The sequence below is a fragment of the Corella eumyota genome, chromosome 6 (assembly GCF_963082875.1).
Source record: "Corella eumyota chromosome 6, kaCorEumy4.1, whole genome shotgun sequence".
Taxonomy (NCBI): Eukaryota; Metazoa; Chordata; class Ascidiacea; order Phlebobranchia; family Corellidae; genus Corella; species Corella eumyota.
The window spans coordinates 11,922,426-11,994,514 of NC_137495.1; the positions used below are offsets into that span (position 1 = coordinate 11,922,426).

Genomic DNA, 72,089 nt, shown 5'->3' on the forward strand with positions numbered 1-72,089 from the left:
GGAGAAAGCTCAAAATAGTGCAATTTGATTCGCTACATTCTTACAAAAACGATCAAACACACCACATGAATGAACTAGTTGCTTTCGTCATGCATCTAATTCCGGATTCAGCAAAAGAAAAGTTATGGGATATTACTGCTCCTGTAGATTTTGAACCACAAATTGGAGGGTATGATTGTGGGCTTCACATTTGCATAAAGGCGTATATAATATGTACAGGAAAGGAAGTACTAATAAAAAAAGAAAATTCAAATGAGATTCGGGCCTGGATAGCAAACCTATTAATAAATAATAAAGTTAACCAAGTTTTGAAGCCCTTTATTGGTGACAGCAATAAAAAATACTTCAGGACAAGTAAAGATTTTACCCCTGATTTTAAGGTTGGCAGAAAGTGTCCTGGTGGGTATAGGTCATCTATGGAATTTTTACTAGATGCTGTTAGCTGCTTTTTTTAGTGCCAGCAATGAAACATGTGCGTATCAGGAAAAATGCTTACGCCCCCCTGGAAAACAACTAATGGTACTTTGCAGTGGAAAGTGTTACGATTGGTACCACACATACTGTGTCAATGAACCGGACGATCAAAGTTTTTCCTCCAGTTACTTGTGCCCCAATTGTCTTGAAATTTCAACAGAGCCTTTAGATGAAAATGAGGAGGAGATTGCGAAATTTATTGTAGACGGAAAGACTGACAACCACTTGCTTTCTATATTCAATTCGAAAATTTCATCTGACAGGTACATTAATTTTTTAATTAGCTTGAATTGAGAACATTATTTTAAGTTAATTAATTTGTATCAAAGATTTTTGTTTTAAAAAGCCGGCATTTAAAAATTTTAATTATATAGAATGAATACTTTTTTGCAAAAGTGGCCGACAAAAAGCGAAAAACCCACAACAATCAATCTAAACTTAGAAGGAGTGAATACATTTTTTAACGACCAAAATTTATTTGAAACTGTCAACTTTTATTTGCATGGTTTAGTTAAAAAAATTTATACCAAGTTAGATTTGTTTTTAAACATTCAAATAAAATGTTTTACACTTAAAAGCAACGTTAATTATACAAAGAATGTATAAAACATAATTTTTATATTTCTTATCTTTTTAGACCGATTAAAGATAAGATTAAATCAACCGATTTAATGCTGTTTGTATTTTTTCCTGAAGCGGTAAAATATGCGCTACAAGAAATCCAAAATAGTAGGCCTACAACTATGGAAACTAAATCGGTATTTACGACATTATTTTTTTTTTGTGTTTATATATAAAGGGCTTCTTCGTATATTAATAACAATGCAGTCAATATATTCTTAACACTAATTTTATGGCAATTTACTTTTAGAAAAATGCTGCTAAAAACTTATCAAAAAATCACCAATTCATTTTACCTACATTAACTGACGAAGAACGAGAACACAGGGGTTACGACGTCATTTCCGTCTAAAAACTGATAATCGAAATACGTATTTTCGTCAAATATTGCTCCCGTTGACCCCTTTATCTCTATTGTGCCAACTTTTAGTTAGCATCATTCGATTGCAAATTGAATTTACTTTAAGATTGGGACAATAAAAATGTGGCACAAAGGGGTTATGACGTCATTTCCGCTCAAAAACTGATAATCGAAATACGTATTTTTGTCAAATTTTGCTCCCGTTGACCCCTTTGTGCCAACTTTTAGTTAGGAATTTACTTTAAGATTGGGGCAACAAAAATGTGGCACAGAGGGGTTATAACGTCATTTCCGCTCAAAAACTGATAATTAAAATACGTATTTTTGTTAAATATTGCTCCCGTTGACCCCTTTATCCCCTTTGTGGGCAATAAAAATGTGGCACAGAGGGGTTATGACGTCATTTCCGCTCAAATACTGATAATCGAAATACGTATTTTTGTCAAATATTTCTCCCGTTGACCCCTTTGTGCCAACTTTTAGTTAGTATAAGATTGGGGTAATAAAAATGTGGCAGAAAGGGGTTATGACGTCATTTTATTAAAAAAAAAAATACTCCGCATTCTGTACTCCACCTTTTACATAGTGCCAAAAATACCTACAGAGAAAGACTTTTAATGGATTTTATTGGAGTGTAATAATTTGCAATTACAAAAAAATTAATTACTCTCAAGTATTTAGACTGTACCCGAAAACATGTACACACACCGTTGTCCCGGGTGCTCATTGGTTTGATACAAGCACCTCCTATCCGCCTCCGAACCAACATTAAAGAACGACATTTCGACATACAGGTAAGTATACGTCTGATACCATATCATGCTCTGCAGAAACTAACAAGGGGAAAACATGTATAAAAAGTTATTTCATATATACTTACTTCAGATACTATTTAACTTATATTAAGCAATATACTATTAAGACATTATTATCATCTTATTGTCAGTAATATAATCTTTAGTAATTATTATGTTTCTTAAAAGACAACGTTAAATAAATGTACAACTCTTTATTACAGATAACACTAGCGTTCGTTTTGATGTCAAGGCGACAAACGTCTGATTACGTAAAAGTACTTGTTGCACTCTCATTGATAAGTTGCAATTCCCTCGGTTGTGTAAGTCTGCAACTATGGATTTTGAGCTGGCACAATGGAAGGCCTTCGCTGAAATTATGCCAACAGTTCAACGCCGTGGATGTTCTTTCCATTTCTGCCGAGCTGTTTATAGAAATATATCAGATAGTAAGTTTTACAAAAATAAGTTAATATTGTTTATTTTTAACTATTTTTTTTTAAAAAAACGTTTTAAAGTGCTCATATTTGGTTTACCTTGAATCTAGATAGTCATAATATTATTGTAAAGACAGCAGACCACGTTAGTTTTTAACCAACGGAAGTACAATTATTACCTAATATAAGGCACAAGACAATCGTTATTTGTTTTGCAATAATTCCAGTTTTACACAATCACAACGTGGGCGCAGAAAATGCCATTTAAACCAACCTTTTTTAGTAGAAAACAATAATAAACTTGTAGGATCATTTATTTTGAACAACGTTGAATTAAAACTATGAACAAAAAATAAAGCTATTTCTATTTTTGTGAAATTGCAATCCCAACGCCAAACTTGGCCCTGGGCATTGAATTTTTATTTATAAATGCCGCCATTAATGGCTCGACTGGAATGGATTTTGCGTATTCTTGGTGGGTAGCCATTACAGCAAGGTTGTTAAGACGTTGCTGAGTTTTAGTGTTTGGCAGGTAGGTTTTGCTCTGTAAAGCAAACTAAACGACATTTCAGCCTCACATGTCGATGTAGGAAGTACCAAATAAGTCACGAGGGATTTGCTCACGCAAAGAAAATTACTTCAACCTTTCGCGTTTAATGTCGGTGGACCAATCACCATCGTAAAACGCATTTACCTCGTCGATTTCAGAGGCTTTTATATTTGGGTCCTCCAGCAATTTTTGAAATTGCAAGGCAAAGGTGAGGGAGTCCCTCTGGTAATCGACCCTACACTTTGAATAGTGCTTAAAAATATCTTGCAATAGACTTGGCTGAAAAGTAAGATATTGCTTTCCATATTGGAAGAAGTCGGTTCGCCTAGAACCCTTGACCGCCTTGGCACGCAGGGTAGATTCAATTTCAATGCTGTCACCTGCTTTTTGCACTCGCGGAAAAAGGAAATTAAAATTTTTGGGTAATTTTTCGTCGGCTTCCATTATGGTACACAAAGTTTTCAGTGAATCCATAACGTAACCGGTGGTTACGTTTTTTCCCTGTACTGTTTTGTGTATTGGATTACTGGTTCAAAGAATACGCTGCAAGAGACAAATATAAAAAAGATATGCAGTTGATCGATTTTACCTAGTTGAGTATTGTCATTGTAAATTTGGTCAAAAAATCTAATAAGCTTTCATAATTTTTCAGGCCAATGTAAATGCATTGGCAGTCGCAATAGCCAGCGAGTTGGGCATAAGGGACGGAGAAAACTCTCAAAGCCGTCGTCGTTTTGGGCAACAATCGCCTCAAAAAATAGACGTTTTGGTGATTCCCGAATAAAACTGACTACTGGGTTAAGTAACTCAAGTGTTTGGAAAACATGAATATTTTTTTACAGGCATCTTGACAAACTAAGTCCAGTATATGTCCGTTACAGTACTAAAAAAGAACTTTTGGATTTTCGCACCGTATTCTATGCCGAAGGCCATAGAATTTTTAATATATATTATATTACAAAATAATTTTTTGGGTGACATTGGTTTGTGTATGATTAAGTTCACTATACTTGACAGGAAAGACCACGAAAAGGTTGTCACCATCTTTCCCAAAAATTATAGGGCCATTTTAGACCACATCTTAATAAGATCTTAATTTCTTATGCCTCCATTTTAGTCGGTCTTAACTTTGTTGTTGTTGGGGCCATCTCGGACCACATCTAAATAAGATCTTAACTTTTTATGCCTCCTTTTCAGTCAGTCTTAACTCCTTTTAAACTGAGTTATTGCCGTTGTAAACATCTCAGCAGTATTTGCAACAGATCGCAAAAAACCTAATGCACATTTTTGCTTGCTTTTATCACCAATGCCATTATCATGTTTTCTCCCCCATGCTTGTCCTCGGTTTTTTTAGGCTAATATGTTTAATACTGTAGTTAAAGTTGTTTTGAGTAATAGTTATTGGGATATATTCCGGTTGGAATTATATCTTTGGTAAAATCCGACTATTTTGTATTATTTAACCTTCCAAGTTAATAAAAGGTTTGACTCCGTTTGCTGTTAAGCAACTTAGTAAAAATGTCTGACTAAGTTCAATAATATGCAACACATCAGAATAACCTTGAACGTCGTATATTTCACAGGCAAGAAATACTTCTCATTAGTTCTGGTAACACGTTGGCGAGTCAATACGCAAAAATACAATAGAATAAAGGCTAATTATAAATTGTTACAGAATAAAATATTTTTTCTTCAAACTATAAGTCATCATAACACACACACTTTCGCTCTACACGTACGATCGTTAGAGGTCTCTCGACATACATATAATACAATAATAAGAAACGCTTTGAAAAAGGGGAATAAATTTAGAGAAAGGGCTACGTCATATAATTAAAACAAACTAAAGTTAATTTGGGCCGCCAGGTCAAGAATGTGTTTGCGTGCAACAGAAAACCGATTCAGGTAGATTACGTCCTCTTGATATGTCCGGTTAACACGACTTAAAATTCTGAGCAGCAAAATAAGCCTTTCGGGCTATCAATCAAAGTTTATGACGTAGTGTGTCTCTTTCGATATAACACGTGATTTCATGCTAGGATAATATCCGAATTATCCTACAATACCTTTAAAAATGGCCTCCATTGCAAGAATTTCAGTATCGCACTGATCTGTCATAAAATATTTAAGGGATTCCAATTGGGACACCATTTTCGCAAAACTTTAAGTGCCCTTTTAATATAATCAGCAGTCTCATTTTGTATAATAAGGTCTTTACACAAAGAAAAAAAGGGGAAAGGCATATTTTGATGTTTTGTAGGTAGCATCTAGAAGACACATCTCTTGCCCATACCTTTCAAGCAAACGTTTTTGCCAAGCAAATTGATGAACAAATATAAGTGATTGCCTCACTTAATAAAATGAATTTCTTCACTTTCACATTGTTTGCTTCTCCTGCCACATATGGTCGATACAAAACACTGTCTTCAGTACCATACGACTTTTTTCATTCATCAATTGAAAGTTTTACGTTAGTTGGGTCGAATTTTGATAGTGTTCTATTTACAAATGCATAATAAAAGCTGTTTCTTAAATCCTTAATGCATGGATAAAATCTTCGATTTGTAGGACACAGCGGGTCTTGATCTTTAAATAAATCATGTCTAACATGGAAGGCAATTGCTTTTTTAAGTTCACAGACACTGCTAACACCTTCGTCAACAAGTTTTCCTATTTCAGCAATTATCCGCTTATCCACTGCCTGCTGATTGATATCCAGCATCATGTTACATTAATTTAATATTATTTTTTGTTTTATAGAGATTAACATTTCCAGTTAAATGAACAACATGTGAGTGGTTTGGTGGAAAAATTATTTCATAAACAATTCTAGATTTTATAAATGATGGTGCTCCGTTCATACTTTAAACTTTTGGATACTAGGTTTTTAACTTGTTTTAATTCCTTTTTGCAGTCTTAAAAATTAGTTTTTAAAATGTTACAATTGTGTTTCAGGCAGTAGTTAAAAACGTTAGGTCAAACTGAAAATCTTTAGCAAGGTATTTATTGATATAATTCAAATTAAGTGTTATACCTCTGGTATAACTTTACTTTTAGCTTTTAATCTGATGCTACGATCCTTGCCATGTTTACATTCCATTTTAAAACTTTCAATAAATCTGTATGTTACGAAATTCTTGTTCCATAAAATTTGCTCACTTTTACTCTTGTGGACTTGACGCTGTATAAACTTGGTCAAAGTGGAGGTTTCAAATTTAGTAATTGTGGCCTTTTGTTGTAACAAACTAAAATATTTGTATTCAAGATGTAATTTTAACAAGCTGTTTTTTATAACAAAAAGGTAATATTGTTTTTTACAAATTAAAAAACAAATATTTTAGCTGTACCACAGTCAGCATACTCGAAGGCGATTTTACTTCCGAGGTGTACATTTCTTTCGTTTCCTTTGGTTGCCCCTGCATTTCTTGTGCCTGCAATATTTTGAAAAAAATCTATATATACGGTTAGTAAAAGCCTACTTGACTTCTTTAACTACTTTAAAAGCACTTACAAGTAAACCTATAACAGTAAAGGCTACACAATTCTCAAATAAGTTCAAAGGAATCAATAGATTAAATATGGTAAAACGGTTTTAGTATAGAATTATTTAAAAATAAATAATAATAAATAGTTCTGAAAAGAACTGTTTTTGGTAGAAATAGTCTTAAAGAACTATAACTGGTTGATGTTTAAAAATTGAGCTTAAAAAACGCAATCAGCAATCTTCTACAGTAGTATTCTCTAAAAATTTAACATAAATGCTGTTAGTTAAACTGTCACACAATCTATTTATTAAAAAATTTATAACAAAATAATATTTTAAATTTAGGCGGTAAAACTGCCATTGTTACGTAAAAGCATATATTGTTATTTTTGTGTTACGCAACCGATATTACTGTTACTCAACAGAAAATACCAACACCCAATCACGTACGATATTTTCATCAGGTTGATTAAGTCAGACTCCTTAGTTGCGCACTGGATGAACTTGCTATCCCGCTGGACACGCTTGGTTGATCAACCTCCTACAGAAAAAATAGTTGTCTGCTTCAATAACCTTAACACCCATAAGCTTAACTTTATCAAACTTGCCCAAATCCTTAGAAAAATCGGCCACATATTCGTGTATCGTCAGCCAAAATAAGATCCATTGTCTCATAATCTTTAGCTATGAGGTAAATAGAAAGAAATCCTGGCGTCACTTGGTTTATAAAAACATCCTCACTTGCAGCTGCTACTACAATTTTGAGCATATGCGTACAGAACTTTTCCTTGATTTCACTTTTATATAAAGTGTATGCAAATGTTCCAATTCCTATTGTAAAGCTTTATTATCACATAGTAAACGATATACGAAACATTATTAGAAAAGCTATTTCTTATATTTAACTATTTCTTTGGTAACAATGCTAAACTTTATTTTGTTTATTTGGTAACTCTTTTTTTACTTGCTAGCTTTAAACAAACCAGTATTACAACCAATAAAGTTCTTTGTAATCGTACCGATGTTGATTGTTAAAAGTGTTTTTATTCATATTTGTTTTTGAATCAGTTGCCTTAATTATTTACTTGTTTTGTTAATTATTTACTTGTAAATTTATTTTTTACCTCTGATTTAATATTAACATTATTATGCTGTAGTTTTTAAAAAATAATATTAACATTTATAATTTTGATAAGATATGTAATTAGTTCTTAAAATATATTATTAAAAGTAACGATTTAATAATGGAATTTATAACCTATGTAATGATAAGTAGTGTCTGGGCATGCTTGTTTAATAACCTCTTTTAAATATATTACTAACATATTTGAATCAGTCATAAAACATAAACGTAGTAAACCACTTTATTATAAAAAGATAAAATCTCTCTAAACCAAAGGCATTTATTTTTATATTCCGCTTCTTTATCTATTACATTGAAATTTTATCACTTTTATTTTATCTAGCAATATACAATAGCAATCGTTTGTACTAGACCTAAGATGAAACCAATTTTAACTCGCCATCTTTAATTTGTTTAATTAATCAATTGCTTTACATTACAGCTAGGATCACACAAATTATAGAGTGCAACTAATCGAGCTACAATACAGGATACACTAAAGGCATTTACCAACAATTCATATTATTGTACAAAGAAATGAATTACATTTAACTTTTTACATATTTAATCAAGTTTTAATATGCATTTGTTATTAAGTAATCCATTATATACTGAAATAAAAAGTAATTTACAAATATCAGTAAAACAAAATATTTAAAAAATCAAACATTAAACTTGCTTGCCTTATTTAGAAATAAAAAGAATAAAATATTTCGTTGTGCATACAGAGGTTTTTATTACTTTACCTTAAGGTAAAACGTATAACAAAAAATTAAAGTTAAAACAATGAGTATTATTATATTTGCTTCTTACATGACGAAAAACAACAAACACATTTTTTTTGGATAATATTTTATAATCTACATTTTCCATACAATCTTTCGTGAAAAAAAATGGGTTTATACTGGAGAGTTAGGCTAGAATAAGAGACTTATATTCAATGTTAAAATTTTTTATCGATGGCCTAAATGTTCTATCATTAATAACGATTTTTTATCCAGAAGGGGGTGCGCCAAAGCGATTCGTTATCGCCAACTTTGTTTGTTTGCTGCATAGAAAGTCTTGCAGCGGCAATACGATTCAATAAATCTATTCAAGGTATTAAAATAAACTAAGACTCAAAGTATCACTATTCTAGCTGCCGACACCCTTGTGTTTCTTAACGGGAATTTGGGTTAATTTACTGTAGTATTTAAATACGTAAACCTCTTCGGGGATATCTCCAGATGTAAGATAAACATGAAAAATTGCCAAGCTTTCAATTTTGGCGCCAGTAAAAATACTCAAGATCATTCCTTCGCCACCGCTGGCATTTAATGGCCGTCGCATTATATTACGTATTTGGGAATTTGTATACCTACTTTCAACAAAGTTGGTGACAACAATTTTTCAACTTAAACTTTAAACATGCTTCAAATCTGGTCCTCTCGGGCATGACTTTTATTTTGGTAAAACGAAAATAGTCAAAGGCCTGGTCCCTACGTTAATATATATATAAACTTAGCGTGCCACCAAAGGCTTTTTTCACAAAGTTAAAGAGAAAATTATTTGTTTTTATTTGGGACCGTGTAAAGCGTAAAATGCTACATCTTTATTATAAAGGAGGTGGACTTAAAATGATTGAAAAAGAGAGTTTCATCGTAGCCTTAAATACACGATGGGCTACAAGACATTTTTGATGAGAACTTAAAAGAACAATGGAAAAACGTAGAATGCGCGCGGGGAAACCTGCAAACAATTGCAAATGTTGTGCGTTTAAACCTAAATTATAACCATAACGACAAAAGATTTCACTACGTAACTTACTAACAATAGCACAACTGTTAAAAATATCGTTTCCACCCCATAATAATGTTGCTAAACCAATATTTTTCAAAAAAAAGTTGGTATCTAAGATACTTGAGATGTAGTAGAATAATTACTGATCTAGGTTGCTTAGTATATAGACCCGAGCGTCCACCCGCGGTCTTGACATAATATTATGACACAATTATCGCGTAATGTTAGTTGTATCAATATTGTATTGAGGAACAAGTTTAACGCCCTTTTATAGTGTAATGTAACTTTTATTGTAAATGTATGAAGTAAGATATATCATGTAGTTTATTAAGCGTTTTTCACGTTTGTTCGTTGTTTTAATATAATCTGTCATTAGCAAGAGTTATCAGTGATCTTACATTAATTAAACAACTAAGTTAGTAGATTAATAAACCTTTGAATGAAACTAATACGGGTTAATAAATTTTAAAACGGCAGTTAACCTGTTTAATTTTTACAAGACTGCTAAATAATCAAAGCATTATTAAATTTGTTCAAACACAATTGAAAGTGGTGTGTTAAATGGTACAAGTAGTTAAGCAAAAATAGAAAACAACTTGGAACAAAAAGCTGTTTAAATAAAGCTAATATATAAAATTGGCAACTTGTTAATTTGATTTTCTATACACTATTTATTTAAAAACTATAAATTCCTACATGACAATATCCTTACTCATAATTTATGTTTTCATGCAAAAAAAACAATATAAAAACAGATTGTTTTGCATTAAAAAAGCCACATTGAGTTAGTTATGAATAATAATTGTACTAAAACTGGCAATAAGATGTTTTGTAATAACACCAATAACAATTTTAAGCCCGACAAACAAACAAGACAAACATTTTAATACAAAGCCCAATGTGCTAAATGGCCATGAAACAGAGTGGGCTTTGAACTAAAAGTTGTTGCCATTTTTGGACAAGGAAACAGGCTAATTAATACTTCCTTTAATTATTTTAACAGCGAACGTTTGTATGGAATGGTCTCACATGATCACTCTTTTTCGTTAATAAATTTATGCTCCATATATGTTGTATTTGTTTGTAAATATACCAAAAGTATACCAACAATTGGAGAACTTACAACATATGTGACCAACTTAAGAAAGTGGGACTTTCATCGTAACAAAAATTAGAAAATTCTTTTTAAAATGGTCATCCTTGCCTTAATCGTATTTTTGCATTTATTTTTTTACATTAATATTTTATATATGGCATGTACTGCTTGCTACGCTACTCTTTCCTGTGTTGTTTTGTGCGGCAAAAAAGTATCTTTTTGATTGTGTTCATCTTTTAAACGTGACTGTGTTGTTGGGTTATTTGATTTCGGTTGCGAACTAGTTAAAGCCTCTATCCTGTCAGATACGCTTGATGGATCACCATTATACGAAAAACTTCGGATAAAATCGTTTTTACAAATATTTTAGAAATTTGTTCTTTTTAATAAAACGATTCAGATTAATTTGATTATTTTGTTATATTCATAGTGTTATTAATTACTATATATAATACACTCTAGATGGCTAACTCACTAAAAAAAAGTTAAGCCAACCATGTAAATCGAGATTATGTCAAAAAAGCATTGCAAGGTATACGATAATGTCTGTTTTTTACCTGTTAAATTTGTTTTAGTAAACAAAAAACGAAATAATATTGCAAAAATAAAATATATGTAAGTGGAGTAAAGTGTTGAACTGCAGCAAAAGCTACCCCCGGTCGTCAAGAAAATAGCCAAATAATGATGTTTTAAACAATCGTTGTATGTATAACACATCTTCTACTTCCCGATCGCCAAGAAAATAGCCAAATAATAATGCTTTAAACAATTGTTGTTCGCCAAAAAATAGCCAAATAATGTTTTAAACATTAGTATTACGTATAAGACATTCTCTACCCATCAGTCGCCAAGAATATAGTCAAGTAATAATGTTTTAAACATTAGTTGTACCTCTACCCCGGTCACCATTGCCTGTTGCTGCCGACCGTTTTCGGTTGCTTGCAAGCTGTTTTTACTCTTGGTCGCTATTAACTTATCCAAATAAAATAGTCATTATTTAAGCGTAGCAGACATTTTTTTTGTAGGACCGGCAAATGAGAGATACAAATGTGTGTAATGCTTCAATGGAGCATAAAAGAACCTCTGGCGCGTCGTTTATATAACAAATTTTATAATACTATAAATACATTAAAGTTCATATTGGGAAATTTTACAATAGATTTATTTCAGCTTAAAAATTCTATTTTTACAGTATTTTTTGTTTATAAGTAAATTATAATCCAGTAGTGATAACTGCATAGGTATGTAACGCTTTGTCTGCTGTCTTTTGTATGAAAGCCGTACTAAAATTTTATAGTTGTTTTGGGTATATTTCTTTATTGCCGATTTGGTAAGGTAAAATGCGCTACCTATTATATTTGCCCGATAATTATGCTGCTGATTAAGTGCTGGGTATAGTCTAATAAGACCTGTAGTCTACTCTGATAATTTATCCAATTAGGATTAAATGTTTTATTAAAAATAAACATAACAACAAAAAACAACACGACAAATTTTAATAACACAGTACTATTCATTTTAATGTATTTAAAACGATTTTTTTACCTGTTTTATGTTAAATTAGGTTATCTGGCATTCTTTTAGGTTAATTTATTTATACAATCTAATGACAATTTTAATGGGAGAACGACAAATTTCCAGGTCTTTTTGCAGGTAACTACCGCAAAACATTGCATGCCCACATGGAACTACTACCACTTCTCCTGGTTTTTTAACCATGCAAATGGCGCAAACCTCACGTTGTAATTCCATAAACTATCTACCAGATCAGCCGAAACACATACCAAATCAACCAGAAATACCAAATCAACCGGGATGTTATAATTGGTGAGACGCTGTTGTCAGACGAAAAGTCATGAAGTACGATTCGTGAGAATCTTCGGCTTCTACTTTGCATCACAGGAAACGTATCAAAATCAAATATTACATGTTTTATATACAGTACACTAAACTTAGCCAATATCAGTTTAAGAATTAAGTCATACGTTTTGACAATTAGAATGAAATTAATAAAGAAACAAATGTACGAAATCGTAGTACATTTTTATATACATAACAATAACATATAATAATACAATTAATATCTCACATAATCGTTCAAATATCGGGGTGTTTTATGAGATCTAAGAGGTCTGGTATTAACAACATTACCATTACGAACATCATTAGGTGTTGTTTGTGTATTACCACTAACTTGTGTATTACTTGTGCTCTGTGTCGGGCTTGCTCTTTTTTGATATGAACTCTATAAGTTCGTCTTCGGAGTCGAAATCGTGTGGTGGGATTGGCCTCTTTCGCTAGGTATGTCCTCCTCGCTCTCGCTATCACTTTGATATTTGAGGCTTTTATTAAATTCGAGGATATAGTCGGCTACTTCGGTTAGTGAAGCAGCCAATGGCTCCTCTTTCTCTAGTTGTTGTTCGATCTCATTGGCTAGTTTGCAGACGATGTCGTCACTCGTTTTTGTGGATTATTTAGGTTTTTTGGCAGGCACATTGATTTTAGCCTCTCTGCCCCACTAAAACGCCTCTTGATTGGCCCGAGATCGCCCATCCCGGCAAGGCGTTTCACCGACTCTCTTACGTTCGTTGTGATAAAGGCTACCGTGGCACTGTTGTCCTGCCTGTTCCCATGGATTTTCGCTGACCACGCGTTGTGGTACATAAACTTGACAGCCCTGGTAAGTCGATCATTATTGAAAAATGATGCCCCTGCGTCATCGAGTTTGATCATTTTATGCTTTAGACGCAGGGACATCTGATCAACTCCAGCGCTGTCGTTTGTTAAGGCGGAAGCGTACTCCGTGGGGTACAGGATTGCTCCCAACATTGTTTGCCTTTGCCTGCGGCACCGTGTAACATGAAGTGTTGCGATAGACGGATGCCGTCCTCGTTGGGGTCCCGGATTTCAAGGGCTGCCCCAACGAGGCCCACCTTCAGATCGAAGTTGGTTAGTTTGTACCCGTCGTGTTTGATGTTTTTTGCTTGGCTGATTATTTCATTGACCATAGCGGCACCTCCTTCAGTGGTCCAGGGTTTGGATGTTGCCGTCATCTTTCCAAAGGCTCTGTTCATTTTGGACTTCCCCTTCCCCCAGTCCATCATTCCGTACGCTCGTTTGACAAACGTCTCGGGGAAGGTGAAGTCCTCCCTGAACAGAGCCTGTTTAAATGCGTTTACCGCTGGCTTGGAATCGAACGTAGCTGCCACCTTTCTTGCCGTGGTCTCGTCTCGTAGGAACGCATTCTCTTTTCCTTTGAGTCATACAAAAAGACTCACATACAACTGGGATCAATGATGCATCAACCGGTTACACCGACAATGTAACGGTACAACCTATGGATACAACGCCGTGGTATGACGTGTCAACCCTTACGAATCCAATATGCAAAGCTATGCTAACGCAAATGCATGTCTACACGGATACAATCAAGAAAGATCTCCAAGCTGCAAAATATACAGCAATATCAACCAAAAATGACAACGTTATGTCAATCCCATACAAAACAACAGTAGAACTCGAATTTGCAAGACATAGATAAATTTTGACTTGGCGCCCTTTTTTTTTGTTAATGGGAATGGCGGTATCGCATATAAAGGCGGTATCGCAAAGGGGAATGGCGGTATCGCATATAAAGGCAGCCACAATCTCACTTATTATCAACAATTTATGGAAAAGAGATCCGACAAAGACAAAAAGAGAAGATGAGTTCAACAAGCAAATCCAATTCTACGAGTGCCTTGAACTATGGGGATCACGGCGCCAACATGACAACCGACACTGCCTTCCGAGCCAGAAAGTGGTGATTTACGGTAGACAATGGCTCGGAAGGCGTGTTTCAGACGCCGACCGCCTATGTGGTGGTGGGACCGAAGGAGGGGGGAGCTGCCGGTGTGAGGCCCCACAACCATGGCATACTCTGGAGGAAGAAGCAAGAGGGCCTCACACCGGCAATCCGCAAGAAGACGGTAGTGGAACTCCTAAGGTCACTTGGGATGTTCATAACGTTCAGTGGACCCGTCAAGACGCTTGAGGATTGGATTAAATACATGTATAAATCCAATCCTCAAGCGATGCCAGACATCCTATCAAAAGAGCTATCAAATAACAACAAAGGAAAGGGCCTAAAATCCTACGAGACCACAGCCAAGCGAGTAGCCAGCAAATTAGAATCAAAGCCGGCCATCAACGCCTTCAAACAAGCCCTCTTTGCGGAGGATTTCACATTTCCGGAGACCTTCGTGAAGAGGGCTTATGGCATGGTCACGTGGGGATCATCTAAATCAAAAATGAGAAAAGCTTTTGCCGGGATGAAAAATAAAGCCACAAATTGGACAACCAAGGATGCAACCGCCATAATCAACAATGTAATCAACCAAGCAAAAAATATCAAAAACAACGGTGAAAAGTTAAGCAATTTTGAGCTGAAACTGTCTCTCGTTGGGGCCGCGTTAGAGATTCGCGACCCCAACGAGGATGGGATTAGGCTCAGCCAGCACTTCATGCTCCATGGAGCCGCTGGCAAAGGAAAAACCATGATTGGCGCCATCCTGTTTCCCACCGAGTACGCGAGCACACTAACAAACGATTCCGCCGGCGTTGGTCAGATGTCGCTTCGGCTGAAGCACAAAATGATCAAGATAGACAACGCCGGCGGATCGTTTTTCAATAACGATCAACTCACCTCGGCAGTGAAGTTCATGTACCATAATTCGTGGTCGGCCAAGGTCCACGGGGACCGCCAAGATAACGCGGCAACTTGCGCGTTTATCACTACAAACTGCAAGAACCCCGTGGAACGCTTGGCCGGCATGGGCGACATTGGACCAATCAAAAGGAGGTTCACCGAAGCCGAGTGGGGGCAGGAAGCAATCCTAGAGCCGCCTACAAAAAAATATAAGCTGTCAACGAAAATAAGTGATGACGTAGTCTGCGAACTGGCAAAAGAAGTCGAAAATCAACTTGAAAACCAAGAACGCATATCGGCAAATCTAACAGAAATCGCAGACTACGTCATGGCTTTCAATAAAAGCCTAGAAACAACTAGTGATGATGAAGAAACAGAGAACGAGCCTACAAAACCATCAAGCCCCAAAAGAAAGCGGCCAATATACGAGGAAAGCTCATCCGAGGAAGAGGTAGAGTTCATCGGGAAAAAAGTCAAAATCTCGACTGACACTGGCACCACTATTTCCGTCGCAGAAAAACTGAAGCCAGCCGGCCAAGTTTTGCAAGAACATTGTACCAAGTGCCCAGCGACGGATGCGAAGTGTCTCTGCTTCTTAGACGACGAAGATATAAAGGATTGGGTGATCCCATCCTCGATTGGCTTCGATGTACCCGACGGGACAACCGCCGCCTTATGAAGAAAACAGAGAAAAAAAAGACTTGCTATTATATAGCATGATCATAAACTCGATATTTGGAAAGGAAAACTGGAAAAAGTCTAGCCGATTATCCGAAAAAATCAGGGAATGGCTTATACGGTAAAAACAAAAAAAATTATGAGGGAAAACTTATTAAAACAACATAACAGAAAAAAATTGAAATTTGTTGAAGCCCCAATGACTGCAATAATGGAATATGAAACAAGTACTACAAAGAATTTCATTGTAAACCAGTTGGTTCCCTACCACAAAAACTACTTCGCGAAATTTTGGGGAATATTTGTGTTTAATTAGAATGCAGACAATCCGCTTTAACGGGAATGACAATTGAAGAGTTTAAAATTAGAGAAAAGACTGATACAGAAAGGATTTTGGTATTAGTTTTAGACCACAAAAAAAAACAGCTCCTGTTGTTTTTTTTGTAGCACTAGAAAATGACATGAAAGTTGTTTCCTCACATTGTAGGATAATTTGGATATTATTCTAGCATAGAACCATGTTTATATCAAAATGGTTCTTAACGCGTCATAGACAGAGAATAATTGCCCAAAAGGCTTATTTGTTGGTCAGGCTTAAGTCGTGCTCGACCGGACATACCGACGCGGTCATTATCTGCTTGCATCGATTTTCGTCGCACGCAAACACATTTCTGAACTAGTCAACCTAAATTAACTTAAACTTACTTTCATTCTATGACGTAGCCTTTCTCCTTTTTTAAGCATTTACCTTTTTTTACAGTATTTTTTTTAGCGGATATATTATATGTATGTTTGAGCTCCACAGTGTGGAGAGGGAGAGTGGTGACGGAGAGATAGCGGCGGTGGCCGCGCAAACGGTGTTATTTTAAATTTATTTAGTTGAAATTGGATTTTTTAAATTGTTTTACTTGAGGTTATAGAAAGGTATTATTGCTTATTAACAGTGATGACATGTTTTGGATTATATTTGGGTAGTTATTATGTATAAATTAAAAATTAATCTGTTTTAAGTGTTAAAATTTATTTTTGCAATTATTTTTAGGTCAGAGTAATTTATTAGGTAACTGCCGAGTTATGTTCAAATGATGTTATGCATTCCGTGATGATGTGGGAATATAAGCTTTGATTTTTGCTGTTTTCAAGGGTGAGTTGGGAGTATAAAGTTTTTTTAATAGAGGATAGAATAGTTGGTATAGAAAAGTTTAATTTTTCGTGGCAAATTTGGTTTCTTTGTTTCCAGATTTTTTGATGTAAAATTGAAATAAGAAGAATATAGTGATCAAGATATAAGGGTGAGATTGAAGATGGTGGAACTAAATTTAAATGGTCGGAATTATCAAAAATATTGTGATCTTGGCCAGATAGAAAGGTAAATATGTTATTAGTTAAAGTAAGTAAAGGTTGGATTTGTTTACAAGCATGAAAAGTGTGAAAAGAAGTTTCGTACGCGGCTTTGTTGCAAAACAGGCAATGTGAGTTGTTGTCTAAATTAAAATGCATGTATGTAGATTTGAGTGGTAATATGTTATGTATAAGCTTAAAGTTAAATGTTTTGGTGCTGTTTGTTAAAATTTTACTGTGTATATTTGACCATGGAATTGTAGATTTGGTTGTGGGTGTTATAATTGTTTTATATAGTTTGTTTATGTTTCCTGATAGCAGTTGTTTTGAAGTTATGTTGTATTTGTTTATAATTGTGATGTAATGTAAATAGTTTTTGTTTGTGTTGTCAATATGTGGTATTGTGTTAAGTGGTAAGATGTTGTGTAGTTTGGAAAGTGTGTGTCCTATGTGATATTCTATGAGAGTGTCCTGTATGGTTGGTGGGCTTGCATTTAATCTGTATTTGGTGTGTGAAAAAAGTGGTCTTATGTAAAAAAGGTCTGCGTATGTTTGTATGTCTGGAAATGAATTGCCTCCGAATGCCTGTGGTAGTGTCAGTGTTTTATATGTGATATTTGTGTGTGTTTTTCCTAGTGCATATGTAAGAAATGTGTTGTTTATTTTTGATATGATATGTTGTGGTATAGGGTATGTGCTGGCCATTGCTCGAATGTGGGGCAGTAGTTTTGTTTTTGTTAATATTGTTTTATGTTCAAGTGTAGTATAATGTTGTTTTAAATTCTCGTGTTCTGTTGTAATTTTGTTATATGTTGTGTTCCATGATTTGTGAATTTGTGTAGGTATGCCTATTGGTATGTTAAGTGGTGAAATGTGTGTGTAATTAGGATTTATGTTTTGTGGTATATTCTGTGTTTTAATATTGCGGTTAGTAATTAATGTATTTGTTTTGTTGTGATTGAGTGTAAGTCCAGATGCATGTTCGAATAATTGTAGTGTTTTAAAAGCTGAGTGTATTGATTGAGGTGTGGACAGTGTGAGGGTTATGTCATCTGCATATGAAATTGTTTTGATAATATTTTGTCCTGTTATGTGTATTCCTTTAATTGTGTTATCTGCGTCTATTTGTTGTATAAGTGGTTCAATTGAAAGTGTGAATAGGTGTAAGCTTAGTGAGTCTCCTTGTCGAATTCCTTTTTTGATGTGTACTGGTGGAGTGATATGTTTGTTAATGAGAATGTGTGATGTGGCGTCTGTATTGAGTGATTTAATAATGTTAATGAATGTGATTGGAAAGTTAAATTTGGCAAGTATGTCTAGTAGGTATGTGTGGCTTATTGAATCAAATGCTTTTTTAAAATCTAGTGATATGATATGGTATTGTTTATGTCGTGTTGTGGATAAATTGTATATGTCCCTCAGCAACAAGCTTGCGCCTGCTGCTGATTTGTTTTGTTGTGCAAATTGTGTGTGTGATAGTAAGGTGTTAGTGATATTTTTCAGTCTGTTGGCCAAAATGCGAGTGAAAATTTTGATGTCAGTGTTTAGTAATGATATTGGTCTATAGTTTTCTAAAAGTGATTTTGATTTGTGTTTGTGTATTAATGTTATAGTGCCTGTTTTAAATTGTTGCGGTATGGTGCCTGTTGTTAAAAAATTGTTATATAGTTTGAGTAATGTATTTTGAAGTGTGTCTGAGTGTGTTTTGTAGAGTTCGTATGATAGTCCGTCAGGCTCAGGTGTCTTTTGTGGTGAAAGTGATTTTATTGTGTTTAATAGTTCTGTTTTTGTAATGGGTGTTGTTAATGAGATTTGTTGTTTTGTGGTTAGTTGTGGTAATGTATTTGAGTGAAAAATGTGATTTGTGTCAGTGTATGTGTTGTTGTATAAGTTAGTGTAATATTGTTGTGTTATATTGATCAATTGTTTTGTTGTAGAATATGGTAAGAAGTATTTGTTATAAAGTTCTGGTATTTGTGTTTGAGTAATGTGGGTTTTAATTTGTTTGTAAATGTATTTATCAGGTGCATGTTTGTATTGGTTATTTAAAATGGTATTGAATATTTTTTGTTTTATATGTTGTTTAATCTTTTTAGTCAATTTATTTTTTGATGTTTGATATGTTTTGTAATGTTGTGGTGTTGGGTTATGTTGTAAGTTTTCTTTTGCTGTGTTCATGTTATTGGTAAGTGTTTGTATGTTGTCAGTCTGTCTGTTTTTGATCAAAATTGAATGTTTTATGTTTAGGTGTTTGATATGTCTTTTAATATTATTCCAGTTTGTGTTTATGTTTTGTGTTGTGTTGTTCCAATGTGGTAATTTATGTGCTAGTGTGTGTGAAAAGTCTGCATCGTGATAAGTGTTTGTGTTGTTTTTCCAAAATCCTTTTCCTTTTTTAATGATGTGTGTGTTTGTGAGTGTAAATGTAAGTGTGACAATGTCATGGTCTGAAAGTGGAAATGGCTGTATTTTATGTTCGAGTGGTGTTATTTCTGGTGTAATGTATATTCTATCTAGTCTGGACTGCATGTTGTGTCCGGTGTATGTATATTGTTGTTTGTGAGGATGTAGTTTTCTAAATGAGTCATAAAGTCCGAAAAATTGTTGAAATGTTTGTATTGATTTATTTTGTGTGTTATGTGTTAATGGAGGTGTTCTGTCAGTTTGTGTGTTTTCGATGTTATTATAGTCACCCGCCATTATGGTTGGGTAAGGTGATGAGGTGAGGTGTAGTATTGAGTTGAAAATTTTATGTTATCAGTTGAATTTTGGTGTGATGAAACTGGTGCGTATATGTTTATTATATGAATTGTATGTGTATGTGTGTTAATATCTAATGAAATTGTCCGTCCATCTGTTGTGTAGTGTATGTTTGATGGTGTGATAGTTTTAGTGTTAAAAAGTATTGCAACTCCACCGCGTGCGTTTGAAAAGCAACTGGAAGAGTTGAAGAAAGATGGGCCATTTTTCCATTCGGATGCCCATATCGATTCTAATTGGGGTAGGGAATGGGTTTCTTGAAGCAGTATAATTGTACTTAAGGAGTTTGCTAAGTTATTAAATAAAGTTTGTCATTTTATCATATTGCCAAGTCCGTTGCAATTGAGAGTTGTTATAGTTAAATATGACACCATTATTAAACAAATATTTTACAGGAAAAATTAGAAAAAGTAAATAAATTTGATTGTTAATTAGTTTTGATAGTTTGTTTAAAGGTTTGTATTATTTGTTTCTGAAAGATTGTATATTATTTTACCTGCGGACGGGTAAGTATAGTTTATATCTTCTGAATTTTCCATCGATGTTTCCAATGGATATACTTCTTCTTCATCGGAGGTGTTTATGACATATGGGATTGATTTGTGGGTGATGTGGGCTGGTGTCTGTTGTCTACTGCTGGGTTTATTTTGGATTGAAGTGTTTCTTTGTGGCGTGTATGTTTCATTTTGATTTTTTATTATTGGCCGTGGCGGGGAAAATATGCTAGGTTTCTTCTCTTGATGGTCCTTCGGGGTTTCGGTTTCATTATCTTTGTTTGTTTGTGGCGAATTTTGTTGCTGTTCTTTTGGTATGTTTTTTTCTGTTTTTTCTTGTTGTTTATCCGGTTCGTTTATGTTTTTTGCTTGTTGTCCGGGATGGTAAACAGGAAAATAATAGTTTCCGTATATTAATTGTTTGGGTACTGTTACTTGACGAATGTTTTCTTCCTTTACAAAGTAATATCGTTTTCCGTTTTTTACTCCAAATTTGTCTTTAATATGAATTGATCTTGTAACTTCAAGCTGAAGTTGTTTTATTTTTTCAATGATAATATTGTCAGGAAATTTGGAGGGTACGTTTGAAAAAATAATTGGGATGTCTTCTTCCACCCATTTTCTTACATAGATTAAGTCAGACCATTTTTGTTTAAAATATTCATTTTTCAATATGTTTACCAAATCTTTTGTTTTTTCAGTGTTAGTCATTGTAATTACACAGAGCCCAGAAAATTTACAAAAAATACTTTCATAGTCAGTTGTTTTGAATTTAATGTCCTTAAGAAGGCGATTAAACACTTCTTCTCGGCTTCGCCTTGGTTCGAACCTTAGCATTATGTTGCAGTCGTGTATATTCAGATTAACCGATGGTGTGGTTTTGCCTCCACCAGCCACATTTGCAAAAGATTTTTTTCCAGTGACATGGCTGGGAAGATCTTTTGATGTTTTATTGTCCTGCTGCCATGTCTGTCTGTCTGGTGGAATCGAGGTACTTTTTTTTTATTGGTCTTCTTGGTTTGGTCTTTTGGGTGAATTTGTATTCTTTGTTGTTGGTGAAATTTTTCGTTTGTTGTTGTTGTTCAAACTCAAATTTTGGTTTTCCATTTTTATTGATATAATTCGCTCGGCCTTAAAAAATGCCTTGTCAAAAAAGCCAACTATATCGAACATAAGCTAAAGCTGTCCCAACCCTAATGGGCGACGTGAATTAGATATAAATAAATAACTGTTGTTAAAAAGTATAAGTCACCAAGAACGGGTAACTTACCTTATTCAAATAGAATGCCCGAACATGCCGGGCGACAAAACCAGTCTGAACGACCGAGCAAGGCGCTGGTCGCGTAAAGAATTTAAAGCGAAATGCAGGAGAAAACGACGCACGTTTTTACGACCACCTAACAGCACGGGCCATGCGCTTACAAGGCTCGCACATTTCGCGATATTTTATGTACAGGCACTTAATCCAATTTCTTATGCGACTAGTTTTGATTAAAAAAAACTCCGTTTCAAGAACGGGTAACTTACCTTATTCAAATAGAATGCCCGAACATGCCGGTCGACAAAACCAGTCTAAACGACCGAGCAAGGCGCTTGTCGCGTAAAGAATTTGAAGCGAAATGCAGGAGAAAACGACGCACGTTTTTACGACCACCTAACAGCACGGGCCATGCGCTTACAACGATCGCACATTTCGCGATATTTTATGTACGTGCACTTGTACCAATTCTTATGCGACTAGTTTTGATTAAAAAAAACTCCGTTTCAAGAACGGGTAACTTACCTTATTCAAATAGAATGCCCGAACATGCCGGTCGACAAAACCAGTCTAAACGACCGAGCAAGGCGCTTGTCGCGTAAAGAATTTAAAGCGAAATGCAGGAGAAAACGACGCACGTTTTTCGACCCCCTAACAGCACAGGCCATGCGCTTACAACGATCGCACATTTCGCGATATTTTATGTACACGCACTTGTACCAATTTCTTATGCGACTAGTTTTGATTAAAAAAAACTCCGTTTCAAGAACGGGTAACTTACCTTATTCAAATAGAATGCCCGAACATGCCGGTCGACAAAACCAGTCTAAACGACCGAGCAAGGCGCTTGTCGCGTAAAGAATTTAAAGCGAAATGCAGGAGAAAACGACGCACGTTTTTACGACCACCTAACAGTACGAACCTTGCGCTTACAAGGCTCGCCCATTTCGCGATTCAAATTTGCAAAGTAGAGCCAGGCAACTTTATAATTAGCAACATTTGTGTTTAGTATGTAAAAAGGCGTCGACACAAGCTAACGGCGGCCTCCTGTGGCGCACAGGTCGCCGTTAATTAATTACTGCGGCGATAATTAGGGTGGCTGTGAACAGATACCCCGCTTCGAAAAACCGTCAACCTGCACACGGGGTGCGAAGCAACTATTGGAATAAAATGAATTAGCCAATAGCGGCCGCGAACAGAATGACAGACCGCGCGAATTCGATCGGATTCCGCCAATTTTGGGCATCGCTTCTCGGCCCCTAGGGCTAAGATCAAGTGTAGTGACGTCGTTGGCACTATTGCTGGATCTAAGGCCCAAAGACTGAGAAGCGATCACGCCAGATGAAAGTATGCTCACATTGCTGACATTCACTTTCACTCAGCACTTTGCACACATGTTATGCATTGTTTGCCCGCTGAAATCTGGTACATGGCTAGCAGCTCACAAGCGAAAGCAGCCACAGCAATCGGAAAGGGTTTCGTGAAATTTTTCCCGCCGATTGCAAAGTGGTTTTGCCAAGCTAAGTGATTAAGCTCTAGTCGCTGGGTGTGGCTTGGTGTTAAAACCCTCCAACCACGATAGCTATGCGCCCTTCAACCCACACAGCTTCATTACGTTTGCTAACTGTGCTGGGGGTAGTATTACACTACAACCTTTTTCAACCACCAGGGGTTGTAAAAGGCCTCTGGTGAGGACATGCTTTACAGCAATCCCTTTATTGGGATGTCAAATACGGCTTGCCGTAGTCACCACCTCTGTTCTTCTCAGTTGTAATACCTGGGACGCTAGGCATCGCCTAGCTCTTTGTATTATGCGGATTTTTGAATACAGAACGCGGAACTGAAGCTTGCTTCGTCCCGTTCACGGGTTGTCCTGGTATTGCACTACCTCCAGGCTCGGCCCACGATCCTGCTGCGGCAGGATTATCTATTATTACATCACTCTATATATACATAGCTTTTGTCACATTTTCGTTGTTTTCTTAGTTAACTTTTATTACAAATTGGTTGAGTAAGCTTATTTAGCGCTTTCATATCGTCTTAGGCAAAAATAAAACTAAGATTGCATGCACCCTAAGGCGACCGGCATAACTTACCCAGGCAGCAACATGTCCACATTTTTGCACCGATTTAGTCTGCGACTTGATTAAAAAAAACTCCGTTTCAAAAACGGGTAACTTACCTTATTCAAATAGAATGCCCGAACATGCCGGTAGACAAAACCAGTCTAAACGACCGAGCAAGGCGCTTGTCGCGTAAAGAATTTAAAGCGAAATGCAGGAAAAAACGACGCACGTTTTTACGACCACCTAACAGCACAGGCCATGCGCTTACAACGATCGCACATTTCGCGATATTTTATGTACGTGCACTTGTACCAATTCTTATGCGACTAGTATTGATTATAAAAAACTCCGTTTCAAGAACGTGTAACTTACCTTATTCAAATAGAATGCCCGAACATGACGGTCGACAAAACCAGTCTAAACGACCGAGCAAGGCGCTTGTCGCGTAAAGAATTTAAAGCGAAATGCAGGAGAAAACGACGCACGTTTTTACGACCACCTAACAGCACGGGCCATGCGCTTACAACGATCGTACATTTCGCGATATTTTATGTACACGCACTTGTACCAATTTCTTATGCGACTAGTTTTGATTAAAAAAAACTCCGTTTCAAGAACGGGTAACTTACCTTATTCAAATAGAATGCCCGAACATGCCGGGCGACAAAACCAGTCTAAACGACCGAGCAAGGCGCTTGTCGCGTAAAGAATTTAAAGCGAAATGCAGGAGAAAACGACGCACGTTTTTACGACCACCTAACAGTACGAACCTTGCGCTTACAAGGCTCGCCCATTTCGCGATTCAAATTTGCAAAGTAGAGCCAGGCAACTTTATAATTAGCAACATTTGTGTTTAGTGTGTAAAAAGGCGTCGACACAAGCTAACGGCGGCCTCCTGTGGCGCACAGGTCGCCGTTAATTAATTACTGTGGCGATAATTAGGGTGGCTGTGAACAGATACCCCGCCTTGAAAAACCGTCAACCTGCACACGGGGTGCGAAGCAACTATTGGAATAAAATGAATTAGCCAATAGCGGCCGCGAACAGAATAACAGACCGCGCGAATTCGATCGGATTCCGCCATTTTTGGGCATCGCCTAGCTCTTTGTATTATGCGGATTTTTGAATACAGAACGCGGAACTGAAGCTTGCTTCGTCCCGTTCACGGGTTATCCTGGTATTGCACTACCTCCAGGCTCGGCCCACGATCCTGCTGCGGCAGGATTATCTATTATTACATCACTCTATATATACATAGCTTTTGTCACATTCTCGTTGTTTTCTTAGTTAACTTTTATTACAAATTGGTTGAGTAAGCTTATTTAGCGCCTTCATATCGTCTTAGGCAAAAATAAAACTAAGATTGCATGCACCCTAAGGCGACCGGCATAACTTACCCAGGCAGCAACATGTCCACATTTTTGCAACGATTTAGTGTGCGACTTGATTAAAAAAAACTCCATTTCAAAAACGGGTAACTTACCTTATTCAAATAGAATGCCCGAACATGCCGGTCGACAAAACCAGTCTAAACGACCAAGCAAGGCGCTTGTCGCCTAAAGAATTTAAAGCGAAATGCAGGAGAAAACGACGCACGTTTTTACGACCACCTAACAGCACGGGTCATGCGCTTACAACGATCGCACATTTCGCGATATTTTATGTAAGTGCACTTGTACCAATTCTTATGCGACTAGTTTTGATTAAAAAAAACTCCGTTTCAAGAACGGGTAACTTACCTTATTCAAATAGAATGCCCGAACATGCCGGTCGACAAAACCAGTCTAAACGACCGAGCAAGGCGCTTGTCGCGTAAAGAATTTAAAGCGAAATGCAGGAAAAAACGACGCACGTTTTTACGACCACCTAACAGCACGGGCCATGCGCTTACAACGATCGCACATTTCGCGATATTTTATGTACACGCACTTGTACCAATTTCTTATGCGACTAGTTTTGATTAAAAAAAACTCCGTTTCAAGAACGGGTAACTTACCTTATTCAAATAGAATGCCCGAACATGCCGGCCGACAAAACCAGTCTAAACGATCGAGCAAGGCGCTTGTCGCGTAAAGAATTTAAAGCGAAATGCAGGAGAAAACGACGCAAGTTTTTACGACCACCTAACAGCACAGGCCATGCGCTTACAACGATCGCACATTTCGCGATATTTTATGTACAGGCACTTGTACCAATTTCTTATGCGACTAGTTTTGATTAAAAAAAACTCCGTTTCAAGAACGGGTAACTTACCTTATTCAAATAGAATGCCCGAACATGCCGGTCGACAAAACCAGTCTAAACGACCGAGCAAGGCGCTTGTCGCGTAAAGAATTTAAAGCGAAATGCAGGAGAAAACGACGCACGTTTTTACGACCACCTAACAGCACGGGCCATGCGCTTACAACGATCGCACATTTCGCGATATTTTATGTACACGCACTTGTACCAATTTCTTATGCGACTAGTTTTGATTAAAAAAAACTCCGTTTCAAGAACGGGTAACTTACCTTATTCAAATAGAATGCCCGAACATGCCGGGCGACAAAACCAGTCTAAACGACCGAGCAAGGCGCTTGTCGCGTAAAGAATTTAAAGCGAAATGCAGGAGAAAACGACGCACGTTTTTACGACCACCTAACAGTACGAACCTTGCGCTTACAAGGCTCGCCCATTTCGCGATTCAAATTTGCAAAGTAGAGCCAGGCAACTTTATAATTAGCAACATTTGTGTTTAGTATGTAAAAAGGCGTCGACACAAGCTAACGGCGGCCTCCTGTGGCGCACAGGTCGCCGTTAATTAATTACTGCGGCGATAATTAGGGTGGCTGTGAACAGATACCCCGCTTCGAAAAACCGTCAACCTGCACACGGGGTGCGAAGCAACTATTGGAATAAAATGAATTAGCCAATAGCGGCCGCGAACAGAATGACAGACCGCGCGAATTCGATCGGATTCCGCCAATTTTGGGCATCGCTTCTCGGCCCCTAGGGCTAAGATCAAGTGTAGTGACGTCGTTGGCACTATTGCTGGATCTAAGGCCCAAAGACTGAGAAGCGATCACGCCAGATGAAAGTATGCTCACATTGCTGACATTCACTTTCACTCAGCACTTTGCACTTTGCACACATGTTATGCATTGTTTGCCCGCTGAAATCTGGTACATGGCTAGCAGCTCACAAGCGAAAGCAGCCACAGCAATCGGAAAGGGTTTCGTGAAATTTTTCCCGCCGATTGCAAAGTGGTTTTGCCAAGCTAAGTGATTAAGCTCTAGTCGCTGGGTGTGGCTTGGTGTTAAAACCCTCCAACCACGATAGCTATGCGCCCTTCAACCCACACAGCTTCATTACGTTTGCTAACTGTGCTGGGGGTAGTATTACACTACAACCTTTTTCAACCACCAGGGGTTGTAAAAGGCCTCTGGTGAGGACATGCTTTACAGCAATCCCTTTATTGGGATGTCAAATACGGCTTGCCGTAGTCACCACCTCTGTTCTTCTCAGTTGTAATACCTGGGACGCTAGGCATCGCCTAGCTCTTTGTATTATGCGGATTTTTGAATACAGAACGCGGAACTGAAGCTTGCTTCGTCCCGTTCACGGGTTGTCCTGGTATTGCACTACCTCCAGGCTCGGCCCACGATCCTGCTGCGGCAGGATTATCTATTATTACATCACTCTATATATACATAGCTTTTGTCACATTTTCGTTGTTTTCTTAGTTAACTTTTATTACAAATTGGTTGAGTAAGCTTATTTAGCGCTTTCATATCGTCTTAGGCAAAAATAAAACTAAGATTGCATGCACCCTAAGGCGACCGGCATAACTTACCCAGGCAGCAACATGTCCACATTTTTGCACCTATTTAGTCTGCGACTTGATTAAAAAAAACTCCGTTTCAAGAACGGGTAACTTACCTTATTCAAATAGAATGCCCGAACATGCCGGGCGACAAAACCAGTCTGAACGACCGAGCAAAGGCGCTTGTCGCGTAAAGAATTTAAAGCGAAATGCAGGAGAAAACGACGCACGTTTTTACGACCACCTAACAGCACGGGCCATGCGCTTACAACGATCGCACATTTCGCGATATTTTATGTACGTGCACTTGTACCAATTCTTATGCGACTAGTTTTGATTAAAAAAAACTCCGTTTCAAGAACGGGTAACTTACCTTATTCAAATAGAATGCCCGAACATGCCGGTCGACAAAACCAGTCTAAACGACCGAGCAAGGCGCTTGTCGCGTAAAGAATTTAAAGCGAAATGCAGGAGAAAACGACGCATGTTTTTACGACCACCTAACAGCACGGGCCATGCGCTTACAACGATCGCACATTTCGCGATATTTTATGTACACGCACTTGTACCATTTTCTTATGCGACTAGTTTTGATTAAAAAAAACTCCGTTTTAAGAACGGGTAACTTACCTTATTCAAATAGAATGCCCGAACATGCCGGTCGACAAAACCAGTCTAAACGACCGAGCAAGGCGCTTGTCGCGTAAAGAATTTAAAGCGAAATGCAGGAGAAACCGACGCACGTTTTTACGACCACCTAACAGCACGGGCCATGCGCTTACAACGATCGCACATTTCGCGATATTTTATGTACAGGCACTTAATCCAATTTCTTATGCGACTAGTTTTGATTAAAAAAAACTCTGTTTCAAGAACGGGTAACTTACCTTATTCAAATAGAATGCCCGAACATGCCGGTCGACAAAACCAGTCTAAACGACCGAGCAAGGCGCTTGTCGCGTAAAGAATTTAAAGCGAAATGCAGGAGAAAACGACGCACGTTTTTACGACCACCTAACAGCACGGGCCATGCGCTTACAACGATCGCACATTTCGCGATATTTTATGTACGTGCACTTGTACCAATTCTTATGCGACTAGTTTTGATTAAAAAAAACTCCGTTTCAAGAACGGGTAACTTACCTTATTCAAATAGAATGCCCGAACATGCCGGTCGACAAAACCAGTCTAAACGACCGAGCAAGGCGCTTGTCGCGTAAAGAATTTAAAGCGAAATGCAGGAGAAAACGACGCACGTTTTTACGACCACCTAACAGCACGGGCCATGCGCTTACAACGATCGCACATTTCGCGATATTTTATGTACAGGCACTTATTCCAATTTCTTATGCGACTAGTTTTGATTAAAAAAAACTCCGTTTCAAGAACGGGTAACTTACCTTATTCAAATAGAATGCCCGAACATGCCGGTCGACAAAACCAGTCTAAACGACCGAGCAAGGCGCTTGTCGCGTAAAGAATTTAAAGCGAAATGCAGGAGAAAACGACGCACGTTTTTCGACCCCCTAACAGCACAGGCCATGCGCTTACAACGATCGCACATTTCGCGATATTTTATGTACACGCACTTGTACCAATTTCTTATGCGACTAGTTTTGATTAAAAAAAACTTCGTTTCAAGAACGGGTAACTTACCTTATTCAAATAGAATGCCCGAACATGCCGGTCGACAAAACCAGTCTAAACGACCGAGCAAGGCGCTTGTCGCGTAAAGAATTTAAAGCGAAATGCAGGAGAAAACGACGCACGTTTTTACGACCACCTAACAGCACGGGCCATGCGCTTACAAGATCGCACATTTCGCGATATTTTATGTACACGCACTTGTACCAATTTCTTATGCGACTTGTTTTGATTAAAAAAAACTCCGTTTCAAGAACGGGTAACTTACCTTATTCAAATAGAATGCCCGAACATGCCGGGCGACAAAACCAGTTTAAACGACCGAGCAAGGCGCTTGTCGCGTAAAGAATTTAAAGCGAAATGCAGGAGAAAACGACGCCCGTTTTTACGACCACCTAACAGCACAGGCCATGCGCTTACAACGATCGCACATTTCGCGATATTTTATGTACACGCACTTGTACCAATTTCTTATGCGACTTGTTTTGATTAAAAAAAACTCCGTTTCAAGAACGGGTAACTTACCTTATTCAAATAGAATGCCCGAACATGCCGGCCGACAAAACCAGTCTAAACGATCGAGCAAGGCGCTTGTCGCGTAAAGAATTTAAAGCGAAATGCAGGAGAAAACGACGCAAGTTTTTACGACCACCTAACAGCACAGGCCATGCGCTTACAACGATCGCACATTTCGCGATATTTTATGTACAGGCACTTGTACCAATTTCTTATGCGACTAGTTTTGATTAAAAAAAACTCCGTTTCAAGAACGGGTAACTTACCTTATTCAAATAGAATGCCCGAACATGCCGGTCGACAAAACCAGTCTAAACGACCGAGCAAGGCGCTTGTCGCGTAAAGAATTTAAAGCGAAATGCAGGAGAAAACGACGCACGTTTTTACGACCACCTAACAGCACGGGCCATGCGCTTACAACGATCGCACATTTCGCGATATTTTATGTACACGCACTTGTACCAATTTCTTATGCGACTAGTTTTGATTAAAAAAAACTCCGTTTCAAGAACGGGTAACTTACCTTATTCAAATAGAATGCCCGAACATGCCGGGCGACAAAACCAGTCTAAACGACCGAGCAAGGCGCTTGTCGCGTAAAGAATTTAAAGCGAAATGCAGGAGAAAACGACGCACGTTTTTACGACCACCTAACAGTACGAACCTTGCGCTTACAAGGCTCGCCCATTTCGCGATTCAAATTTGCAAAGTAGAGCCAGGCAACTTTATAATTAGCAACATTTGTGTTTAGTATGTAAAAAGGCGTCGACACAAGCTAACGGCGGCCTCCTGTGGCGCACAGGTCGCCGTTAATTAATTACTGCGGCGATAATTAGGGTGGCTGTGAACAGATACCCCGCTTCGAAAAACCGTCAACCTGCACACGGGGTGCGAAGCAACTATTGGAATAAAATGAATTAGCCAATAGCGGCCGCGAACAGAATGACAGACCGCGCGAATTCGATCGGATTCCGCCAATTTTGGGCATCGCTTCTCGGCCCCTAGGGCTAAGATCAAGTGTAGTGACGTCGTTGGCACTATTGCTGGATCTAAGGCCCAAAGACTGAGAAGCGATCACGCCAGATGAAAGTATGCTCACATTGCTGACATTCACTTTCACTCAGCACTTTGCACTTTGCACACATGTTATGCATTGTTTGCCCGCTGAAATCTGGTACATGGCTAGCAGCTCACAAGCGAAAGCAGCCACAGCAATCGGAAAGGGTTTCGTGAAATTTTTCCCGCCGATTGCAAAGTGGTTTTGCCAAGCTAAGTGATTAAGCTCTAGTCGCTGGGTGTGGCTTGGTGTTAAAACCCTCCAACCACGATAGCTATGCGCCCTTCAACCCACACAGCTTCATTACGTTTGCTAACTGTGCTGGGGGTAGTATTACACTACAACCTTTTTCAACCACCAGGGGTTGTAAAAGGCCTCTGGTGAGGACATGCTTTACAGCAATCCCTTTATTGGGATGTCAAATACGGCTTGCCGTAGTCACCACCTCTGTTCTTCTCAGTTGTAATACCTGGGACGCTAGGCATCGCCTAGCTCTTTGTATTATGCGGATTTTTGAATACAGAACGCGGAACTGAAGCTTGCTTCGTCCCGTTCACGGGTTGTCCTGGTATTGCACTACCTCCAGGCTCGGCCCACGATCCTGCTGCGGCAGGATTATCTATTATTACATCACTCTATATATACATAGCTTTTGTCACATTTTCGTTGTTTTCTTAGTTAACTTTTATTACAAATTGGTTGAGTAAGCTTATTTAGCGCTTTCATATCGTCTTAGGCAAAAATAAAACTAAGATTGCATGCACCCTAAGGCGACCGGCATAACTTACCCAGGCAGCAACATGTCCACATTTTTGCACCTATTTAGTCTGCGACTTGATTAAAAAAAACTCCGTTTCAAGAACGGGTAACTTACCTTATTCAAATAGAATGCCCGAACATGCCGGGCGACAAAACCAGTCTGAACGACCGAGCAAAGGCGCTTGTCGCGTAAAGAATTTAAAGCGAAATGCAGGAGAAAACGACGCACGTTTTTACGACCACCTAACAGCACGGGCCATGCGCTTACAACGATCGCACATTTCGCGATATTTTATGTACGTGCACTTGTACCAATTCTTATGCGACTAGTTTTGATTAAAAAAAACTCCGTTTCAAGAACGGGTAACTTACCTTATTCAAATAGAATGCCCGAACATGCCGGTCGACAAAACCAGTCTAAACGACCGAGCAAGGCGCTTGTCGCGTAAAGAATTTAAAGCGAAATGCAGGAGAAAACGACGCACGTTTTTACGACCACCTAACAGCACGGGCCATGCGCTTACAACGATCGCACATTTCGCGATATTTTATGTACACGCACTTGTACCATTTTCTTATGCGACTAGTTTTGATTAAAAAAAACTCCGTTTTAAGAACGGGTAACTTACCTTATTCAAATAGAATGCCCGAACATGCCGGTCGACAAAACCAGTCTAAACGACCGAGCAAGGCGCTTGTCGCGTAAAGAATTTAAAGCGAAATGCAGGAGAAAACGACGCACGTTTTTACGACCACCTAACAGCACGGGCCATGCGCTTACAACGATCGCACATTTCGCGATATTTTATGTACAGGCACTTAATCCAATTTCTTATGCGACTAGTTTTGATTAAAAAAAACTCTGTTTCAAGAACGGGTAACTTACCTTATTCAAATAGAATGCCCGAACATGCCGGTCGACAAAACCAGTCTAAACGACCGAGCAAGGCGCTTGTCGCGTAAAGAATTTAAAGCGAAATGCAGAAGAAAACGACGCATGTTTTTACGACCACCTAACAGCACGGGCCATGCGCTTACAACGATCGCACATTTCGCGATATTTTATGTACGTACACTTGTACCAATTCTTATGCGACTAGTTTTGATTAAAAAAAACTCCGTTTCAAGAACGGGTAACTTACCTTATTCAAATAGAATGCCCGAACATGCCGGTCGACAAAACCAGTCTAAACGACCGAGCAAGGCGCTTGTCGCGTAAAGAATTTAAAGCGAAATGCAGGAGAAAACGACGCACGTTTTTCGACCCCCTAACAGCACAGGCCATGCGCTTACAACGATCGCACATTTCGCGATATTTTATGTACACGCACTTGTACCAATTTCTTATGCGACTAGTTTTGATTAAAAAAAACTCCTTATTTTATTTTATTTGCATTAATTAAAAATAACACAAACGAAAATTATTGCGAGTACACAAAAAAAAAATAACGATTCTGTTTAAAAAGGTAAGTTTTCATTAATTTTGTATATTAGTGGTGGTAATTAAAGTTTGGATTGATATAAATACATTTATTAAAACTACAATTAAATTACGAAAAAAATTAGTTTAGAAAAGAAAAAAAAACATTTATTTATTTTTAAGGATTTTTGAAAATTAATTTGTTTCTGTTGTCATTAAAGCTAGTTTGAAGAGCTGTTTAAGGAAAACTTTGTGTATACAAAAATATACAACAATATTACGGTTTAAAACATACAATTACATTTACTAAAAAAAAAGACAAGTTACAACGATAAATTAGTAAATATTTACAATTTTAAATGGTTAATATGTACATCTAAATTATAAAGCAATTGAAAAGTATATATTCTTTAAGGAAGTTATGTTTATATAGAAGATATACAGTACAAAATTATAGTTTATAAATATACAAAAAATTATTTATTTGAGGATAATTTAATTATTTTGCCGCTAGTAGTGTACGAAACTTTATGTTGCCATGGCAAAAAGCACATGTTTAAAAAAAATTGTTTTTGGTTAAAAATTTGGTCAATTTTGAGTTTAAGAATTGGTTTTCATGTACTAAATATATTACTTAATGTTTATTAGTTGTACTGTTATAATTATTGGTGTATTTTAGCAGTTTTAATAGATTGATTTGATAAATTTTAAATAATAATGTTATTTTAAATTTATTTAGTTGAAATTGGATTTTTTAAATTGTTTTACTTGGGGTTATAGAAAGGTATTATTGCTTATTAACAGTGATGACATGTTTTGGATTATATTTGGGTAGTTATTATGTATAAATTAAAAATTAATCTGTTTTAAGTGTTAAAATTTATTTTTGCAATTATTTTTAGGTCAGAGTAATTTATTAGGTAACTGCTGAGTTATGTTCAAATGATGTTATGCATTCCGTGATGATGTGGGAATATAAGCTTTGATTTTTGCTGTTTTCAAGGGTGAGTTGGGAGTATAAAGTTTTTTTAAAAGAGGATAGAATAGTTGGTATAGAAAAGTTTAATTTTTCATGGCAAATTTGGTTTCTTTGTTTCCAGATTTTTTGATGTAAAATTGAAATAAGAAGAATATAGTGATCAAGATATAAGGGTGAGATTGAAGATGGTGGAACTAAATTTAAATGGTCGGAATTATCAAAAATATTGTGATCTTGGCCAGATAGAAAGGTAAATATGTTATTAGTTAAAGTAAGTAAAGGTTGGATTTGTTTACAAGCATGAAAAGTGTGAAAAGAAGTTTCGTACGCGGCTTTGTTGCAAAACAGGCAATGTGAGTTGTTGTCTAAATTAAAATGCATGTATGTAGATTTGAGTGGTAATATGTTATGTATAAGCTTAAAGTTAAATGTTTTGGTGCTGTTTGTTAAAATTTTACTGTGTATATTTGACCATGGAATTGTAGATTTGGTTGTGGGTGTTATAATTGTTTTATATAGTTTGTTTATGTTTCCTGATAGCAGTTGTTTTGAAGTTATGTTGTATTTGTTTATAATTGTGATGTAATGTAAATAGTTTTTGTTTGTGTTGTCAATATGTGGTATTGTGTTAAGTGGTAAGATGTTGTGTAGTTTGGAAAGTGTGTGTCCTATGTGATATTCTATGAGAGTGTCCTGTATGGTTGGTGGGCTTGCATTTAATCTGTATTTGGTGTGTGAAAAAAGTGGTCTTATGTAAAAAAGGTCTGCGTATGTTTGTATGTCTGGAAATGAATAGCCTCCGAATGCCTGTGGTAGTGTCAGTGTTTTATATGTGATATTTGTGTGTGTTTTTCCTAGTGCATATGTAAGAAATGTGTTGTTTATTTTTGATATGATATGTTGTGGTATAGGGTATGTGCTGGCCATTGCTCGAATGTGGGGCAGTAGTTTTGTTTTTGTTAATATTGTTTTATGTTCAAGTGTAGTATAATGTTGTTTTAAATTCTCGTGTTCTGTTGTAATTTTGTTATATGTTGTGTTCCATGATTTGTGAATTTGTGTAGGTATGCCTATTGGTATGTTAAGTGGTGAAATGTGTGTGTAATTAGGGTTTATGTTTTGTGGTATATTCTGTGTTTTAATATTGCGGTTAGTAATTAATGTATTTGTTTTGTTGTGATTGAGTGTAAGTCCAGATGCATGTTCGAATAATTGTAGTGTTTTAAAAGCTGAGTGTATTGATTGAGGTGTGGACAGTGTGAGGGTTATGTCATCTGCATATGAAATTGTTTTGATAATATTTTGTCCTGTTATGTGTATTCCTTTAATTGTGTTATCTGCGTCTATTTGTTGTATAAGTGGTTCAATTGAAAGTGTGAATAGGTGTAAGCTTAGTGAGTCTCCTTGTCGAATTCCTTTTTTGATGTGTACTGGTGGAGTGATATGTTTGTTAATGAGAATGTGTGATGTGGCGTCTGTATTGAGTGATTTAATAATGTTAATGAATGTGATTGGAAAGTTAAATTTGGCAAGTGTGTCTAGTAGGTATGTGTGGCTTATTGAATCAAATGCTTTTTTAAAATCTAGTGATATGATATGGTATTGTTTATGTCGTGTTGTGGATAAATTGTATATGTCCCTCAGCAACAAGCTTGCGCCTGCTGCTGATTTGTTTTGTTGTGCAAATTGTGTGTGTGATAGTAAGGTGTTAGTGATATTTTTCAGTCTGTTGGCCAAAATGCGAGTGAAAATTTTGATGTCAGTGTTTAGTAATGATATTGGTCTATAGTTTTCTAAAAGTGATTTTGATTTGTGTTTGTGTATTAATGTTATAGTGCCTGTTTTAAATTGTTGCGGTATGGTGCCTGTTGTTAAAAAATTGTTATATAGTTTGAGTAATGTATTTTGAAGTGTGTCTGAGTGTGTTTTGTAGAGTTCAAATGATAGTCCGTCAGGCCCAGGTGTCTTTTGTGGTGAAAGTGATTTTATTGTGTTTAATAGTTCTGTTTTTGTAATGGGTGTTGTTAATGAGATTTGTTGTTTTGTGGTTAGTTGTGGTAATGTATTTGAGTGAAAAATGTGATTTGTGTCAGTGTATGTGTTGTTGTATAAGTTAGTGTAATATTGTTGTGTTATATTGATCAATTGTTTTGTTGTAGAATATGGTAAGAAGTATTTGTTATAAAGTTCTGGTATTTGTGTTTGAGTAATGTGGGTTTTAATTTGTTTGTAAATGTATTTATCAGGTGCATGTTTGTATTGGTTATTTAAAATGGTATTGAATATTTTTTGTTTTGTATGTTGTTTAATCTTTTTAGCCAAATTATTTTTTGATGTTTGATATGTTTTGTAATGTTGTGGTGTTGGGTTATGTTGTAAGTTTTCTTTTGCTGTGTTCATGTTATTGGTAAGTGTTTGTATGTTGTCAGTCTGTCTGTTTTTGATCAAAATTGAATGTTTTATGTTTAGGTGTTTGATATGTCTTTTAATATTATTCCAGTTTGTGTTTATGTTTTGTGTTGTGTTGTTCCAATGTGGTAATTTATGTGCTAGTGTGTGTGAAAAGTCTGCATCGTGATAAGTGTTTGTGTTGTTTTTCCAAAATCCTTTTCCTTTTTTAATGATGTGTGTGTTTGTGAGTGTAAATGTAAGTGTGACAATGTCATGGTCTGAAAGTGGAAATGGCTGTATTTTATGTTCGAGTGGTGTTATTTCTGGTGTAATGTATATTCTATCTAGTCTGGACTGCATGTTGTGTCCGGTGTATGTATATTGTTGTTTGTGAGGATGTAGTTTTCTAAATGAGTCATAAAGTCCGAAAAGTTGTTGAAATGTTTGTATTGATTTATTTTGTGTGTTATGTGTTAATGGAGGTGTTCTGTCAGTTTGTGTGTTTTCGATGTTATTATAGTCACCCGCCATTATGGTTGGGTAAGGTGATGAGGTGAGGTGTAGTATTGAGTTGAAAAATTTTATGTTATCAGTTGAATTTTGGTGTGATGAAACTGGTGCGTATATGTTTATTATATGAATTGTATGTGTATGTGTGTTAATATCTAATGAAATTGTCCGTCCGTCTGTTGTGTAGTGTATGTTTGATGGTGTGATAGTTTTAGTGTTAAAAAGTATTGCAACTCCACCGCGTGCGTTTGAAAAGCAACTGGAAGAGTTGAAGAAAGATGGGCCATTTTTCCATTCGGATGCCCATATCGATTCTAATTGGGGTAGGGAATGGGTTTCTTGAAGCAGTATAATTGTACTTAAGGAGTTTGCTAAGTTATTAAATAAAGTTTGTCGTTTTATCATATTGCCAAGTCCGTTGCAATTGAGAGTTGTTATAGTTAAATATGACACCATTATTAAACAAATATTTTACAGGAAAAATTAGAAAAAGTAAATAAATTTGATTGTTAATTAGTTTTGATAGTTTGTTTAAAGGTTTGTATTATTTGTTTCTGAAAGATTGTATATTATTTTACCTGCGGACGGGTAAGTATAGTTTATATCTTCTGAATTTTCCATCGATGTTTCCAATGGATATACTTCTTCTTCATCGGAGGTGTTTATGACATATGGGATTGATTTGTGGGTGATGTGGGCTGGTGTCTGTTGTCTACTGCTGGGTTTATTTTGGATTGAAGTGTTTCTTTGTGGCGTGTATGTTTCATTTTGATTTTTTATTATTGGCCGTGGCGGGGAAAATATGCTAGGTTTCTTCTCTTGATGGTCCTTCGGGGTTTCGGTTTCATTATCTTTGTTTGTTTGTGGCGAATTTTGTTGCTGTTCTTTTGGTATGTTTTTTTCTGTTTTTTCTTGTTGTTTATCCGGTTCGTTTATGTTTTTTGCTTGTTGTCCGGGATGGTAAACAGGAAAATAATAGTTTCCGTATATTAATTGTTTGGGTACTGTTACTTGACGAATGTTTTCTTCCTTTACAAAGTAATATCGTTTTCCGTTTTTTACTCCAAATTTGTCTTTAATATGAATTGATCTTGTAACTTCAAGCTGAAGTTGTTTTATTTTTTCAATGATAATATTGTCAGGAAATTTGGAGGGTACGTTTGAAAAAATAATTGGGATGTCTTCTTCCACCCATTTTCTTACATAGATTAAGTCAGACCATTTTTGTTTAAAATATTCATTTTTCAATATGTTTACCAAATCTTTTGTTTTTTCAGTGTTAGTCATTGTAATTACACAGAGCCCAGAAAATTTACAAAAAATACTTTCATAGTCAGTTGTTTTGAATTTAATGTCCTTAAGAAGGCGATTAAACACTTCTTCTCGGCTTCGCCTTGGTTCGAACCTTAGCATTATGTTGCAGTCGTGTATATTCAGATTAACCGATGGTGTGGTTTTGCCTCCACCAGCCACATTTGCAAAAGATTTTTTTCCAGTGACATGGCTGGGAAGATCTTTTGATGTTTTATTGTCCTGCTGCCATGTCTGTCTGTCTGGTGGAATCGAGGTATTCTTTTTTAATTGGTCTTCTTGGTTTGGTCTTTTGGGTGAATTTGTATTCTTTGTTGTTGGTGAAATTTTTCGTTTGTTGTTGTTGTTCAAACTCAAATTTTGGTTTTCCATTTTTATTGATATAATTCGCTCGGGCGTTAAAAAATGCCTTGTCAAAAAAGCCAACTATATCGAACATAAGCTAAAGCTGTCCCAACCCTAATGGGCGACGTGAATTAGATATAAATAAATAACTGTTGTTAAAAAGTATAAGTCACCAAGAACGGGTAACTTACCTTATTCAAATAGAATGCTCGAACATGCCGGGCGACAAAACCAGTCTGAACGACCGAGCAAGGCGCTGGTCGCGTAAAGAATTTAAAGCGAAATGCAGGAGAAAACGACGCACGTTTTTACGACCACCTAACAGCACGGGCCATGCGCTTACAAGGCTCGCACATTTCGCGATATTTTATGTACAGGCACTTAATCCAATTTCTTATGCGACTAGTTTTGATTAAAAAAAACTCCGTTTCAAGAACGGGTAACTTACCTTATTCAAATAGAATGCCCGAACATGCCGGTCGACAAAACCAGTCTAAACGACCGAGCAAGGCGCTTGTCGCGTAAAGAATTTAAAGCGAAATGCAGGAGAAAACGACGCACGTTTTTACGACCACCTAACAGCACGGGCCATGCGCTTACAACGATCGCACATTTCGCGATATTTTATGTACGTGCACTTGTACCAATTCTTATGCGACTAGTTTTGATTAAAAAAAACTCCGTTTCAAGAACGGGTAACTTACCTTATTCAAATAGAATGCCCGAACATGCCGGTCGACAAAACCAGTCTAAACGACCGAGCAAGGCGCTTGTCGCGTAAAGAATTTAAAGCGAAATGCAGGAGAAAACGACGCACGTTTTTCGACCCCCTAACAGCACAGGCCATGCGCTTACAACGATCGCACATTTCGCGATATTTTATGTACACGCACTTGTACCAATTTCTTATGCGACTAGTTTTGATTAAAAAAAACTCCGTTTCAAGAACGGGTAACTTACCTTATTCAAATAGAATGCCCGAACATGCCGGGCGACAAAACCAGTCTAAACGACCGAGCAAGGCGCTTGTCGCGTAAAGAATTTAAAGCGAAATGCAGGAGAAAACGACGCACGTTTTTACGACCACCTAACAGTACGAACCTTGCGCTTACAAGGCTCGCCCATTTCGCGATTCAAATTTGCAAAGTAGAGCCAGGCAACTTTATAATTAGCAACATTTGTGTTTAGTATGTAAAAAGGCGTCGACACAAGCTAACGGCGGCCTCCTGTGGCGCACAGGTCGCCGTTAATTAATTACTGCGGCGATAATTAGGGTGGCTGTGAACAGATACCCCGCTTCGAAAAACCGTCAACCTGCACACGGGGTGCGAAGCAACTATTGGAATAAAATGAATTAGCCAATAGCGGCCGCGAACAGAATGACAGACCGCGCGAATTCGATCGGATTCCGCCATTTTTGGGCATCGCTTCTCGGCCCCTAGGGCTAAGATCAAGTGTAGTGACGTCGTTGGCACTATTGCTGGATCTAAGGCCCAAAGACTGAGAAGCGATCACGCCAGATGAAAGTATGCTCACATTGCTGACATTCACTTTCACTCAGCACTTTGCACTTTGCACACATGTTATGCATTGTTTGCCCGCTGAAATCTGGTACATGGCTAGCAGCTCACAAGCGAAAGCAGCCACAGCAATCGGAAAGGGTTTCGTGAAATTTTTCCCGCCGATTGCAAAGTGGTTTTGCCAAGCTAAGTGATTAAGCTCTAGTCGCTGGGTGTGGCTTGGTGTTAAAACCCTCCAACCACGATAGCTATGCGCCCTTCAACCCACACAGCTTCATTACGTTTGCTAACTGTGCTGGGGGTAGTATTACACTACAACCTTTTTCAACCACCAGGGGTTGTAAAAGGCCTCTGGTGAGGACATGCTTTACAGCAATCCCTTTATTGGGATGTCAAATACGGCTTGCCGTAGTCACCACCTCTGTTCTTCTCAGTTGTAATACCTGGGACGCTAGGCATCGCCTAGCTCTTTGTATTATGCGGATTTTTGAATACAGAACGCGGAACTGAAGCTTGCTTCGTCCCGTTCACGGGTTGTCCTGGTATTGCACTACCTCCAGGCTCGGCCCACGATCCTGCTGCGGCAGGATTATCTATTATTACATCACTCTATATATACATAGCTTTTGTCACATTTTCGTTGTTTTCTTAGTTAACTTTTATTACAAATTGGTTGAGTAAGCTTATTTAGCGCTTTCATATCGTCTTAGGCAAAAATAAAACTAAGATTGCATGCACCCTAAGGCGACCGGCATAACTTACCCAGGCAGCAACATGTCCACATTTTTGCACCGATTTAGTCTGCGACTTGATTAAAAAAAACTCCGTTTCAAAAACGGGTAACTTACCTTATTCAAATAGAATGCCCGAACATGCCGGTAGACAAAACCAGTCTAAACGACCGAGCAAGGCGCTTGTCGCGTAAAGAATTTAAAGCAAAATGCAGGAAAAAACGACGCACGTTTTTACGACCACCTAACATCACGGGCCATGCGCTTACAACGATCGCACATTTCGCGATATTTTATGTACGTGCACTTGTACCAATTCTTATGCGACTAGTATTGATTATAAAAAACTCCGTTTCAAGAACGTGTAACTTACCTTATTCAAATAGAATGCCCGAACATGCCGGTCGACAAAACCAGTCTAAACGACCGAGCAAGGCGCTTGTCGCGTAAAGAATTTAAAGCGAAATGCAGGAGAAAACGACGCACGTTTTTACGACCACCTAACAGCACGGGCCATGCGCTTACAACGATCGTACATTTCGCGATATTTTATGTACACGCACTTGTACCAATTTCTTTTGCGACTAGTTTTGATTAAAAAAAACTCCGTTTCAAGAACGGGTAACTTACCTTATTCAAATAGAATGCCCGAACATGCCGGGCGACAAAACCAGTCTAAACGACCGAGCAAGGCGCTTGTCGCGTAAAGAATTTAAAGCGAAATGCAGGAGAAAACGACGCACGTTTTTACGACCACCTAACAGTACGAACCTTGCGCTTACAAGGCTCGCCCATTTCGCGATTCAAATTTGCAAAGTAGAGCCAGGCAACTTTATAATTAGCAACATTTGTGTTTAGTGTGTAAAAAGGCGTCGACACAAGCTAACGGCGGCCTCCTGTGGCGCACAGGTCGCCGTTAATTAATTACTGTGGCGATAATTAGGGTGGCTGTGAACAGATACCCCGCCTTGAAAAACCGTCAACCTGCACACGGGGTGCGAAGCAACTATTGGAATAAAATGAATTAGCCAATAGCGGCCGCGAACAGAATAACAGACCGCGCGAATTCGATCGGATTCCGCCATTTTTGGGCATCGCCTAGCTCTTTGTATTATGCGGATTTTTGAATACAGAACGCGGAACTGAAGCTTGCTTCGTCCCGTTCACGGGTTATCCTGGTATTGCACTACCTCCAGGCTCGGCCCACGATCCTGCTGCGGCAGGATTATCTATTATTACATCACTCTATATATACATAGCTTTTGTCACATTCTCGTTGTTTTCTTAGTTAACTTTTATTACAAATTGGTTGAGTAAGCTTATTTAGCGCCTTCATATCGTCTTAGGCAAAAATAAAACTAAGATTGCATGCACCCTAAGGCGACCGGCATAACTTACCCAGGCAGCAACATGTCCACATTTTTGCAACGATTTAGTGTGCGACTTGATTAAAAAAAACTCCATTTCAAAAACGGGTAACTTACCTTATTCAAATAGAATGCCCGAACATGCCGGTCGACAAAACCAGTCTAAACGACCAAGCAAGGCGCTTGTCGCCTAAAGAATTTAAAGCGAAATGCAGGAGAAAACGACGCACGTTTTTACGACCACCTAACAGCACGGGTCATGCGCTTACAACGATCGCACATTTCGCGATATTTTATGTAAGTGCACTTGTACCAATTCTTATGCGACTAGTTTTGATTAAAAAAAACTCCGTTTCAAGAACGGGTAACTTACCTTATTCAAATAGAATGCCCGAACATGCCGGTCGACAAAACCAGTCTAAACGACCGAGCAAGGCGCTTGTCGCGTAAAGAATTTAAAGCGAAATGCAGGAAAAAACGACGCACGTTTTTACGACCACCTAACAGCACGGGCCATGCGCTTACAACGATCGCACATTTCGCGATATTTTATGTACACGCACTTGTACCAATTTCTTATGCGACTAGTTTTGATTAAAAAAAACTCCGTTTCAAGAACGGGTAACTTACCTTATTCAAATAGAATGCCCGAACATGACGGTCGACAAAACCAGTCTAAACGACCGAGCAAGGCGCTTGTCGCGTAAAGAATTTAAAGCGAAATGCAGGAGAAAACGACGCACGTTTTTACGACCACCTAACAGCACGGGCCATGCGCTTACAACGATCGCACATTTCGCGATATTTTATGTACACGCACTTGTACCGATTTCTTATGCACCTAGTTTTGATTAAAAAAAATTCCGTTTCAAGAACGGGTAACTTACCTTATTCAAATAGAATGCCCGAACATGCCGGTCGACAAAACCAGTCTAAACGACCGAGCAAGGCGCTTGTCGCGTAAAAAATTTAAAGCGAAATGCAGGAGAAAACGACGCACGTTTTTACGACCACCTAACAGCACGGGCCATGCGCTTACAACAATCGCACATTTCGCGATATTTTATGTACACGCACTTGTACCATTTTCTTATGCGACTAGTTTTGATTAAAAAAAACTCCGTTTCAAGAACGGGTAACTTACCTTATTCAAATAGAATGCCCGAACATGCCGGTCGACAAAACCAGTCTAAACGACCGAGCAAGGCGCTTGTCGCGTAAAGAATTTAAAGCGAAATGCAGGAGAAAACGACGCACGTTTTTACGACCACCTAACAGCACGGGCCATGCGCTTACAACGATCGCACATTTCGCGATATTTTATGTACACGCACTTGTACCAATTTCTTATGCGACTAGTTTTGATTAAAAAAAACTCCGTTTCAAGAACGGGTAACTTACCTTATTCAAATAGAATGCCCGAACATGCCGGTCGACAAAACCAGTCTAAACGACCGAGCAAGGCGCTTGTCGCGTAAAGAATTTAAAGCGAAATGCAGGAGAAAACGACGCACGTTTTTACGACCACCTAACAGCACGGGCCATGCGCTTACAACGATCGCACATTTCGCGATATTTTATGTACACGCACTTGTACCAATTTCTTATGCGACTAGTTTTGATTAAACAAAACTCCGTTTCAAGAACGGGTAACTTACCTTATTCAAATAGAATGCCCGAACATGCCGGTCGACAAAACCAGTCTAAACGACCGAGCAAGGCGCTTGTCGCGTAAAAAATTTAAAGCGAAATGCAGGAGAAAACGACGCACGTTTTTACGACCACCTAACAGTACGAACCATGCGCTTACAAGGCTCGCCCATTTCGCGATTCAAATTTGCAAAGTAGAGCCAGGCAACTTTATAATTAGCAACATTTGTGTTTAGTGTGTAAAAAGGCGTCGACACAAGCTAACGGCGGCCTCCTGTGGCGAACAGGTCGCCGTTAATTAATTACTGCGGCGATAATTAGGGTGGCTGTGAACAGATACCCCGCTTCGAAAAACCGTCAACCTGCACACGGGGTGCGAAGCAACTATTGGAATAAAATGAATTAGCCAATAGCGGCCGCGAACAAAATGACAGACCGCGCGAATTCGATCGGATTCCGCCAATTTTGGGCATCGCTTCTCGGCCCCTAGGGCTAAGATCAAGTGTAGTATCTGTTCTTCTCAGTTGTAATACCTGGGACGCTAGGCATCGCCTAGCTCTTTGTATTATGCGGATTTTTGAATACAGAACGCGGAACTGAAGTTTGCTTCGTCCCGTTCACGGGTTGTCCTGGTATTGCACTACCTCCAGGCTCGGCACACGATCCTGCTGCGGCAGGATTATCTATTATTACATCACTCTATATATACATAGCTTTTGTCACATTCTCGTTGTTTTCTTACTTAACTTTTTTTACAAATTGGTTGAGTAAGCTTATTTAGCGCTTTCATATCGTCTTAGGCAAAAATAAAACTAAGATTGCATGCACCCTAAGGCGACCGGCATAACTTACCCAGGCAGCAACATGTCCACATTTTTGCACCGATTTAGTCTGCGACTTGATTAAAAACAACTCCGTTTCAAGAACGGGTAACTTACCTTATTCAAATAGAATGCCCGAACATGCCGGGCGACAAAACCAGTCTAAACGACCGAGCAAGGCGCTTGTCGCGTAAAGAATTTAAAGCGAAATGCAGGAGAAAACGACGCACGTTTTTACGACCACCTAACAGTACGAACCTTGCGCTTACAAGGCTCGCCCATTTCGCGATTCAAATTTGCAAAGTAGAGCCAGGCAACTTTATAATTAGCAACATTTGTGTTTAGTGTGTAAAAAGGCGTCGACACAAGCTAACGGCGGCCTCCTGTGGCGCACAGGTCGCCGTTAATTAATTACTGTGGCGATAATTAGGGTGGCTGTGTACAGATACCCCGCCTTGAAAAACCGTCAACCTGCACACGGGGTGCGAAGCAACTATTGGAATAAAATGAATTAGCCAATAGCGGCCGCGAACAGAATAACAGACCGCGCGAATTCGATCGGATTCCGCCATTTTTGGGCATCGCCTAGCTCTTTGTATTATGCGGATTTTTGAATACAGAACGCGGAACTGAAGCTTGCTTCGTCCCGTTCACGGGTTATCCTGGTATTGCACTACCTCCAGGCTCGGCCCACGATCCTGCTGCGGCAGGATTATCTATTATTACATCACTCTATATATACATAGCTTTTGTCACATTCTCGTTGTTTTCTTAGTTAACTTTTATTACAAATTGGTTGAGTAAGCTTATTTAGCGCCTTCATATCGTCTTAGGCAAAAATAAAACTAAGATTGCATGCACCCTAAGGCGACCGGCATAACTTACCCAGGCAGCAACATGTCCACATTTTTGCAACGATTTAGTGTGCGACTTGATTAAAAAAAACTCCATTTCAAAAACGGGTAACTTACCTTATTCAAATAGAATGCCCGAACATGCCGGTCGACAAAACCAGTCTAAACGACCAAGCAAGGCGCTTGTCGCCTAAAGAATTTAAAGCGAAATGCAGGAGAAAACGACGCACGTTTTTACGACCACCTAACAGTACGAACCTTGCGCTTACAAGGCTCGCCCATTTCGCGATTAAAATTTGCAAAGTAGAGCCAGGCAACTTTATAATTAGCAACATTTGTGTTTAGTGTGTAAATAGGCGTCGACACAATTTAACGGCGGCCTCCTGTGGCGCACAGGTCGCAATTAATTAATTACTGTGGCGATAATTAGGGTGGCTGTGAACAGATACCCCGCTTTGAAAAACCGTCAACCTGCACACGGGGTGCGAAGCAACTATTGGAATAAAATGAATTAGCCAATAGCGGCCGCGAACAGAATGACAGACCGCGCGAATTCGATCGGATTCCGCCATTTTTGGGCATCGCTTCTCGGCCCCTAGGGCTAAGATCAAGTGTAGTGACGTCGTTGGCACTATTGCTGGATCTAAGGCCCAAAGACTGAGAAGCGATCACGCCAGATGAAAGTATGCTCACATTGCTGACATTCACTTGCACTTTGCACACATGTTATGCATTGTTTGCCCGCTGAAATCTGGTACATGGCTAGCAGCTCACAAGCGAAAGCAGCCACAGCAATCGGAAAGGGTTTCGTGAAATTTTTCCCGCCGATTGCAAAGTGGTTTTGCCAAGCTAAGTGATTAAGCTCTAGTCGCTGGGTGTGGCTTGGTGTTAAAACCCTCCAACCACGATAGCTATGCGACCTTCAACCCACACAGCTTCATTGCGTTTGCTAACTGTGCTGGGGGTAGTATTACACTACAAATTTTTCAACCACCAGGGGTTGTAAAAGGCCTCTGGTGAGGACATGCTTTACAGCAATCCCTTTATTGGGATGTCAAATACGGCTTGCCGTAGTCACCACCCCCTCTGTTCTTCTCAGTTGTAATACCTGGGACGCTAGGCATCGCCTAGCTCTTTGTATTATGCTGATTTTTGAATACAGAACGCGGAACTGAAGCTTGCTTCGTCCCGTTCACGGGTTGTCCTGGTATTGCACTACCTCCAGGCTCGGCCCACGATCCTGCTGAGGCAGGATTATCTATTATTACATCACTCTATATATACATAGCTTTTGTCACATTTTCGTTGTTTTCTTAGTTAACTTTTATTACAAATTGGTTGAGTAAGCTTATTTAGCGCTTTCATATCGTCTTAGGCAAAAATAAAACTAAGATTGCATGCACCCTAAGGCGACCGGCATAACTTACCCAGGCAGCAACATGTCCACATTTTTGCACCTATTTAGCCTGCGACTTGATTAAAAAAAACTCCGTTTCAAGAACGGGTAACTTACCTTATTCAAATAGAATGCCCGAACATGCCGGGCGACAAAACCAGTCTGAACGACCGAGCAAGGCGCTTGTCGCGTAAAGAATTTAAAGCGAAATGCAGGAGAAAACGACGCACGTTTTTACGACCACCTAACAGCACGGGCCATGCGCTTACAACGATCGCACATTTCGCGATATTTTATGTACACGCACTTGTACCATTTTCTTATGCGACTAGTTTTGATTAAAAAAAACTCCGTTTCAAGAACGGGTAACTTACCTTATTCAAATAGAATGCCCGAACATGCCGGTCGACAAAACCAGTCTAAACGACCGAGCAAGGCGCTTGTCGCGTAAAGAATTTAAAGCGAAATGCAGGAAAAAACGACGCACGTTTTTACGACCACCTAACAGCACGGGCCATGCGCTTACAACGATCGCACATTTCGCGATATTTTATGTACACGCACTTGTACCAATTTCTTATGCGACTAGTTTTGATTAAAAAAAACTCCGTTTCAAGAACGGGTAACTTACCTTATTCAAATAGAATGCCCGAACATGCCGGTCGACAAAACCAGTCTAAACGACCGAGCAAGGCGCTTGTCGCGTAAAGAATTTAAAGCGAAATGCAGGAGAAAACGACGCACGTTTTTACGACCACCTAACAGTACGAACCATGCGCTTACAAGGCTCGCCCATTTCGCGATTCAAATTTGCAAAGTAGAGCCAGGCAACTTTATAATTAGCAACATTTGTGTTTAGTGTGTAAAAAGGCGTCGACACAAGCTAACGGCGGCCTCCTGTGGCGCACAGGTCGCCGTTAATTAATTACTGTGGCGATAATTAGGGTGGCTATGAACAGATACCCCGCTTCGAAAAACCGTCAACCTGCACACGGGGTGCGAAGCAACTATTGGAATAAAATGAATTAGCCAATAGCGGCCGCGAACAGAATGACAGACCGCGCGAATTCGATCGGATTCCGCCATTATTGGGCATCGCCTAGCTCTTTGTATTATGCGGATTTTTGAATACAGAACGCGGAACTGAAGCTTGCTTCGTCCCGTTCACGGGTTATCCTGGTATTGCACTACCTCCAGGCTCGGCCCACGATCCTGCTGCGGCAGGATTATCTATTATTACATCACTCTATATATACATAGCTTTTGTCACATTCTCCTTGATTTCTTAGTTAACTTTTATTACAAATTGGTTGAGTAAGCTTATTTAGCGCCTTCATATCGTCTTAGGCAAAAATAAAACTAAGATTGCATGCACCCTAAGGCGACCGGCATAACTTACCCAGGCAGCAACATGTCCACATTTTTGCAACGATTTAGTGTGCGACTTGATTAAAAAAAACTCCATTTCAAAAACGGGTAACTTACCTTATTCAAATAGAATGCCCGAACATGCCGGTCGACAAAACCAGTCTAAACGACCAAGCAAGGCGCTTGTCGCCTAAAGAATTTAAAGCGAAATGCAGGAGAAAACGACGCACGTTTTTACGACCACCTAACAGTACGAACCTTGCGCTTACAAGGCTCGCCCATTTCGCGATTAAAATTTGCAAAGTAGAGCCAGGCAACTTTATAATTAGCAACATTTGTGTTTAGTGTGTAAATAGGCGTCGACACAAGTTAACGGCGGCCTCCTGTGGCGCACAGGTCGCAATTAATTAATTACTGTGGCGATAATTAGGGTGGCTGTGAACAGATACCCCGCTTTGAAAAACCGTCAACCTGCACACGGGGTGCGAAGCAACTATTGGAATAAAATGAATTAGCCAATAGCGGCCGCGAACAGAATGACAGACCGCGCGAATTCGATCGGATTCCGCCATTTTTGGGCATCGCTTCTCGGCCCCTAGGACACGAAAAGAAAAAGACTATCTCTCTCTCTCTCATTTGAAGAAAACATCACGAACAGTATTGTACGCAACACCACTACTCTCGTCCACGTGGGAAGAATTTCCGGGCAAGTGAATTGCTCTGCAAAAATAACATCAAATTTACAGGCAGGCGAACTGCTCTATACTTGCGGGATTTTGGATTTCCGGGCAAGCGAATTGCTCTAAAAACCAATTTATATAAAGGAAATCCAAACCAACACCGGAAATTCTTCTTACAACTGCCACGTGGACAAAGAAGACATACCATACCATCGTAAAAAGTGAGTGGTGTTGCTAATTTACATTGAGAGAGTTTTCTTGGGGTCGTGTTTGGCGAAGTTTTTAAAATTTTATTTTCCATTTTAAATTTTTAATTAAACGGCAAATTTAAAATCGGTTTGCGGACTGGCCGCATCAAATATTTTAAGATTCTGCATATAATCGTGGTGTTTTTATTCGATTTTGGAGTGTTGGGGCCGTGTTTGTTTTATTTTGGTGCTGGATTTGTTCCAAATTGTGCTCGTTCCGCTTGACCCATTTAATTTCGTACAGCGTGAAATTTTTCGGTAAATTTCCACTGTGACGTGGCGTCAGTGAAGCGCACATCATTTCTCTTTTACAACGTAAAACGTGCGTCGCCTTTTTTTGCGCGGTGCTCCTTTTTGGCGGTCTTGTTTTGGTTAAAATCGGATTTGACTTTGTTTTGTGCCTGTTAATGTTTAACTGTTAAAAGTTGACGTTCTTCCAGCTTTATTTTAATTTTTACTTTTGATAATACCGGTGTTTTATTTATTTGCTTCGCACAGTTAACAGTGGTTCTGTTCCGCTTCGTTCACTCACAGTTTGGGCGTGTTGGTTTTTCTTGATTGTGACGTGAGGCAAGTGAAGCGTGAATCAGCTGTTGTCGCTCTCCTTTTTTATAACAGTGCAAGCATTGTATTATTAAACGTCTACCCTAATATTTTAGATTTAATGCTTTAAAAATATTTTTATTTGTTTTTACTACAACGTTGCCTTAATATACCTTATTCAATAATATTCTGTTTTTTGTTTTGTGAAGTAAAAATTGGACCTTTGTGTATAAAGTACAAAAGACCACAAACAGTAGTTTCTTATTTTATTGACCATTTTACACTGTTACTGTTTTTTACTATTAATATTACCTCTTGTTTGCCAACAATTACTGCCTCTATTTTATTGTATTTTTAGATATGGCCTTGCCGAAACCTGCTGGGGATGCCAACGACAGAATTACCGTCTGGTATAGTGGCGTTGGGGCGACCAGGTTTGCTTGTCCAGTGTCGAGTTGTGCTGCACCACAGACTACGTTGCAGTCCTTAAAAAGACATCTTACCAGCTGTCATGGCTGGAAGGGCTGTAACGTACCTGTGCATGCCGTTTGCAATAAATGCAAATTGACATTCACAGGGCCCACTCTTAGATCGGTGCAGCGTCACTACTCGTCGTGCGCCGCTCCACTGGCTTGCTCTCCTCAAGTCCCTATTAAACCCTTCTCATGTCCAACGTGTGCGTCCAGGTGGTTAACTGTGAAATCAGCACGTAGACATTACCATCAAGCCCATCCTGGTGCGCCATCTCTTCCTTATTCGGCTTTTGCTCCTGGCAGTGCAGGGAAATCTATGCTCCGCCAGAAGCAGGCCGTCGCGGGGGGAGAAGCCATAGCCGCTGTTCGATTAACCTACGGCGGCATTAATACCAGCTATGCATGCCACTACAGCGACTGTGTAAAACACCAGAATGGGTTCGGAAGAGTGCGAGCACTTGTCCAACATCTTAAGACTGTCCATAATTACAAAAATGTCAAACTTGACGTAACATGCAACAGATGTCACTGCATGGTGGACCAGGGCACGAGTTCAATATTGAAAGCAGCACAGCATTGGAGAAGTTGTGGTAGGAATGAGGACTCTCCGGCTCCTACTCGACCTCAAGGAGCCGAGGGCAGAGGGAGAATTTCAAAAATAACAAAAATTAACAAATTTTTCTCTCCTCTGTCGTCCGCACCACTTCAGCCATCTTCTTCAATGCTGTCGCCAATTGAACCCCATATCATTCTATCTCCGATCCCCATGCAGTGCTCGTTGACACCATCGTTTATGGACAGTCTTAGCCCGAATCACATGAGTTTATCCCCACCAAAATTACAGCCATTGGTTTTGCCCCCGCCATCTTCACCGGGTAAGTATCTAACACCGCCACCAAAACTAACTTATGCCCAGGTAGTGAAGTTACCGTTACTATCAAAGTCACTTCCAAATATGACTTTTTATAATACAAATTTTCCCGAAGATATGTATATGAACATCTCAAGCATATCTTCCCTAAATAATTCGGTCACATGTCAAAATTCAGTTGTAACGGTAACTTCCCTACAGGAAGCACCACTTATACCAAAACCTCTTGAAAACAACGCCCAAACCCAGATTACTCACCAGCCCATTCCATTGGCATTGCCTCCTGTTGTCCAAAGTGTCTTTGGCTCCGCTGCGGAATGCTTGGCCGAGTGTGGCCCCGCGCTGAGTGACATCATTCTCAGTTGCGAGTCTTCATTCGACTTTGTTCGGTTCTGCACTGAGCTTGAGGCATGGACTCAGGCCGTCTCTGGTTCTGTAAGTCGGCGTAAACCCGCCCCCCATTACAATCGTGGCGCCAAAATCCGCTCGGTCTGTAACAGGGTGTCGGGGCGTAGACCAAAACGAAAGAATGGTCTACGCGAGGCCTTCTGGAGGGACCAGAGGGGGACCGTCAGAAAATTAACGGAGGGCAAGGGCGCTGACTTAAGATGCCGTATTGATTTAGCTATTCTGGAGGAGCGCTTCAGCTCCGATCTTAAGTCGGCGCCCGGTGAATGTAATCGACTCCCCCCCTGGATGGACGCTCAGCTGCTTAACTTGAGAGAGTCTTCGGATGCCCAGGGCTCTGACGGTGGGGCTAGTATTTCGGCGTTGGAGGTAGAGTCGGTCCTCCAAACTCTTAACACCGCTTCTGCTCCTGGGTCGGACCGCCTTTCTTATGGGTTCTGGAAGAGGCTAGATCCCAAGGGCAAGCTCTTGGCTAGACTTTTCGAGACCTGTAGAATCGCGCGCTCGGTTCCGGAGCAGTGGCGGTCCTCGAGTGTTACCCTTATTGTTAAAAATGCTGAGGGTGACCTTAAGGACGTTTCGAACTGGAGACCGATTTCTATCTGCAGAACCATTTATAAGATTTACGCCGCAGTGCTAGCTCGCCGTCTACAGCGCTGGGCTGCAAATTGTGGTGCGCTCTCGTCCGAGCAGAAGGGTTTTCGTCCAATGGAGGGGACGTTTGAACACGTATTCATGCTTGATGCGGCGCAGGCTGATTCTAAGGCTTCCAACCAGAGTTTATATACCATCTGGTTGGACCTTAAGAACGCCTTTGGCAGTATTCATCATGACTGTATTCCTGCGGTCCTTAACAGATTTGGAGCGCCTCGGTACCTGGTCGAGGTCATAACGGACATCTACTCCCGTAATGTCTGTCGCATCCGAGGATCCTCGGGCGTTACGGGTGAGATTCCAGTTGGGAGGGGAGTCCGCCAGGGCTGCCCTTTGTCCGGTCTGATATTCGACCTGGTGGCTGAGGTACTTATTCGTGGGGTCAAGTCTGTTGGCTCTGCGGGGTACAGGTTTTCGTCAGCTCCAGAAGTTAGGCCACAGATTTTGGCTTATGCTGACGATGCTTGCCTGATTTCGTCTAACCGCGATCAGGCTCAAAGTCAGCTTCAAGTCTGTGAAGAGTTTGCTCAATGGGCTGCTCTGAAGTTTAACCCCCGCAAGTGCCGAGCGATGACCTGGAAGCTTGTGGGCCGCCGGCGGGTGAGAGACCCGGATCCCTTTCTCTTATCGGGAGAGGAGATTCGGGTTCTCGAGCCATGCGAGGTTTACAAGTATTTGGGAATTCGCTCGGGTTACGGGGCGGGGTCGCGGGCTTCAGAGTGTGTCCTGGAGGATACTCTTAGCCGGGTGGAGAAGCTTTTTAGATCAAAGCTAACTCCCCACCAAAAACTTCTGGCGCTCAAGAGGTTTGTGCTTCCTCGAGTCGGGTTCACCCTAAGAATGCGCCAGTTTCCAAAAGCAAAATTGCATCGATTCGACCAGCAAGTCCGGCATTGCGTCAGGATTGCCTTTGGGTTGCCAAAGCGGGCGGCATCAGCATTTTTTTATACACCAATGGGATGCGGGGGTTTGGGTATAACATCAATCGCAACTGATGGCGACATCATGGCCACCACGCAGGCCTTTAAAATGCTGACCTCGCCCGATCCTGACGTGGCTGCCGTTGCACTTGCGCAGGTGAAATTGCTTTCTGGTAATCTGGCGCGATCTGCGGATGTGAACCTAGAGCAGTGTGCCTCTTTCCTGAGTGGGGGGCCTGTTTGCGGTAGATCTGACAAATCTGGTGCGGGCATGGGTCGCGGCTTGTTTGCATATGTTCGCAAGGCGTCGCCCAGGCTTCGCACTAGATTTCTTGTCTCCGCTGACGGCCAGCTTTGCGTTGAGGTGAACGGGTCAAAATTAACAAACAAAAATAGAAAAATACTTACTCGTTCCCTTCACCAAGCCCAGAACACCCTCTGGAAAGAGCAGTGGGCGGCCCTTCCTGATGCTGGAAAGACCGTAACCGCCCACTCAGCATACTCCCACTCGAACCACTGGGTCAAAAATCCGGCATTACTTCCGACTCATGTATACTCATTCGGCATCAAGGCTCGCCAAAACCTTCTTCCAGTTAAAAAAGTGCGAGCTCGGTTTCACAAACCACCTGAGGGAATCAAATGCTGCCGCTGCGGACGTGAGGAGGAGACCCTCCCTCATGTCCTTAACAACTGCAAACCAGTCATGCCCGCTATCCGAGAAAGGCATGACTCCATCATGAGGGAGGTACTACGCCACATACCAGCTGGGAGGTTTTCCCAAGATTTCGGTGGACGCTGTCTGTGAGGAGCACGCGGCGGTCTCTGGCAGCAATCTCCGGCCCGACCTGATATTAAGGGGGAGGGGCGGAATTGTTGTCGTTGACTTTGCCTGCCCTTTTGACAACGGACCCGATGCCCTTGCCGCAGCTAACGACCGGAAGCACGTCAAATATTCAAACCTTGTGCGCAACATCTCCATGGCTACCGGGCAGCCAGTCAAATTTCACTCCTTTATAATTGGGTCGCTCGGTAGTTACGCTCAGGGCAACAACTTGACCCTGAGCTCCATGGGGATTTCCGGTCGGGAGCAAGCCGAAGTTGCGAAAAATGTATGCACTTTGGCTATCAAGGGTAGCCAACAAGTCTGGCAATCTTGGTGTCGGGGCATCTCCGAGGCAATAAACAGAAATTAATCGATCCTGTTTTACGTGGCCTTGCCCTTTGAACAATTTAAACAATCAATGTTTTTTTCCTTTTGCTCACCTTAACAAGGACAAGGCTACAACGCCTCGAAGAACTCAATGCGAGCAGCACCTTGCCGCACTTAACTTGTTAAACACTATGCAGATTTTTCTTTTAGTTTTTTGTTTTGTAATTTTACAACTGATCGCACTTAAATCGCACTTTTTGTAATGTTTATTTCTTTTATTATATACTCGCAAAAATCCCTCAATTAAAAACCTAAATAATTTTATCACCCCCAGTAGGGGAGGCCCTTTTACGAAAATAATTATTTTTCTCAGAAAAATTATTGTTGGCAAACTTCTTTTATTGCAAATAAAACAAAGGTTCAGTAGTCTGTACTTCTCAGTTGTAATACCTGGGACGCTAGGCATCGCATAGCTCTTTGTATTATGCGGTTTTTTGAATACAGAACGCGGAACTGAAGCTTGCTTCGACCCGTTCACGGGTTGTCCTGGTATTGCACTACCTCCAGGCTCGGCCCACGATCCTGCTGCGGCAGGATTATCTATTTTTACATCACTCTATACATAGCTTTTGTCACATTCTCGTTGTTTTCTTAGTTAACTTTTATTACAAATTGGTTGAGTAAGCTTATTTAGCGCTTTCATATCGTCTTAGGCAAAAATAAAACTAAGATTGCATGCACCCTAAGGCGACCGGCATAACTTACCCAGGCAGCAACATGTCCACATTTTTGCACCTATTTAGTCTGCGACTTGATTAAAAAAAACTCCGTTTCAAGAACGGGTAACTTACCTTATTCAAATAGAATGCCCGAACATGCCGGGCGACAAAACCAGTCTGAACGCCCGAGCAAAGGCGCTTGTCGCGTAAAGAATTTAAAGCGAAATGCAGGAGAAAACGACGCACGTTTTTACGACCACCTAACAGCACGGGCCATGCGCTTACAACGATCGCACATTTCGCGATATTTTATGTACGTGCACTTGTACCAATTCTTATGCGACTAGTTTTGATTAAAAAAAACTCCGTTTCAAGAACGGGTAACTTACCTTATTCAAATAGAATGCCCGAACATGCCGGTCGACAAAACCAGTCTAAACGACCGAGCAAGGCGCTTGTCGCGTAAAGAATTTAAAGCGAAATGCAGGAGAAAACGACGCACGTTTTTACGACCACCTAACAGCACGGGCCATGCGCTTACAACGATCGCACATTTCGCGATATTTTATGTACACGCACTTGTACCATTTTCTTATGCGACTAGTTTTGATTAAAAAAAACTCCGTTTTAAGAACGGGTAACTTACCTTATTCAAATAGAATGCCCGAACATGCCGGTCGACAAAACCAGTCTAAACGACCGAGCAAGGCGCTTGTCGCGTAAAGAATTTAAAGCGAAATGCAGGAGAAAACGACGCACGTTTTTACGACCACCTAACAGCACGGGCCATGCGCTTACAACGATCGCACATTTCGCGATATTTTATGTACAGGCACTTAATCCAATTTCTTATGCGACTAGTTTTGATTAAAAAAAACTCTGTTTCAAGAACGGGTAACTTACCTTATTCAAATAGAATGCCCGAACATGCCGGTCGACAAAACCAGTCTAAACGACCGAGCAAGGCGCTTGTCGCGTAAAGAATTTAAAGCGAAATGCAGAAGAAAACGACGCACGTTTTTACGACCACCTAACAGCACGGGCCATGCGCTTACAACGATCGCACATTTCGCGATATTTTATGTACGTACACTTGTACCAATTCTTATGCGACTAGTTTTGATTAAAAAAAACTCCGTTTCAAGAACGGGTAACTTACCTTATTCAAATAGAATGCCCGAACATGCCGGTCGACAAAACCAGTCTAAACGACCGAGCAAGGCGCTTGTCGCGTAAAGAATTTAAAGCGAAATGCAGGAGAAAACGACGCACGTTTTTCGACCCCCTAACAGCACAGGCCATGCGCTTACAACGATCGCACATTTCGCGATATTTTATGTACACGCACTTGTACCTATTTCTTATGCGACTAGTTTTGATTAAAAAAAACTCCTTATTTTATTTTATTTGCATTAATTAAAAATAACACAAACGAAAATTATTGCGAGTACACAAAAAAAAAATAACGATTCTGTTTAAAAAGGTAAGTTTTCATTAATTTTGTATATTAGTGGTGGTAATTAAAGTTTGGATTGATATAAATACATTTATTAAAACTACAATTAAATTACGAAAAAAATTAGTTTAGAAAAGAAAAAAAAACATTTATTTATTTTTAAGGATTTTTGAAAATTAATTTGTTTCTGTTGTCATTAAAGCTAGTTTGAAGAGCTGTTTAAGGAAAACTATGTGTATACAAAAATATACAACAATATTACGGTTTAAAACATACAATTACATTTACTAAAAAAAAAGACAAGTTACAACGATAAATTAGTAAATATTTACAATTTTAAATGGTTAATATGTACATCTAAATTATAAAGCAATTGAAAAGTATATATTCTTTAAGGAAGTTATGTTTATATAGAAGATATACAGTACAAAATTATAGTTTATAAATATACAAAAAATTATTTATTTGAGGATAATTTAATTATTTTGCCGCTAGTAGTGTACGAAACTTTATGTTGCCATGGCAAAAAGCACATGTTTAAAAAAAATTGTTTTTGGTTAAAAATTTGGTCAATTTTGAGTTTAAGAATTGGTTTTCATGTACTAAATATATTACTTAATGTTTATTAGTTGTACTGTTATAATTATTGGTGTATTTTAGCAGTTTTAATAGATTGATTTGATAAATTTTAAATAATAATGTTATTTTAAATTTATTTAGTTGAAATTGGATTTTTTAAATTGTTTTACTTGGGGTTATAGAAAGGTATTATTGCTTATTAACAGTGATGACATGTTTTGGATTATATTTGGGTAGTTATTATGTATAAATTAAAAATTAATCTGTTTTAAGTGTTAAAATTTATTTTTGCAATTATTTTTAGGTCAGAGTAATTTATTAGGTAACTGCTGAGTTATGTTCAAATGATGTTATGCATTCCGTGATGATGTGGGAATATAAGCTTTGATTTTTGCTGTTTTCAAGGGTGAGTTGGGAGTATAAAGTTTTTTTAAAAGAGGATAGAATAGTTGGTATAGAAAAGTTTAATTTTTCATGGCAAATTTGGTTTCTTTGTTTCCAGATTTTTTGATGTAAAATTGAAATAAGAAGAATATAGTGATCAAGATATAAGGGTGAGATTGAAGATGGTGGAACTAAATTTAAATGGTCGGAATTATCAAAAATATTGTGATCTTGGCCAGATAGAAAGGTAAATATGTTATTAGTTAAAGTAAGTAAAGGTTGGATTTGTTTACAAGCATGAAAAGTGTGAAAAGAAGTTTCGTACGCGGCTTTGTTGCAAAACAGGCAATGTGAGTTGTTGTCTAAATTAAAATGCATGTATGTAGATTTGAGTGGTAATATGTTATGTATAAGCTTAAAGTTAAATGTTTTGGTGCTGTTTGTTAAAATTTTACTGTGTATATTTGACCATGGAATTGTAGATTTGGTTGTGGGTGTTATAATTGTTTTATATAGTTTGTTTATGTTTCCTGATAGCAGTTGTTTTGAAGTTATGTTGTATTTGTTTATAATTGTGATGTAATGTAAATAGTTTTTGTTTGTGTTGTCAATATGTGGTATTGTGTTAAGTGGTAAGATGTTGTGTAGTTTGGAAAGTGTGTGTCCTATGTGATATTCTATGAGAGTGTCCTGTATGGTTGGTGGGCTTGCATTTAATCTGTATTTGGTGTGTGAAAAAAGTGGTCTTATGTAAAAAAGGTCTGCGTATGTTTGTATGTCTGGAAATGAATAGCCTCCGAATGCCTGTGGTAGTGTCAGTGTTTTATATGTGATATTTGTGTGTGTTTTTCCTAGTGCATATGTAAGAAATGTGTTGTTTATTTTTGATATGATATGTTGTGGTATAGGGTATGTGCTGGCCATTGCTCGAATGTGGGGCAGTAGTTTTGTTTTTGTTAATATTGTTTTATGTTCAAGTGTAGTATAATGTTGTTTTAAATTCTCGTGTTCTGTTGTAATTTTGTTATATGTTGTGTTCCATGATTTGTGAATTTGTGTAGGTATGCCTATTGGTATGTTAAGTGGTGAAATGTGTGTGTAATTAGGGTTTATGTTTTGTGGTATATTCTGTGTTTTAATATTGCGGTTAGTAATTAATGTATTTGTTTTGTTGTGATTGAGTGTAAGTCCAGATGCATGTTCGAATAATTGTAGTGTTTTAAAAGCTGAGTGTATTGATTGAGGTGTGGACAGTGTGAGGGTTATGTCATCTGCATATGAAATTGTTTTGATAATATTTTGTCCTGTTATGTGTATTCCTTTAATTGTGTTATCTGCGTCTATTTGTTGTATAAGTGGTTCAATTGAAAGTGTGAATAGGTGTAAGCTTAGTGAGTCTCCTTGTCGAATTCCTTTTTTGATGTGTACTGGTGGAGTGATATGTTTGTTAATGAGAATGTGTGATGTGGCGTCTGTATTGAGTGATTTAATAATGTTAATGAATGTGATTGGAAAGTTAAATTTGGCAAGTGTGTCTAGTAGGTATGTGTGGCTTATTGAATCAAATGCTTTTTTAAAATCTAGTGATATGATATGGTATTGTTTATGTCGTGTTGTGGATAAATTGTATATGTCCCTCAGCAACAAGCTTGCGCCTGCTGCTGATTTGTTTTGTTGTGCAAATTGTGTGTGTGATAGTAAGGTGTTAGTGATATTTTTCAGTCTGTTGGCCAAAATGCGAGTGAAAATTTTGATGTCAGTGTTTAGTAATGATATTGGTCTATAGTTTTCTAAAAGTGATTTTGATTTGTGTTTGTGTATTAATGTTATAGTGCCTGTTTTAAATTGTTGCGGTATGGTGCCTGTTGTTAAAAAATTGTTATATAGTTTGAGTAATGTATTTTGAAGTGTGTCTGAGTGTGTTTTGTAGAGTTCAAATGATAGTCCGTCAGGCCCAGGTGTCTTTTGTGGTGAAAGTGATTTTATTGTGTTTAATAGTTCTGTTTTTGTAATGGGTGTTGTTAATGAGATTTGTTGTTTTGTGGTTAGTTGTGGTAATGTATTTGAGTGAAAAATGTGATTTGTGTCAGTGTATGTGTTGTTGTATAAGTTAGTGTAATATTGTTGTGTTATATTGATCAATTGTTTTGTTGTAGAATATGGTAAGAAGTATTTGTTATAAAGTTCTGGTATTTGTGTTTGAGTAATGTGGGTTTTAATTTGTTTGTAAATGTATTTATCAGGTGCATGTTTGTATTGGTTATTTAAAATGGTATTGAATATTTTTTGTTTTGTATGTTGTTTAATCTTTTTAGCCAAATTATTTTTTGATGTTTGATATGTTTTGTAATGTTGTGGTGTTGGGTTATGTTGTAAGTTTTCTTTTGCTGTGTTCATGTTATTGGTAAGTGTTTGTATGTTGTCAGTCTGTCTGTTTTTGATCAAAATTGAATGTTTTATGTTTAGGTGTTTGATATGTCTTTTAATATTATTCCAGTTTGTGTTTATGTTTTGTGTTGTGTTGTTCCAATGTGGTAATTTATGTGCTAGTGTGTGTGAAAAGTCTGCATCGTGATAAGTGTTTGTGTTGTTTTTCCAAAATCCTTTTCCTTTTTTAATGATGTGTGTGTTTGTGAGTGTAAATGTAAGTGTGACAATGTCATGGTCTGAAAGTGGAAATGGCTGTATTTTATGTTCGAGTGGTGTTATTTCTGGTGTAATGTATATTCTATCTAGTCTGGACTGCATGTTGTGTCCGGTGTATGTATATTGTTGTTTGTGAGGATGTAGTTTTCTAAATGAGTCATAAAGTCCGAAAAGTTGTTGAAATGTTTGTATTGATTTATTTTGTGTGTTATGTGTTAATGGAGGTGTTCTGTCAGTTTGTGTGTTTTCGATGTTATTATAGTCACCCGCCATTATGGTTGGGTAAGGTGATGAGGTGAGGTGTAGTATTGAGTTGAAAAATTTTATGTTATCAGTTGAATTTTGGTGTGATGAAACTGGTGCGTATATGTTTATTATATGAATTGTATGTGTATGTGTGTTAATATCTAATGAAATTGTCCGTCCGTCTGTTGTGTAGTGTATGTTTGATGGTGTGATAGTTTTAGTGTTAAAAAGTATTGCAACTCCACCGCGTGCGTTTGAAAAGCAACTGGAAGAGTTGAAGAAAGATGGGCCATTTTTCCATTCGGATGCCCATATCGATTCTAATTGGGGTAGGGAATGGGTTTCTTGAAGCAGTATAATTGTACTTAAGGAGTTTGCTAAGTTATTAAATAAAGTTTGTCGTTTTATCATATTGCCAAGTCCGTTGCAATTGAGAGTTGTTATAGTTAAATATGACACCATTATTAAACAAATATTTTACAGGAAAAATTAGAAAAAGTAAATAAATTTGATTGTTAATTAGTTTTGATAGTTTGTTTAAAGGTTTGTATTATTTGTTTCTGAAAGATTGTATATTATTTTACCTGCGGACGGGTAAGTATAGTTTATATCTTCTGAATTTTCCATCGATGTTTCCAATGGATATACTTCTTCTTCATCGGAGGTGTTTATGACATATGGGATTGATTTGTGGGTGATGTGGGCTGGTGTCTGTTGTCTACTGCTGGGTTTATTTTGGATTGAAGTGTTTCTTTGTGGCGTGTATGTTTCATTTTGATTTTTTATTATTGGCCGTGGCGGGGAAAATATGCTAGGTTTCTTCTCTTGATGGTCCTTCGGGGTTTCGGTTTCATTATCTTTGTTTGTTTGTGGCGAATTTTGTTGCTGTTCTTTTGGTATGTTTTTTTCTGTTTTTTCTTGTTGTTTATCCGGTTCGTTTATGTTTTTTGCTTGTTGTCCGGGATGGTAAACAGGAAAATAATAGTTTCCGTATATTAATTGTTTGGGTACTGTTACTTGACGAATGTTTTCTTCCTTTACAAAGTAATATCGTTTTCCGTTTTTTACTCCAAATTTGTCTTTAATATGAATTGATCTTGTAACTTCAAGCTGAAGTTGTTTTATTTTTTCAATGATAATATTGTCAGGAAATTTGGAGGGTACGTTTGAAAAAATAATTGGGATGTCTTCTTCCACCCATTTTCTTACATAGATTAAGTCAGACCATTTTTGTTTAAAATATTCATTTTTCAATATGTTTACCAAATCTTTTGTTTTTTCAGTGTTAGTCATTGTAATTACACAGAGCCCAGAAAATTTACAAAAAATACTTTCATAGTCAGTTGTTTTGAATTTAATGTCCTTAAGAAGGCGATTAAACACTTCTTCTCGGCTTCGCCTTGGTTCGAACCTTAGCATTATGTTGCAGTCGTGTATATTCAGATTAACCGATGGTGTGGTTTTGCCTCCACCAGCCACATTTGCAAAAGATTTTTTTCCAGTGACATGGCTGGGAAGATCTTTTGATGTTTTATTGTCCTGCTGCCATGTCTGTCTGTCTGGTGGAATCGAGGTATTCTTTTTTAATTGGTCTTCTTGGTTTGGTCTTTTGGGTGAATTTGTATTCTTTGTTGTTGGTGAAATTTTTCGTTTGTTGTTGTTGTTCAAACTCAAATTTTGGTTTTCCATTTTTATTGATATAATTCGCTCGGGCGTTAAAAAATGCCTTGTCAAAAAAGCCAACTATATCGAACATAAGCTAAAGCTGTCCCAACCCTAATGGGCGACGTGAATTAGATATAAATAAATAACTGTTGTTAAAAAGTATAAGTCACCAAGAACGGGTAACTTACCTTATTCAAATAGAATGCCCGAACATGCCGGGCGACAAAACCAGTCTGAACGACCGAGCAAGGCGCTGGTCGCGTAAAGAATTTAAAGCGAAATGCAGGAGAAAACGACGCACGTTTTTACGACCACCTAACAGCACGGGCCATGCGCTTACAAGGCTCGCACATTTCGCGATATTTTATGTACAGGCACTTAATCCAATTTCTTATGCGACTAGTTTTGATTAAAAAAAACTCCGTTTCAAGAACGGGTAACTTACCTTATTCAAATAGAATGCCCGAACATGCCGGTCGACAAAACCAGTCTAAACGACCGAGCAAGGCGCTTGTCGCGTAAAGAATTTAAAGCGAAATGCAGGAGAAAACGACGCACGTTTTTACGACCACCTAACAGCACGGGCCATGCGCTTACAACGATCGCACATTTCGCGATATTTTATGTACGTGCACTTGTACCAATTCTTATGCGACTAGTTTTGATTAAAAAAAACTCCGTTTCAAGAACGGGTAACTTACCTTATTCAAATAGAATGCCCGAACATGCCGGTCGACAAAACCAGTCTAAACGACCGAGCAAGGCGCTTGTCGCGTAAAGAATTTAAAGCGAAATGCAGGAGAAAACGACGCACGTTTTTCGACCCCCTAACAGCACAGGCCATGCGCTTACAACGATCGCACATTTCGCGATATTTTATGTACACGCACTTGTACCAATTTCTTATGCGACTAGTTTTGATTAAAAAAAACTCCGTTTCAAGAACGGGTAACTTACCTTATTCAAATAGAATGCCCGAACATGCCGGGCGACAAAACCAGTCTAAACGACCGAGCAAGGCGCTTGTCGCGTAAAGAATTTAAAGCGAAATGCAGGAGAAAACGACGCACGTTTTTACGACCACCTAACAGTACGAACCTTGCGCTTACAAGGCTCGCCCATTTCGCGATTCAAATTTGCAAAGTAGAGCCAGGCAACTTTATAATTAGCAACATTTGTGTTTAGTATGTAAAAAGGCGTCGACACAAGCTAACGGCGGCCTCCTGTGGCGCACAGGTCGCCGTTAATTAATTACTGCGGCGATAATTAGGGTGGCTGTGAACAGATACCCCGCTTCGAAAAACCGTCAACCTGCACACGGGGTGCGAAGCAACTATTGGAATAAAATGAATTAGCCAATAGCGGCCGCGAACAGAATGACAGACCGCGCGAATTCGATCGGATTCCGCCATTTTTGGGCATCGCTTCTCGGCCCCTAGGGCTAAGATCAAGTGTAGTGACGTCGTTGGCACTATTGCTGGATCTAAGGCCCAAAGACTGAGAAGCGATCACGCCAGATGAAAGTATGCTCACATTGCTGACATTCACTTTCACTCAGCACTTTGCACTTTGCACACATGTTATGCATTGTTTGCCCGCTGAAATCTGGTACATGGCTAGCAGCTCACAAGCGAAAGCAGCCACAGCAATCGGAAAGGGTTTCGTGAAATTTTTCCCGCCGATTGCAAAGTGGTTTTGCCAAGCTAAGTGATTAAGCTCTAGTCGCTGGGTGTGGCTTGGTGTTAAAACCCTCCAACCACGATAGCTATGCGCCCTTCAACCCACACAGCTTCATTACGTTTGCTAACTGTGCTGGGGGTAGTATTACACTACAACCTTTTTCAACCACCAGGGGTTGTAAAAGGCCTCTGGTGAGGACATGCTTTACAGCAATCCCTTTATTGGGATGTCAAATACGGCTTGCCGTAGTCACCACCTCTGTTCTTCTCAGTTGTAATACCTGGGACGCTAGGCATCGCCTAGCTCTTTGTATTATGCGGATTTTTGAATACAGAACGCGGAACTGAAGCTTGCTTCGTCCCGTTCACGGGTTGTCCTGGTATTGCACTACCTCCAGGCTCGGCCCACGATCCTGCTGCGGCAGGATTATCTATTATTACATCACTCTATATATACATAGCTTTTGTCACATTTTCGTTGTTTTCTTAGTTAACTTTTATTACAAATTGGTTGAGTAAGCTTATTTAGCGCTTTCATATCGTCTTAGGCAAAAATAAAACTAAGATTGCATGCACCCTAAGGCGACCGGCATAACTTACCCAGGCAGCAACATGTCCACATTTTTGCACCTATTTAGTCTGCGACTTGATTAAAAAAAACTCCGTTTCAAGAACGGGTAACTTACCTTATTCAAATAGAATGCCCGAACATGCCGGGCGACAAAACCAGTCTGAACGACCGAGCAAAGGCGCTTGTCGCGTAAAGAATTTAAAGCGAAATGCAGGAGAAAACGACGCACGTTTTTACGACCACCTAACAGCACGGGCCATGCGCTTACAACGATCGCACATTTCGCGATATTTTATGTACGTGCACTTGTACCAATTCTTATGCGACTAGTTTTGATTAAAAAAAACTCCGTTTCAAGAACGGGTAACTTACCTTATTCAAATAGAATGCCCGAACATGCCGGTCGACAAAACCAGTCTAAACGACCGAGCAAGGCGCTTGTCGCGTAAAGAATTTAAAGCGAAATGCAGGAGAAAACGACGCACGTTTTTACGACCACCTAACAGCACGGGCCATGCGCTTACAACGATCGCACATTTCGCGATATTTTATGTACACGCACTTGTACCATTTTCTTATGCGACTAGTTTTGATTAAAAAAAACTCCGTTTTAAGAACGGGTAACTTACCTTATTCAAATAGAATGCCCGAACATGCCGGTCGACAAAACCAGTCTAAACGACCGAGCAAGGCGCTTGTCGCGTAAAGAATTTAAAGCGAAATGCAGGAGAAAACGACGCACGTTTTTACGACCACCTAACAGCACGGGCCATGCGCTTACAACGATCGCACATTTCGCGATATTTTATGTACAGGCACTTAATCCAATTTCTTATGCGACTAGTTTTGATTAAAAAAAACTCTGTTTCAAGAACGGGTAACTTACCTTATTCAAATAGAATGCCCGAACATGCCGGTCGACAAAACCAGTCTAAACGACCGAGCAAGGCGCTTGTCGCGTAAAGAATTTAAAGCGAAATGCAGAAGAAAACGACGCACGTTTTTACGACCACCTAACAGCACGGGCCATGCGCTTACAACGATCGCACATTTCGCGATATTTTATGTACGTACACTTGTACCAATTCTTATGCGACTAGTTTTGATTAAAAAAAACTCCGTTTCAAGAACGGGTAACTTACCTTATTCAAATAGAATGCCCGAACATGCCGGTCGACAAAACCAGTCTAAACGACCGAGCAAGGCGCTTGTCGCGTAAAGAATTTAAAGCGAAATGCAGGAGAAAACGACGCACGTTTTTCGACCCCCTAACAGCACAGGCCATGCGCTTACAACGATCGCACATTTCGCGATATTTTATGTACACGCACTTGTACCAATTTCTTATGCGACTAGTTTTGATTAAAAAAAACTCCTTATTTTATTTTATTTGCATTAATTAAAAATAACACAAACGAAAATTATTGCGAGTACACAAAAAAAAAATAACGATTCTGTTTAAAAAGGTAAGTTTTCATTAATTTTGTATATTAGTGGTGGTAATTAAAGTTTGGATTGATATAAATACATTTATTAAAACTACAATTAAATTACGAAAAAAATTAGTTTAGAAAAGAAAAAAAAACATTTATTTATTTTTAAGGATTTTTGAAAATTAATTTGTTTCTGTTGTCATTAAAGCTAGTTTGAAGAGCTGTTTAAGGAAAACTATGTGTATACAAAAATATACAACAATATTACGGTTTAAAACATACAATTACATTTACTAAAAAAAAAGACAAGTTACAACGATAAATTAGTAAATATTTACAATTTTAAATGGTTAATATGTACATCTAAATTATAAAGCAATTGAAAAGTATATATTCTTTAAGGAAGTTATGTTTATATAGAAGATATACAGTACAAAATTATAGTTTATAAATATACAAAAAATTATTTATTTGAGGATAATTTAATTATTTTGCCGCTAGTAGTGTACGAAACTTTATGTTGCCATGGCAAAAAGCACATGTTTAAAAAAAATTGTTTTTGGTTAAAAATTTGGTCAATTTTGAGTTTAAGAATTGGTTTTCATGTACTAAATATATTACTTAATGTTTATTAGTTGTACTGTTATAATTATTGGTGTATTTTAGCAGTTTTAATAGATTGATTTGATAAATTTTAAATAATAATGTTATTTTAAATTTATTTAGTTGAAATTGGATTTTTTAAATTGTTTTACTTGGGGTTATAGAAAGGTATTATTGCTTATTAACAGTGATGACATGTTTTGGATTATATTTGGGTAGTTATTATGTATAAATTAAAAATTAATCTGTTTTAAGTGTTAAAATTTATTTTTGCAATTATTTTTAGGTCAGAGTAATTTATTAGGTAACTGCTGAGTTATGTTCAAATGATGTTATGCATTCCGTGATGATGTGGGAATATAAGCTTTGATTTTTGCTGTTTTCAAGGGTGAGTTGGGAGTATAAAGTTTTTTTAAAAGAGGATAGAATAGTTGGTATAGAAAAGTTTAATTTTTCATGGCAAATTTGGTTTCTTTGTTTCCAGATTTTTTGATGTAAAATTGAAATAAGAAGAATATAGTGATCAAGATATAAGGGTGAGATTGAAGATGGTGGAACTAAATTTAAATGGTCGGAATTATCAAAAATATTGTGATCTTGGCCAGATAGAAAGGTAAATATGTTATTAGTTAAAGTAAGTAAAGGTTGGATTTGTTTACAAGCATGAAAAGTGTGAAAAGAAGTTTCGTACGCGGCTTTGTTGCAAAACAGGCAATGTGAGTTGTTGTCTAAATTAAAATGCATGTATGTAGATTTGAGTGGTAATATGTTATGTATAAGCTTAAAGTTAAATGTTTTGGTGCTGTTTGTTAAAATTTTACTGTGTATATTTGACCATGGAATTGTAGATTTGGTTGTGGGTGTTATAATTGTTTTATATAGTTTGTTTATGTTTCCTGATAGCAGTTGTTTTGAAGTTATGTTGTATTTGTTTATAATTGTGATGTAATGTAAATAGTTTTTGTTTGTGTTGTCAATATGTGGTATTGTGTTAAGTGGTAAGATGTTGTGTAGTTTGGAAAGTGTGTGTCCTATGTGATATTTTATGAGAGTGTCCTGTATGGTTGGTGGGCTTGCATTTAATCTGTATTTGGTGTGTGAAAAAAGTGGTCTTATGTAAAAAAGGTCTGCGTATGTTTGTATGTCTGGAAATGAATAGCCTCCGAATGCCTGTGGTAGTGTCAGTGTTTTATATGTGATATTTGTGTGTGTTTTTCCTAGTGCATATGTAAGAAATGTGTTGTTTATTTTTGATATGATATGTTGTGGTATAGGGTATGTGCTGGCCATTGCTCGAATGTGGGGCAGTAGTTTTGTTTTTGTTAATATTGTTTTATGTTCAAGTGTAGTATAATGTTGTTTTAAATTCTCGTGTTCTGTTGTAATTTTGTTATATGTTGTGTTCCATGATTTGTGAATTTGTGTAGGTATGCCTATTGGTATGTTAAGTGGTGAAATGTGTGTGTAATTAGGGTTTATGTTTTGTGGTATATTCTGTGTTTTAATATTGCGGTTAGTAATTAATGTATTTGTTTTGTTGTGATTGAGTGTAAGTCCAGATGCATGTTCGAATAATTGTAGTGTTTTAAAAGCTGAGTGTATTGATTGAGGTGTGGACAGTGTGAGGGTTATGTCATCTGCATATGAAATTGTTTTGATAATATTTTGTCCTGTTATGTGTATTCCTTTAATTGTGTTATCTGCGTCTATTTGTTGTATAAGTGGTTCAATTGAAAGTGTGAATAGGTGTAAGCTTAGTGAGTCTCCTTGTCGAATTCCTTTTTTGATGTGTACTGGTGGAGTGATATGTTTGTTAATGAGAATGTGTGATGTGGCGTCTGTATTGAGTGATTTAATAATGTTAATTAATGTGATTGGAAAGTTAAATTTGGCAAGTGTGTCTAGTAGGTATGTGTGGCTTATTGAATCAAATGCTTTTTTAAAATCTAGTGATATGATATGGTATTGTTTATGTCGTGTTGTGGATAAATTGTATATGTCCCTCAGCAACAAGCTTGCGCCTGCTGCTGATTTGTTTTGTTGTGCAAATTGTGTGTGTGATAGTAAGGTGTTAGTGATATTTTTCAGTCTGTTGGCCAAAATGCGAGTGAAAATTTTGATGTCAGTGTTTAGTAATGATATTGGTCTATAGTTTTCTAAAAGTGATTTTGATTTGTGTTTGTGTATTAATGTTATAGTGCCTGTTTTAAATTGTTGCGGTATGGTGCCTGTTGTTAAAAAATTGTTATATAGTTTGAGTAATGTATTTTGAAGTGTGTCTGAGTGTGTTTTGTAGAGTTCAAATGATAGTCCGTCAGGCCCAGGTGTCTTTTGTGGTGAAAGTGATTTTATTGTGTTTAATAGTTCTGTTTTTGTAATGGGTGTTGTTAATGAGATTTGTTGTTTTGTGGTTAGTTGTGGTAATGTATTTGAGTGAAAAATGTGATTTGTGTCAGTGTATGTGTTGTTGTATAAGTTAGTGTAATATTGTTGTGTTATATTGATCAATTGTTTTGTTGTAGAATATGGTAAGAAGTATTTGTTATAAAGTTCTGGTATTTGTGTTTGAGTAATGTGGGTTTTAATTTGTTTGTAAATGTATTTATCAGGTGCATGTTTGTATTGGTTATTTAAAATGGTATTGAATATTTTTTGTTTTGTATGTTGTTTAATCTTTTTAGCCAAATTATTTTTTGATGTTTGATATGTTTTGTAATGTTGTGGTGTTGGGTTATGTTGTAAGTTTTCTTTTGCTGTGTTCATGTTATTGGTAAGTGTTTGTATGTTGTCAGTCTGTCTGTTTTTGATCAAAATTGAATGTTTTATGTTTAGGTGTTTGATATGTCTTTTAATATTATTCCAGTTTGTGTTTATGTTTTGTGTTGTGTTGTTCCAATGTGGTAATTTATGTGCTAGTGTGTGTGAAAAGTCTGCATCGTGATAAGTGTTTGTGTTGTTTTTCCAAAATCCTTTTCCTTTTTTAATGATGTGTGTGTTTGTGAGTGTAAATGTAAGTGTGACAATGTCATGGTCTGAAAGTGGAAATGGCTGTATTTTATGTTCGAGTGGTGTTATTTCTGGTGTAATGTATATTCTATCTAGTCTGGACTGCATGTTGTGTCCGGTGTATGTATATTGTTGTTTGTGAGGATGTAGTTTTCTAAATGAGTCATAAAGTCCGAAAAGTTGTTGAAATGTTTGTATTGATTTATTTTGTGTGTTATGTGTTAATGGAGGTGTTCTGTCAGTTTGTGTGTTTTCGATGTTATTATAGTCACCCGCCATTATGGTTGGGTAAGGTGATGAGGTGAGGTGTAGTATTGAGTTGAAAAATTTTATGTTATCAGTTGAATTTTGGTGTGATGAAACTGGTGCGTATATGTTTATTATATGAATTGTATGTGTATGTGTGTTAATATCTAATGAAATTGTCCGTCCGTCTGTTGTGTAGTGTATGTTTGATGGTGTGATAGTTTTAGTGTTAAAAAGTATTGCAACTCCACCGCGTGCGTTTGAAAAGCAACTGGAAGAGTTGAAGAAAGATGGGCCATTTTTCCATTCGGATGCCCATATCGATTCTAATTGGGGTAGGGAATGGGTTTCTTGAAGCAGTATAATTGTACTTAAGGAGTTTGCTAAGTTATTAAATAAAGTTTGTCGTTTTATCATATTGCCAAGTCCGTTGCAATTGAGAGTTGTTATAGTTAAATATGACACCATTATTAAACAAATATTTTACAGGAAAAATTAGAAAAAGTAAATAAATTTGATTGTTAATTAGTTTTGATAGTTTGTTTAAAGGTTTGTATTATTTGTTTCTGAAAGATTGTATATTATTTTACCTGCGGACGGGTAAGTATAGTTTATATCTTCTGAATTTTCCATCGATGTTTCCAATGGATATACTTCTTCTTCATCGGAGGTGTTTATGACATATGGGATTGATTTGTGGGTGATGTGGGCTGGTGTCTGTTGTCTACTGCTGGGTTTATTTTGGATTGAAGTGTTTCTTTGTGGCGTGTATGTTTCATTTTGATTTTTTATTATTGGCCGTGGCGGGGAAAATATGCTAGGTTTCTTCTCTTGATGGTCCTTCGGGGTTTCGGTTTCATTATCTTTGTTTGTTTGTGGCGAATTTTGTTGCTGTTCTTTTGGTATGTTTTTTTCTGTTTTTTCTTGTTGTTTATCCGGTTCGTTTATGTTTTTTGCTTGTTGTCCGGGATGGTAAACAGGAAAATAATAGTTTCCGTATATTAATTGTTTGGGTACTGTTACTTGACGAATGTTTTCTTCCTTTACAAAGTAATATCGTTTTCCGTTTTTTACTCCAAATTTGTCTTTAATATGAATTGATCTTGTAACTTCAAGCTGAAGTTGTTTTATTTTTTCAATGATAATATTGTCAGGAAATTTGGAGGGTACGTTTGAAAAAATAATTGGGATGTCTTCTTCCACCCATTTTCTTACATAGATTAAGTCAGACCATTTTTGTTTAAAATATTCATTTTTCAATATGTTTACCAAATCTTTTGTTTTTTCAGTGTTAGTCATTGTAATTACACAGAGCCCAGAAAATTTACAAAAAATACTTTCATAGTCAGTTGTTTTGAATTTAATGTCCTTAAGAAGGCGATTAAACACTTCTTCTCGGCTTTGCCTTGGTTCGAACCTTAGCATTATGTTGCAGTCGTGTATATTCAGATTAACCGATGGTGTGGTTTTGCCTCCACCAGCCACATTTGCAAAAGATTTTTTTCCAGTGACATGGCTGGGAAGATCTTTTGATGTTTTATTGTCCTGCTGCCATGTCTGTCTGTCTGGTGGAATCGAGGTATTCTTTTTTAATTGGTCTTCTTGGTTTGGTCTTTTGGGTGAATTTGTATTCTTTGTTGTTGGTGAAATTTTTCGTTTGTTGTTGTTGTTCAAACTCAAATTTTGGTTTTCCATTTTTATTGATATAATTCGCTCGGGCGTTAAAAAATGCCTTGTCAAAAAAGCCAACTATATCGAACATAAGCTAAAGCTGTCCCAACCCTAATGGGCGACGTGAATTAGATATAAATAAATAACTGTTGTTAAAAAGTATAAGTCACCAAGAACGGGTAACTTACCTTATTCAAATAGAATGCCCGAACATGCCGGGCGACAAAACCAGTCTGAACGACCGAGCAAGGCGCTGGTCGCGTAAAGAATTTAAAGCGAAATGCAGGAGAAAACGACGCACGTTTTTACGACCACCTAACAGCACGGGCCATGCGCTTACAAGGCTCGCACATTTCGCGATATTTTATGTACAGGCACTTAATCCAATTTCTTATGCGACTAGTTTTGATTAAAAAAAACTCCGTTTCAAGAACGGGTAACTTACCTTATTCAAATAGAATGCCCGAACATGCCGGTCGACAAAACCAGTCTAAACGACCGAGCAAGGCGCTTGTCGCGTAAAGAATTTAAAGCGAAATGCAGGAGAAAACGACGCACGTTTTTACGACCACCTAACAGCACGGGCCATGCGCTTACAACGATCGCACATTTCGCGATATTTTATGTACGTGCACTTGTACCAATTCTTATGCGACTAGTTTTGATTAAAAAAAACTCCGTTTCAAGAACGGGTAACTTACCTTATTCAAATAGAATGCCCGAACATGCCGGTCGACAAAACCAGTCTAAACGACCGAGCAAGGCGCTTGTCGCGTAAAGAATTTAAAGCGAAA

At 38.3% G+C, this 72,089-nt stretch overlaps 8 non-coding genes and 4 pseudogenes across 8 annotated transcripts; all 12 read left to right on the forward strand.

The window, feature by feature from the left end:
• The first annotated feature begins 23,646 nt into the window (after positions 1-23,646).
• LOC145757260 (U2 spliceosomal RNA) lies at positions 23,647-23,847 on the forward strand. Its single transcript, XR_014285312.1, has one exon. It is a non-coding gene; the product is annotated as a U2 spliceosomal RNA (small nuclear RNA).
• Positions 23,848-25,072: 1,225 nt separating this feature from the next.
• Positions 25,073-25,214, forward strand: LOC145757280 (U2 spliceosomal RNA; annotated as a pseudogene).
• A 2,234-nt stretch (positions 25,215-27,448) lies between these two features.
• On the forward strand, positions 27,449-27,649 carry LOC145757261 (U2 spliceosomal RNA). The gene has a single exon (XR_014285313.1). It is a non-coding gene; the product is annotated as a U2 spliceosomal RNA (small nuclear RNA).
• Positions 27,650-31,423: 3,774 nt separating this feature from the next.
• LOC145757262 (U2 spliceosomal RNA) lies at positions 31,424-31,624 on the forward strand. The gene has a single exon (XR_014285314.1). It is a non-coding gene; the product is annotated as a U2 spliceosomal RNA (small nuclear RNA).
• Positions 31,625-40,632: 9,008 nt separating this feature from the next.
• Positions 40,633-40,833, forward strand: LOC145757263 (U2 spliceosomal RNA). The gene has a single exon (XR_014285315.1). It is a non-coding gene; the product is annotated as a U2 spliceosomal RNA (small nuclear RNA).
• A 1,225-nt stretch (positions 40,834-42,058) lies between these two features.
• LOC145757281 (U2 spliceosomal RNA) lies at positions 42,059-42,200 on the forward strand (annotated as a pseudogene).
• A 2,276-nt stretch (positions 42,201-44,476) lies between these two features.
• LOC145757241 (U2 spliceosomal RNA) lies at positions 44,477-44,671 on the forward strand. Its single transcript, XR_014285296.1, has one exon. It is a non-coding gene; the product is annotated as a U2 spliceosomal RNA (small nuclear RNA).
• A 712-nt stretch (positions 44,672-45,383) lies between these two features.
• LOC145757283 (U2 spliceosomal RNA) lies at positions 45,384-45,525 on the forward strand (annotated as a pseudogene).
• A 1,192-nt stretch (positions 45,526-46,717) lies between these two features.
• Positions 46,718-46,921, forward strand: LOC145757271 (U2 spliceosomal RNA). Its single transcript, XR_014285323.1, has one exon. It is a non-coding gene; the product is annotated as a U2 spliceosomal RNA (small nuclear RNA).
• A 1,249-nt stretch (positions 46,922-48,170) lies between these two features.
• On the forward strand, positions 48,171-48,289 carry LOC145757284 (U2 spliceosomal RNA; annotated as a pseudogene).
• A 6,493-nt stretch (positions 48,290-54,782) lies between these two features.
• On the forward strand, positions 54,783-54,974 carry LOC145757258 (U2 spliceosomal RNA). Its single transcript, XR_014285311.1, has one exon. It is a non-coding gene; the product is annotated as a U2 spliceosomal RNA (small nuclear RNA).
• Positions 54,975-63,978: 9,004 nt separating this feature from the next.
• Positions 63,979-64,179, forward strand: LOC145757264 (U2 spliceosomal RNA). Its single transcript, XR_014285316.1, has one exon. It is a non-coding gene; the product is annotated as a U2 spliceosomal RNA (small nuclear RNA).
• The last annotated feature ends 7,910 nt before the right edge of the window (positions 64,180-72,089 follow it).